This window comes from Podarcis muralis, chromosome 1 (assembly GCF_964188315.1).
Source record: "Podarcis muralis chromosome 1, rPodMur119.hap1.1, whole genome shotgun sequence".
Taxonomy (NCBI): Eukaryota; Metazoa; Chordata; class Lepidosauria; order Squamata; family Lacertidae; genus Podarcis; species Podarcis muralis.
Genome location: NC_135655.1, coordinates 42,631,227 through 42,691,464, shown reverse-complemented (window position 1 = coordinate 42,691,464; position 60,238 = coordinate 42,631,227). Strand labels below are relative to the sequence as shown.

Here is a 60,238-nt window from a genome sequence, read left to right as displayed (position 1 = left end):
CATCACTCAGAGAAGTGGGGTGAACATAACAGCAACCAATTGTGCTCTGAGCTTTTTCATGCAATTCACATTTAAGAAGGCTTGAGGTGATTTAGCTGCCTCATAAATTATGGTTTGGTTCCTTTACATAATATTAGAGATAGATGGCTTTTTGAGCAAGATTTGTGTGTGCCTTTTCTGTTGTTGCAACAGCTTTTTCAAATTAATGCTTTCCTCTTCACTCTATAAGTGCTACAACTAATCTTTGAGTTTATTAAGATTGTTCATAGTTTCTTGAGATCAGCCAACATTGTTAAATTAAGAGACAGAGAGCTTCCTACACAGAGCGAACATCCTTTTTTTATCCTTCCTTTTGGTATAAAATATATTCGAGGCAGTTTACAAACAATAAAGCAACTATTACAATGATTTGCAACAAGGCTAAAAACAATAAAGCAACTTTTACAAAGTTTGCAACAAGGCTAAAAGCAGCAGTAGCAGTAAAATTCTTAAAATGGGGGGGGGGGATCCCAAAATAGCTCCCTGAAATAAAACAGTATTTGCTTCTTGTCTAAATAAAATAAACCTTCTTGGGAGGCTGCACCATGGCCACTCTCTAGCTCTTAAAGGGAGAGGTAATACTTGAGATATACTTGGTCCAAGCTATGTCTGCCTATCAAATTAGCATCCACTCGGCTGATAAAGGATTGGTGTGATCTGATCTGTGCACAGCTCTGTGGGTTAGTGGGGGGCTGATAATGCCAAGTTTGCAGGTTCGATCCCCGTATGGGACAGCTGCATATTCCTGCATTGCAGGGGATTGGACTAGATGATCCTCAGGGTCCCTTCCAACTCTACAATTCTATGATTCTGTTATCTGATCTACCAACTCCAGACAAGCCTGTCATCCACATTCTGCACACTGAAGCTTCCAGACTATCTTCAAGGGCAGTGCATTACATTACAGAAATCTAATGTGAAAGTGATTAGAGCAGGAGAAATTGAGGCCAGGTCTGGTTTTTCCAGGAAAGGGTGCAGGTGGTGTAAAAGATAAAAAGGTCAAAGGTCATCCTGGTCACAGCTGCTGCCTAGGTATCCAGGAACAGGGCTGGGTTGAGAAAGAACCCTCAAGCTGTGGATCTGATGCTTCAAGAGAAGAGCAACTGTATGTGTACCAGTGATGGGAATGCACTGGAGCCTGAGTCAATGGTATTGTGCCCACAGTCTGAGCAACCAGTGATGCATTCAAAAACGTTTTCTTTTGTGGCTCCCCGGCTATGTAACATCCTACCCTGGAAGCTCAAATGGTGGAGACCATGATGAGTTTCTACCATCAAGTAAAAACATCCTTATTCTTCCAGGAATTTGGGGTGAACCAGTGAGGCCACATTTTCAGTATTTTTAGACCATCCTGTTTCTTTTTTATTAGTTTTTATTGCTTTAAGTTGTGTATTTTTTTGTAATTCTTGTTCATGATATTTTGGAAATTACACGGACATTGCTATAAATGACAAAAGACGGAATACAAATCTAGATAATAATTACAAAAAGTTACATGGTTCGTTCCTTCCAACTCTATGATTCTATGAATTGAGTTGATAATCTTGAAACGCGCACTTAATATATTTGGATGACTAAAAACATCATTTGCATATTCTGTATTATTATTATTTTCATTTTTATCCCCAGGGTCCCACTTCTTTTGTTTCTTGGTTTATCTGGGAAAACCTCTTTTGTGTTTGTAGAAACTTTCAACCATCACCATTTTACTGGAGTTGAAGAGATCATTACAAGATGAAAAGTCTGACAGTGTGTTGACACTGCAGCGAAAAGTCACGTGCAAATATAACCAGCCCTGGGAACATGAAAGTTATTATTTTTTTAAAAATCAATTTTTTACTAAAATTTGGCACATAATTAAATTAATTAAAGTAATTGCATTTCCTTTCTAGTATTCTTCCTAATTATTTAAACTTACCTTACTCTAGAATATTACCTTGTCACTGTCCTTTGATCCTGCTCCATGAAATGAGGTCATGGATTTGTGTGTGTGTGTGTTTATGATGGAACGATGGTTTTCATTTTGATGTCATGAGTAAAGAATTAAGGACTTTTCCTGTTAGCATGAAGAAATACATTAAAAAACAAGAAACATCTGGGAGAGAAAACTCTAATAAGTAACATTTTGTACTAACCCAATTACTAAAAACAAATTAAATCCCGACAATGCTACTCTGGCTACAAGATGGGCTGGCTGACCCATTCAGGATTTCCTTATCTCTTATATGCATTATTTCTTTGACTTAATCACTGTCGGGTTTTGTTTTGACCACAGAAGAGCATAACTGAAAAAGGATGGGGCTAATTTAATAAGTATCACGTCTAAAAGAAGGGCAATACCTCAATAGTAGGAAAAGCTTAATTCCTGACATCTGTTATGAAAAGGGTCTCAGGTACTGAGCTGGAAGTCCTGAAAAGTAACTCCCAATCTTAGTAGGGAATACTGTGCTATGTCTGACTCAGGGCAGTTCCTTTCCCCACACCTGTCTTTCACAGTGGGCAATTTCTAGAAACTTCAGAGATGCTGGACTCAATGCAGCCTGGGAGTCACACCTTCACACCTATAAGCCTGGTCCCCAAGCCCAGATGTCTGGAAGCTGTTTGTTGTTACTTCTGACTTGAATGATGAATATTACCATTATTTTATCACCTTCTGTTTAAAGCTGCAATCCTATCCACACTTATAAGTAGCTCTTACTGAATTTGGTTTAAGTGTGCATAGGAACTGGCCGAATTTGCCTTATATTATAACACTGAGGGTGTTGATCACGAACATGGCAGTTCTGAATGGGTTTTTACCATAGTCTGACTCTGAATATTGTTGCCTGGTGGGTTTAGTTTAAAGAGAACAGTTTGATATTACTTTCACAAAGGCTGATGTTCCAACAACAGCCAAGTCCCATAAACACAGTCCAAGCTATGATTTATAATACTGTCTAGATAGGATCTTTAATATCCGCAAAGGCCTAACTTCAAACTCCCGCTGTCTTGAGCCTCTGTTATTCCTTCCTTGATAACAAACGGATAGTGAATAATAATTTGAAGGCTTACAGCAACGTAGTTTCCTTTTTCCACTCACCCTTAGGGATTTTTCAGATGAAATCTATTCCATTTGCTTTCAACCCAAAGCTCTTACGTCAGCAATGCAACACGACAAGCCAAGAGCAGATTTCTAACAGTATTATATAGCTGGAACACTCACAGACTTCAGGGACTGCCTTATGTCCTGATCTGATATTATCTGTATGATGCAAAGCCAAATATTGTTTACTGGAAAAAAATGGAAGTTTGGTGACTTGCAGGTGTAATCAACTTGCCTCATGGGATTTCTATACATTGTTTATAACAAAGTCTTGCATCACCAAACTTTGTGACTTCTAATAAGGCATGTTCTGGCATGAGCCCCACCTCTCAATTTACCCATGTGCATTGGCAAACCCACTTTGTCAGTGACCTTCCCATATTGCACACAACATGTTTCCTCCTAACCCAGCCGGTAACAGACCGTCCCAAGTTGTGAGGGGAAGATCTGCAAGGGGCTTTCATTGACTTTAAATTGAATGTGAATTGAATTATCTTGCACAATTAGGGACCCCGCGTTATCAGTGTTCCTGATTATAGTGGCGCATATATGGGCATCCCTGCTGCCTTCCACATTTGGAACGTAGGAAGCTGCCTTATACAGAGCCAGGTCATGGTTCCATCAGCCTTTGGTCGATAAAGCATTCTATGGCTTTTTAAATGTTTTTGTGGGAGGGGTTTATTGGTTTGTTTTTGTCTTAAATATTTTGTGTTCTCATTTTGTATTTTTATGTTGTGAACTGCCCTGTAATCTTCAGGTGAAGGGCAGTATACAAATTTAATAAATAAATAAATAATAATAATCCAGATGGGGTGATCTGATAACCATTATAATCAACCAGGACCTGGTAGCCACTATGCTGTATTAAGACTAGCAGAAAGACCTGACAAAAATGTTGGGCTTGGCCTGGAATTCTTTGGCCTAGGGCAGTGATGGGCAAACTTGGCCCTCCAGCTGTTTTGGGACTACAACTCCCATCATACCTAGCTAACAGGACCAGTGGTTGGGGTGATGGGAATTGTAGTCCCAAAACAGCTGGAGGGCCACGTTTGGCCATCACTGGCCTAGAGTGAACCCTAGATGTCCAATTAATAAAATGACATTTTCAGGCTTACATTGAATGGATAACTTTAAAATATGTGGTTATTTTGAGGCTGTTGTAAGTCCCCAGGGGGAAAGTGTGCTGCCACAGAAGCTATAAGATTAGATATGTGTGATTGAAATTTCCCAATGTGCAGATAGTCTTATTCATTTATTAAATCTGTATCATAACCTCCAGGTTGTATGGGGTTTTAGACGGGTAGTACCTCTGCTGGGGGGGGACGCGGGTGGCGCTGTGGGTAAAAGCCTCAGCGCCTAGGGCTTGCCGATTGAAAGGTCGGCGGTTCGAATCCCTGCGGCGGGGTGCGCTCCCGTTGCTCGGTCCCAGCGCCTGCCAACCTAGCAGTTCGAAAGCACCTCCGGGTGCAAGTAGATAAATAGGGACCGCTTACTGGCAGGAAGGTAAACGGCGTTTCCGTGTGCTGCGCTGGCTCACCAGATGCGGCTTTGTGACCCCGCAGAAACCGGGCTCCCTGGTTTACCGAGGAGCTTCGGAAAATGAAGCGGGACCTCAGACGGCTAGAGCGAGTATGGCGGGGTGCCCATGACGGAGCCTCAAGAACATCTTATAGGGTTTTTATGAAAACCTACAAGATGGCAGTGAAGGCCGCTAAGAAGTCCTACTTCTCGGCCTCCATTGCCTCCGCTAGCTCTCGCCCGGCGCAATTATTTAGTATAATTAGGTCTTTAACGTCCCTTGAAGGACAGCCAAATTTAAATAACAATTCGACACACAGCTGTGAGGCATTTGCGAGCTTTTTTGCGGAGAAGGTCCTGTTGCTCCGCCATGACCTCCCTGCCAATTTGGATACAATAAAGGAACTGGAGGCCCCTCGACTGTCCTCGGGTCCAGTATTGGACCACTTTGACCGGATATCCCCAGCCGATGTGGACAGACTCCTCCAAGCTGGAAAGCCCACCACCTGTCCTCTGGACCCGTGCCCGTCTTGGCTGATTAGAGCGTGTCCAGACGAGGTGCGGGCCCCCCTGGGTGATATCATCAATTTGTCCCTTGGCACCGGGATATTCCCAGGGGAACTGAAGGAGGCAGTGGTGCGTCCACTCTTAAAGAAAACATCATTAGATCCTCTAGATCTATCCAATTACCGCCCGGTTTCAAATCTTCCATTCCTGGGTAAGGTGATTGAGAGAGCGGTTGCTGAACAGCTTGGTAGGTTTCTGGATGAAACATCGGCTCTCGATCCATTCCAGTCCGGCTTCCGCGCTGGTCATGGGACCGAGACGGCTCTGGTCGCCCTAACAGATGATCTCCGTAGGCAGCTGGATCGAGGCGGGTCGGGGCTGCTGATTCTTCTAGACCTGTCAGCAGCCTTCGACATGGTCGATCACGAACTCCTGGACCACCGCCTTGCCGACGTGGGGATCCAGGGCACAGTCCTTCAATGGCTGCGCTCGTTTCTCTCTGGTCGGGGACAGAGGGTGGCGCTTGGGGGGGAATTGTCATCGCGCCACTCCTTGGTGTATGGAGTGCCTCAGGGTGCGATTCTCTCCCCGATGCTTTTTAACATCTTTATGCGCCCCTTCGCCCAGCTTGTCTGGAGTTTTGGGCTGGGCTGCCATCAGTATGCCGATGACACCCAACTCTATCTGTTGATGGACGGCTACCCTGACTCGGCCCCAGATACACTGACCAGATGTCTGGAAGCTGTGGCTGGATGGTTACGTGGGAGCCGGTTGAAGTTAAATCCTTCGAAGACAGAGGTCCTTTGGCTGGGACGGAGCGATATGGGATTGAGGGGGCAACTCCCATCTCTTGCGGGGGTGCAATTAGTGCCAACATCATCCGTTAAGAGTTTGGGTGTAATCTTCGATACCTCCCTCTCTATGGAGGCGCAGATTACAGCTATAACAAAGGCGGCATTTTTTCATCTCCGCCAAGCTAAGCAGTTGGCTCCTTATCTCTCTCGCCCTGACCTAGCCACTGTGATCCACGCGGCGGTCACCTCCAGACTGGATTATTGTAACTCGCTCTACGTGGGGCTGCCCTTGAGACTGACCCAGAAACCCAGCGGGTGCAGAATACCGCGGCGAGACTCATTATGGGGTCTTCGCTGCGAGATCATATCCATCCGGTATTATACCAGCTGCACTGGCTCCCGGTGGAGTACAGGATCAGGTTTAAGGTGCTGGTTTTAACCTTTAAAGCCCTATACCGCCTAGGACCCTCGTACCTACGGGACCGCCTCTCCTGGTATGTCCCACAAAGAAATCTACGGTCTGCAAATAAAAACATCCTAAAGATCCCAGGCCACAAAGAGGTTAGGCTGGCCTCAACTAGAGCCAGGGCCTTCTCGGTCGCGGCTCCAATCTGGTGGAACACTCTGTCACAAGAGACTAGGGCCCTGCAGGACCTGACATCCTTCCACAGGGCCTGCAAGACAGAGCTGTTCCACCAGGCCTTTGGTCAGGGCGCAGCCTGACCCCCTCCTCTGGCAATCGGCAATATGCACAGAATTTGGCTTGATGGTTGCCATTAATTTGATTTTAATTTAATTTGATTTAATTAATTTTATAATGAATGTTTTAGAATGTCGGATTATTTTGATTGTTGTTAGCCGCCCTGAGCCCAGCTTCGGCTGGGGAGGGCGGGATATAAATAAAATTTATTATTATTATTATTATTATTATTGTCACGCTGGCCACGTGACCCGGAAGTGTCTCCAGACAGCGCTGGCCCCCGGCCTCTTAAGTGAGATGGGCGCACAACCCTAGAGTCTGTCAAGACTGGCCCATACGGGCAGGGGTACCTTTACCTTTACCTCTGCTGGGGGACATGCTTCTTCTGGGGTAGTCTGTCCACTTTTGGTCCCCACCCTGCACTCAGCTCTCATCTGTAGCTACTAGAAGCTATCAGCATGCAACAGCAGCCATACCCAGGAACAGCTATGGCTTTGACTGGCCAGCTAAACCAGTGAGGGTAGCCGATCGGTCTCAAACTCTTGGGGAGTTAGGGACTTTGCTTGTGTGAGAAGAAAGGCACATTGAACCGATGAGACCAATAGTAGGTCCAACAGCCAAGAAGGCGGTTTCTACACGTCCTGAGGGAAGTGAGAGACAGATCCGGCTCATCAACCCAGGAAGGTAGCCCATCTAGGAGACAGAAAACACTGATCCTAAACTTCCATCTGTCAGTCTTCCGCTAAAGAGTTGAGAGCTGCATAGGCAGAGAGAACTCCCTGCCGCTTCACTCCCAAAAAACTATACCCATATGGTCCAGCATCTTGTTTCCCACAAATCTTCGCTGTTTTTTGTGTTGAATATATGCTATATGGTAATTTATGGACCTAATAGGTATCTAAAGCCATTTGCCACTCTTGCTGTATGTAGGTTTTTTTAATTTGTTTTTTTATCTTATATTTTGGAAATGCACATCCAGTTTTTTCCCTTTATTTTTTTTTGGGGGCCCCCAAGAGAGTGGGGTCCTAAGCTATAACTTGTTTAGCTTACACGTAAATCCGGCATTGCTCCCAGCCATTGATGCTCCCAAACCAATCCGAAGCCCTTTCAGATTCTTGCACCCTTCGAAATCAGGGCATCTCCCAATGCGGCAAGTTAGGGAGTGAACAGCCTCTGTTGTACACACCACTAGCAGACGTCTAGGCAGACGCCCAGACGCTCCTTATTCCACCCGCCACCCGCCCCGGTCTGGTGTTCTCCCCACCCGTGTTTCCTTATATTGCTCAGGCATAGGCAAACTCGGCCCTCCAGCTGTTTTGGGACTACAACTCCCATGATCCCTAGCTAACAGGACCAGTGGTCAGGGATGATGGGAATTGTAGTCTCCACTGTGGGAGGCAGTAATGCTCCTGGAAACCCTTGCGCTCCGCTCCTGCTCGTAGGCTTCTCACGGGCGCCTGGTTGGCCACCGTGAGAACGAGACGCCTGCTTTGCCCGGCCGCTGGTCTGATCCGGCACGGCTTCTCTCTACGTTCTAGAGGCGTGACCTCCTTTCTCTCCGTCAATTCTCCGCGCCACCTTTTCACCGTCGGAGGGATGAGCCGTACCCCAACGTCATTTCTATGCGCCGGCGAGAGGACTGGCCTGCGGCGGGGTAAGGGGGGAACGCAGGGAACGAGGAGGGCGGCGGACGGTGGCCGCACGAGGACATATCCAACGAGAAGCGCAGCGGTAATTTAAATAGCTGGAGAAGAAGCGCTTTGAAGTTTTCACTCGGCCTCCTCAAGCGGCTCGCGCGCAGCAACCGTCGCCTTGCGGCTTTCCTAACTCTTTGGGCGGGCGCGCGGCCTCCTTTTCGAGTAGGGAAAGGGGCGCTTGCCTGTTGAAGCATCAGTTCCCGGGCACACAGAACTACACACAGGCAGAGGGAGTGGGGGAGACTGAAAGAGGGACGGTGTAAGTCCCATACGTGCCTACTCTGGAGTAAACCCCACTGAGTTCAGTTGGCCTTACTCCCATGTAAGTGAGTGCAGGATTGCACCCTCCATCTCAATGCAGCCCAAGAGATCCGCTGTGGCGCAACGCAATTCTCTGCGGTGCCACAAATCTCTCTCTCTCTCTCAAAGCGTTTTGCTGCAAACAGACCAATAATGTGGCTCTTCGGAATTTAGAACTCGGCCTTCTCTGCGCATGCGCCTGGAGCGGCGGGAGATGCTGGGGCAACGCGCCTCCTGTCGCCCATGGGTGGGGGTCGGGGTGCGGGTGGGGAAGGGGCGTGTGCCTCAGTTCTGCGGCTCACCACTTCCCGCTATCTCTGAGCACACCCAGTGGGTGGCGACCCCTACATGCTCCTTCTTTCAGTAACGTTTGTGGTTTAAGAACCGCAGTGTCATCGCGGGGTCAGAGGCTTGGCCCAATTCTCAAATCCCCTGAGCTGGGTAGACAAGAGTTTAAAACCTGTTTGGTGGTTTTGGACCCCTAAGGCTCAGCATTTCTTATCTCGAAACACATCATGTAGATGGTGCTGACAAACCGTATTAAGGGGAAACTGGTATATTTACATGTAAGTGGGTTTAGATTTCTGTGTATTTGTGTATGTATTTATGCATGTATGTGAGAGAGACAGCTAAATTGGGAAAGAGTGACCTGGGAAGAAGATTATGTGGCTTCAGTTCTTTGAAATTGCTACTAATGCGGACGGTGTCCTGCTTTGAAATGGGAGTGTTTTTGGCAAGGTTGCTAGGGTATCACTTGTGTCCTCCCTGTTACCTGTTGAGCTCCTAGATTGAACTGTATCCGGGTATTATCTGGGTCAAATGTGTATAGCTTCAACTACAGAACTTTATCATGTGGAATGAAATCTCACTGAATGACCTTTGGTATTTGATTATATTTCAGTGTAAAATTCTGTTTCTCCTAAGCATTAATTTGCCATTGAGGTCACCAAATCAGGATTTCTCTCCTGTATAGATAGAACATCAGAGTATTTATTTTTACATATTCTGAGAAGTAGGTTGCTGTCTATCTCTTGTATCGAAGAACTGACGGTTATGTTGCTGCACCCTCTTTGTTTTTGTTTTATTTAAAAAATGCTTAGCTTGTAAATATTTTAGACTTATTTTATTTTGAAATATTGTTAAGCACATAACACTTACAGCACTTTCTCCTTCATGTTGTGTCTATTTCATAAATACAAATTATGGCCTGCTTGAATTGTTTCAGATGCATCATGTCCAAAATGGTGGTCTTCCGTGTGGGACTTGGTGTGGTCCTGGGAGCAGCTGCAGGAATAGGTCTCTTCTACTACTTCTACAAACAAAAGAGAAAAAAGCCCCAGCAAAGATCCAAATCACCAAACGTACAGAGTCAACATAATGCTCTGGACCCTAAAGAACACACACAAATTCTACAGCCTTATAATCAGGGTACAAAGATGGTTTCCATTTTTAAAATTATCTTTTGTACTTTTATTTTTTCTAAGACTAGAGTTACTCAAACTGGTAAGAGGTTGTGAGGTTAATTTATCACCATTAAACTTGGAATTCACGTGCCTAGTATTACTCTTATTTGCTTAATTTCAGTGAAAGTATGCTCTGAGATGAATGGGTAGATTAGTTGAGAATTCTGTTTGTATCTGATAAGTTATAATTACTTTAAAAATAAAGACACAACTCTGCTGAACTTGCCAAATGGGAATATATTAAAAGATTCAATTTTTCTGTAAATTAACAAATTACAATTAGACGTTAAGTTGTAAATGCTTAATGTGTACAAGTCTGCATATGCACAAGGCTCTTTCTGCAGACTGGAAAAGCAGTTATATTAGTGTAGGTTATATACCCTTGTACTATTTATCTGCAAAATGTTGATGGCTAGCATGTTTGCATCGCTGTATCAATGATATGTGCAATGCTATGGGAATTGACTGCATTTTTCCCCAGAGCAGGTTTTTATCTCTTTCCTGGGAAGTCTCTGGGTTCTCCATTCTGGGAGAAGCTTCCTTCTACCAAGTCAGACTTTTGATCCATCTATTGTCCACCTGACTAGCTGTGGCTTTTGCCAGGGTTACTGACAGGGGACATTCTCCTTCAAACTTGGAGATGCCAGGGATTGAACCGGGAGTTTCTCCATGCCTAGTTGTGTTGTAGCTGCTTCATTTCCTTTCTCTAGTTCCACGGATGAGACAAGCACCAGTGGAAGGTGGTGACAGCATCCCATATACAGCTCATCTAACACAAGAAGAACAGGCTGAAGTGCTGAACCGTCTGGACTTTGTGCTCAAAAGCCTTATAGAACTGCGACATGAAGTGGAAGAGTTGCGGAATAGCCTGCGGGGTTTAGCAGGAGAGATCGTTGGAGAAGTCAGGTTAGTATAAAGCTATTTCCTTCAGATTCCAGGTTGCTGAAAATTACATGAACCATGTTTTGGGTGAAATTGTTATTGTGCTTTCCTTTTTTTAAACTGTCACTGCTATTTGTAAAACAGTAATTCTTCCAGAGTAATTTCACTGATATTCAGCAAAAAGCTATGGATATGCTAGAGGCACATGCCCTTACAAGGATATTTAATTTCAACATGTTCCTCTCTTTTTTTCTTCAGCTATCTACAAAGCATCAACCTTTATCACACTAACCAGTATTTAAAATTTGAACCATTTGATTTTGTATCTGTTGTCAAATGTCATTTGTAACAGGTTGTCAGCCCCCAAAATTGATACTGGAGCAGAACACTGGTATAAAGCAGTTTATCAAGCAGTTCAGAATTGAATCCAAAACTAAGAAATGTGTTGATGTTTGTATTGTGGGAAGAGTAACTTCTGGAATAACTCCACTGGAAGGTTTTGGATGAAGCCTTTTGAATGATTCATGTTAATATTGACAGCTGTAGAAAAGAAGCATCAATGAAAGAGCATCTGACCTAGGCTGCAGTCCTATACACACCTTGGGGGAAGTTTCATTGAACTTGATGGGACTTTTTCCTGACACATGCATAGGATTGCACTGCTATGCTTCTTAGTGGATAACCATTTATTTTTTCCTGGAAGTTCTTCTTAGTATAGTATAGTTGGCTAGATGATTTCCCCCTAACAGATATCCCAGACTCTGTAGACTTCACAGCCCTATCTAATCTATAAAGTTGAATGCACTTTTGTCAGTTTCCCTTCTTAGTTATAATTGGTGATATAGCGAAATTATTGTGTAAACATTTGTATATGTCTGTTATATTTTTATATTCTATGACACAATAGTTGAATAAGGTCCGATTTTGTAGGACTAATCTGAATTATACTGAGCAGACTAGAATAATTATTTTGGTGGTTTGTGGGTGCATTAGAGAAGGAAAAGGGAAACAAACAATTAATGGGAAACAAACAATTAAACAGCGTAAGTGTCTCTTGTGTTAATATCTCCCCTTGCAGAACCCAACTAGAAGAAAGCCAGAAGGTTATTCGGCGGAGGCGTACTATATATCCCAGAGAAAGGAGTGATTCCACAGGTTCAAGCTCTATATATTTCACAGCCAGCTCTGGAGCTGCCTACACTACTGATGGTGAAAGTGAGGGAGGGTAAGTGAGTTCAAAGCAAAAATTAGTTTAAAGGGATTAACTTGTGGCAGCAGTTGGTTCTATAAGAGAACTGACTAGTAAAATATCTATTCTGTGCTTAGTATTAAGCCTCATCAGGGAAAGTTCAAGGAGAAGTAAACTGTTGTTAAATTTTTATGTAATTTTTTCTTTAGAGAGCCTTGCTGTTCGCTTAGGGCAGCCTTCAAGGTGACAAACAATTTGGAAGGGCTTGTTTCATACCTAGTTTTGAAATTTGGCATTTCTGAACCATATGGAAAGAGTTTGGAGCTAGACCTCAGTTCAAAAGCTTTTAAGCAGAGATTGCGTGATGCATCCCTTCAGATAGACCAGGCATGTCCAAAGTCCATTTCGGGGGCCTAATCCGGCTCCGCTGGTCAGTTTAATCTGGCTCCTATGGTAGTTTATTTCCTGGGGTAAACAACTTTGGGGTAAAATTGTAAAAAAGCTCAACAACTTCAATCCTAAAAGCTCAACAACTTTGGTCGGCCCTCACGCATGTTCACTTCATCAAATCTGGCCCTCTTTGAAAAAAGTTTGGGTACCCCTGAGATAGACAGATCAACTGTAGCAATTTCTACAATAGGACTACAGGGGAATCACTGCTTCGATGGGGGTTCCATTCTTGGCTGCCAGACATGTAAGTGTGACATGCCCAAGTCCATTCCACTCCACCCCATTCCGCCCCACCCCCTCTGGGTGCCCAAAACAGTGCGCCTGTCAGTGGCCACACATTTACTGATCTCGCACGAGTGTGGAGGTGCCTGTATTTTATAAGATTTCCCTTACGTTCCTTTTTAACTACCTTGTTAAAATGATTTTGAAAAAGAGCGTGCTAGAATGACCTTCGCTTTCTAAAAATTATTTATTAATTTAAAAATTATATGCCGCTTTTCATCATCAGAACATAAAACAAACTCTAAAAGAGTACAAAGGCATCTGAAAGTCAATACGAGCAGTTCTTATCTAACTTTGTGTAGGAGGGATGCCCGTTAAATGAGATTCCACAGCTGTCTTGGAAGGAAGGTTCAGAAATAATGCCATATTTGTCCTTGTGGCTTAAACCGATTTCATGACCTTGTATAGATTTCTAGAATGTGTTGTACTTGGGAAAGAATTTGGGGAGAGATGTGGAGAAATCTGACCATGAGTCTGTAATTTATCTGCTGAGTGGACAATATAAACAAACAACTATGAAGCTTGTACACTTTCTATCTGCTGTTATCTTATTAGGGAGATTCAGAATATTAAGTTTGTTTTGTGCTTTTATTATTTAGGTGTTACTATAATTTTCTTCACCGTGTATTTCTATGGCATTTCATTCAAGATTTGTTCCAAGGCAAAAAGTTTTCTGAAGGAGCATGTTGTAAAAAGCAGTTGTGATCTGCTAGGAACATTTGGCATTTTGAGTTTATGTTATATATAGTTTAGTTGGGTCCAAAATAAAGTTCTACTGATTTTACCTTGTGTAAATTTAAACTTCAGTTTGATAATAGTTGGATGACTAGATACAAATTAACAGATCTAATCATATTGATAAATGAAAACCACAACCATTTCTTTCCCCGTGGCTTGTATTTGATTTGGGATATTAATCCTTTGGTAGTGGCGATTGAGGAGAAATAACTCTTGCTAAGCTAATAAACTGCTGAATGGTCTTAGCCTGAGAGCATTTATTTATCTGCTTTATTTATATCTCACCTTTTCCCCAAGGAACTCCAGTGTGGTACATGGTTCTCTCATCCCCACCCACCCCATTTTTTGTCCTCAAAATGACTCTGTGAGGTTCGTTAGATTGAGAAAGAGTCACCCAGGGATTGCCATCTTTTATTTCTTTATGGACAATATTACTATGCTTCCTCATAACCAAAGTTATGGATGACATACCTAAACATCATTAAAATACAATAAAAGCAATATAAATAAAATCACATCACACTTCAGAGACTGCAATAAAAGGTGGTGAATGTAGGCCTTAAAGCTTTTAACAAACCAGAGCCTCAAAATCCTTTAAAGCCCTAAAAAGGTCCCCTAGAAGGCATTGGAGAATAAAGTCTTTTCCTGATGCCAAAAGGAATACAAAGTACAAATAGTTGGTGGCAGGTGAGCCGCTGTGGAGAGGGAATTCCACAACTGGAGCACTATCACTGAGGAGGCCCACTCTGTAGCCACAAAACAGAGTATTTAGTGCTGGTGCTCTGAGAAGGGCCGTTGGTGACCTCGTGACTGAGTGGAATTTGAACCTGGGTTGCTAGTCCTAGTCAAACATGCTAACCACTGTACTCTGGACCCATACAATTGCACACGGAGTTTGGTCCTTTGAAAAATGAGGTAAAACACACACATCCTGCATATACTCCAGAGCTTTTTAGTGAGTGGTTTTGCACACACATACTTACCTCTTGAGTGATTGCAACATCAAGTTACATGGTTATGTGAAATAGCAGGTACAAGCAGGGTTTTCATACAGCTTGATACCACTTCGGATACTTCCTGTATTTTAAGTGGCAATATAAAATCATACGAAGGTTCTGGTCTGAGTACTGCAAATAATTGAACGTTTGGAGTGACATATTATGTCCCGCATCAGAGGTAGCACTCCAAAAATGTATTGGGAAACTGTGTAAGGAAAGTAAATAAAAATGTAGTGGGTAACTCAGCTGCAGGAGTGGGAATAATTCTTAGAAGTGCACTGAAGAACGCCTGAAGGGATGATGTAGGAAGATGTAGAAATAAGCTAACACTTACCAACTAAAGCGCAGTATGTTGGCATCACTGCCATGACTTATTGATAGAAGATTGTCAAGTAATTATTCTGTAGGATGTAGATTCACAGTTCTTGACAGTGTTGTGAAATATATTGCAAGATCAGCATGGTTTTTGGTTGTATAGTTCTACATTTATTCTAGCTTACTACTTATTAAAAATTCCTTAAAATATTATTTTTAGAAAATGCAGTATTTTTCCGATGGAGCTGGGACAGATAGTGCATTGTATCTAAGTTTTAGTAGACCTGTTGAAATAATGGCCCTACATTAATCCTATCTATTAATTTCAATGGGTCTGCTCTGAGTAGGACTAGCATTGGCTACAACCCACTCAGTTGGGAATTAGACTGATGGCCTATGCGTGTGTGCTGTGGTTTGTTGGTCAGGAATTTTGGCTTTGTTTTTCAGTTCCAGACTTTGAGGCCGTTAGCCCTGTTGTATTGTATTGTATGTTGTATCTGCTTCTGATACTAAAAGCTGTTGCATAGCAGGAAGTTTAGGATTTGGCCCCCTATATTAGCATTCTGTTCATAGAGTTGGATCCAAATTTCCCTGAATAGAAGGGCTCCTTCAGTCCACTTCTGATCCAGAAGAGGTATCTCATTAGTGGAAGGGCAGAAGAGGATATTTGTTTATACCTCTGCCAACACTGTTCTGGAGAGTCTCCCCATTCTCTTGAGCAGATCTTTGAAGGTTGGGAGGGGTTGCAGAAGGAAAAACAAACCAGCAAAAGTTAGCCTCTTCCCTCTTTTCTACTAGTGGAAGTGTGATGAACGGAACTCCCTTAGGGAGAAGCTTCTGCCACTAACAAAGTTCAGGCGCAAACTTCTATTTCTTAGGATGTGAAATCTATTGACTTTAAAAGCTTTGATTATAAAATTTAGGTTATGTCATGTTGATGTAATGACAGATTTTCTGCAATTTGTCTTAAAGCTATACGACAGCCAACGCAGAGTCTGATTATGACCGCGAGTCTGATAAAGAGAGTGAGGAAGGAGAAGATGAAAGAAGTTGTGAGACTGTGAGAACGGCAAGGAGGGATTCCTTAGACCTTGTCAATGAGGATGAAACACTGACTTTGGACCCTGCTACAGACGAAGCACTTGGTCAGTTGCTCCAGCAAGCAGATCGCTTGCACAGTGGGAGCGAACAGGAGAAGAGAGAAGGATTCCAACAGCTGCTTAACAATAAACTAGTGGTAAAGTTCACTCTAGCAATTTCCCAGAAAAACTAAGCTGAGCTAACCAGCAGGGAGAGCAGAACAGGATGTTGTGCAAGGTCTTGTCTATACCACAATCCTAAATGAGACCAGGCATCTAAAATGCAGCATTGCTTATGCTGCCATTAGAAAATTAAAACCCTCAAAGCCTGTGGGACTTGGCCTCTTCTTAAAAGTATTAAATTATGTTTTGTTTATTGCGTATTGAAACATACAGTAACTCAATCCCCTAATGTGTTTAAAAGTGGAACTGCAGCATCTCTGAAGTTGATAGCAAAGCTCTCCTCAGACTTATTACAGTGATGATTTAGGCATAATTGTTTCATGAAATGTAGATACAAACTTGCTTTATATATACATGTCAACAAGTCAGATGGTCAGCTGTTTGCAACATGTTTGGGAATCAAATCAAGCTTACCAGTACCCAAACTTTTCGCATCTTCATTTGCAGTCATTTTTCAGTCTGTTCTTCTAATGTGTCTCTTACATTTTTTGTGTTGCTAATGCTATCTCAAGTCTTCTACTCCCGCTCCAAGGCTGCCCTACCCAACTGCTGCAACCTACTTGCTATGCTTGAAGCTGGATCTGCAGTATTATCTAAGAACTGCTTGTTCTGCCTTAATACTCACCCAGTTATTGAGAAATCACCTCATTTTCTCTCCCTGTCCCAACCCCATGGTAAAATTAGGTTAATGAACCTGGAACTTATAGCCATGTCAGTAGTTATATATCTGCTTTATATATCATTGTATCAAATTAATTGGCTCTGTAGTGGCCAACTTGATTTTATGAAGTCTCACACAGGTCTCTAGTTCCCAGTTCTGTCCCCACAAGGGGGAGCACTGTCCAATTCAGCCATGCATAATGTGCACATGGCTGGTGTATTCCATCTAGTGGTCATGGCTGTGGTACATATGCTATATGCTGCTTAAGCTTGGCACCTTTGTCTGCTTGCAAAGTAAGCCCAGTGTGACACCAGCAGAGGAACAGTTTATTTGCAGGAGCAGGGACTTATTCTAGGAAGGTTTCTATTTGACATAAGTCTTTGACTGTCTGACCTGAATCCTATAGTTACTTTATTAAAATCTCAAGAACGAGAAGCATATTACACTTTGCTAATTCAGGCAAGTGAAGAGATTTAAATGAATTATTGAGTTGGTTTTGCTCGTCTAGAGCATTATTCCACTGCTTGTCAAATTGTTCACAAGCTACGTTTAAAACAAAACAAAACACCTGCAATATGTTATACTTGGAAATCCCATTTTCTTTTAAGCCAACAGGTGAACTAATAAATAAAAAAATTGTCCAGTAGCACCTTAGAGTTCACCTAAGTATGTTCTGGGTATAAGCTTTTGTGTGCATGCACACTTCTTCAGATACCAGGCTGCATGCACACGAAAGATTATACCCAGAACATACTTAGTTGGTCTTTAAGGTGCTACTGGACAATTTTTTTATTTATTTTGACTGCGTCAAACCAACATGGCTACCTACCTGAATCTAGAATCAGGTGAACTAATCAATGTGAACTAACATTTGTTTTATCTACAGTATGGTGACAAGCAGGATTTCCTTTGGCGCCTGGCCCGAGGTTATAGTGATATGTATGAAATCACAGAGGATGCAGATGAGAAGTTATCTTACGCGTCTGAAGGTAAGAAGGCACTTTGAGATAAGGGTGGGTGCATTTTACCAGTGAGTTGTATTGGCCATTTATTTACCTGCCTGCCTTGGGAAAATGTGGGTTACACACACACGTTTGTTTGTTCCATTTATGTCTCACCTTTCCTCCCAGAAGCCCAAGGTGGTATACATTGATTCTCTGCCTCTCCCCATTTTGTCCTCATAATAACCCTATGAGGTAGGTCACCAGTGAGTTTCATGGCAGAGCAAGGCTTTGAATCCTGATCTCCCAGGTCTTAGTCCAACCACTGCACTACACTGGTTCTCAATTTAAAATTACAGCCCCCCACCCCGGTGGATTATTCCTACTCCTAAAATGAAATCATGTGTTAAAGAATCTTGTAAACAGAATTGTACTTGAAGAACTGCTTGGCAGGTGCTGCAATTGCATTTGCTGTTTTTATCATGCAATGCAAGACTTTCATAGCATGAATGGTACAATAAGTCTGAATAGCTGCATCTATATTGGATGCTTGCGCTAGCCCACACTTTTGATTCACATCACTGCTACAAACTGCTTTACTCCTCCTCAAATTCCTGAGCTTATGTTTGTCTCAAAATTGTCCACTTTCCTTTACCTCCTCTGTTGCTGCCTCCTTGTCAGACAGCAACCACCTACTTCTCTTTCTGATAGGGCAAAAGTAGGCTGTTTGTGATGTTGGAACTCTTAAGGCTGCAGTTCTACAGTCTGCACCCTGAGAACACATTGTTATGGGAGTTGGGAAGCTGGCAGATTCAAAGCTATAGTTTCCCATCTGAATATGGTACATCATATGTAACATGTCTCTCTTAAAAGTGTAGTTAAATTCTTGCTCATTCCTGCCTTGTCTCTCCCTTTGTGACAGCTCCACAAATATTAGGGGTGAAGCTTGATCTCAGGCAGCAACCTTAATCTGGTTTTCTGGGTTGGGAGGCATGTGAGCCAAAAACCTATGGGCTCTTATTTCCAAGAGTGTCAGATGGTGAGGTGCAGCTCTTCAGCTGTCATAATGTGCCATCCTTGTATTAGGCTGCTGTTTTCTGAAGAATATCTGCTTACTGAATGTGTGAAACTTCTTTGTACGCTGTTAATCTCCAGTTTCAAAGTATTTGAAGGGTTAAGTGTTTAAAATGTGGCACACAAATAAGTTTATTTTTGTTGGTTTTCGTTGCAGGAAAGGATGAGGCAGAAACAGCTTTGCAGATGGGAGATCAAAGTGCTGAGTGTCACCAGTGGTATGTAATTACTTCCTTTGTGAAGAAAAGGCAAAAAGAGGAGAATTGTTTTTATATGTTGTCACTTTAGACATAAACTTTTCAGAAGTATAGTCCACATACAGAGCTGCTGTCCTTTTAAATGTACAGATTTGATTTATCCTTCTTCCACAAATACTTATTCATTTGGCAGAAGAGCTAGAGTTTATGGACAGAGCTGTTTACAATTAATCAAAATATGTTTTCCCCATTTGCTCTTGTCAGCTAATGACAAACTGGCTCAGAACAATTCTCCCAGAGGATTTTAAATTTTTTTTGGCTGTTAGAATAATAAGTATGTTTTGACTCTGAGAAAATGATTCGTATCAGTGTCTTATGAGCCCTCATCTAGTAATTTACTGCTTTTCCCCAGAGTTGTAAAAAAAAAAAAGGAGTCTAGGCATATATCTTGGACAGTTCTGTTGCTTCGAGAAAACAAATGACTCCTCTTTTGCCGGCTCCTAATCTCTTTCTTCTGCAAGTCTGCAGTTCAGCTGCAATACAGCTGTGATTTTAAAATCCCAAGAACAACACTACTTACTGTAAAATTATGATACAGATACCACCTGGTGCTGCTAATAAGCCATTGTTACAGGTAAAACAGCAATGACTTCAGAGGAGTCCCATAAATGTCAATATTTTTTCTGTTAAGTGCAGTAGTAGCCATCAGGGGTGGTGCAGGTGAGGCAGCGTTGCTCACCTGGCATCCCAATGCTTGCATCTCTGCTGGTTACTGAAAGAGGGAGGGACATGACAACAGGGAGTTCAACATGGGCGCCCAGTTAGGAGTATTGGATTGCCTCTGCCTCTGTGGCCCCACCACACTCTCCACTGCTTTGTCCCTCTCGGTAATCAGCAGTGATGTGTGGGGTTGAGAAGCCAGATGAGCAACAACATGCTGGCCACTGCTGCTTAAGTGTCATGGGCTTAAGTGCCAGGTGGGCTGCTTATAAAGCATCCTTCGTGTTGAACCTTTTATATACTGTGCCTGTAAAACTCACATATAATGTTTAACCTACTAGAAAACTGAGGTGGTAAATAAGGTGAGCTTAATACTATGGTTATCAACCCCTTATACTCTGGCGATTTGAGAGTGTGAAGTATGAAGAACTGCTATAGCTTTCATGTGTGCCCAGTGCTTTTTGTCTTAAAAAAATGTTTAGGGGTACTCTCATTTCCTACTCATATTGAAACAATGCCCCTCAATGAGGCCAAACTTAGATTCACAAAATGTTTAGAGATATGCATACCCCTGAGTCTCCCCAGAAAATAAGCATTCTGCCTTTCTGCTGAGTGGTGTATTATTCAACTTTCCAAAAGGCAAGAACAGAATTAAGTGTTTGAAGACCCGCTGCTATCGGATAGCCTTTCAAGGGTTCTAAAACAAAAATACTGAATTCTTGCACACAGTGGTCTAAATTTGGTGTCTCATGGGAATGTGAGAAGGGTTTCATTGCATTATCCTTTCTACCAAGCAGTAAAAGGGAGCCTCTTGTTGGAACTCCCATCTGCTGCTAAAGAGGGAAGGGACTAAAGTTCTGTGTCTGCCAGCAGTAAGAGGTGAGCTTCAGAGTCATTAGGTATTGTTTCTGGAAATACAATGTTTTGCTGGTGCGATGTAATACATAAGAAAACATGGGTGGCTGACCCAGCCTTGTTTTTAATAGGATGTCCCAAGCTTATCCCATGACTTCCAAAACTAGTTGTAACATTTAATCGCGTGGTAGAGGGAGTAAAATATGCACCCCTGTCAAAAACTAGGGCAACTCCGTGTGCTGTAAAGCGTGCGGTCTAATGTGCTCCGGCACCAATATGTGAATTCCCGAAGGCCTAGCAAAATAAAAACAACTGAAAATCCCCCATTGCTTCAGCATGTCTGTGGCCTCTGCATTCCTTAAAAACATACTCTGTGAATTAAGGATCAGGAGGAGGAGTTGCTTGTTTGCTTTGGCATTTGTTTGCATTTGCTGTTGAAAGAAATGTTGGAAGTACAGCAAGAGCAGGAGGGGATTTCAGAGTGGTCTCTGGAGAGGAAACAGTGCAGGTGCAGCATTATCAGTCCTTTATGCAGTTAGAGTAGTTCTGAAAATATTTACAGACATCCTAAGAAGTCAAAGTTTGTTATTTGCCTTTCGAGACTGAACATAGAGAGTCAATTACAAGATGTGTGAGGCTGGCCCCAGACCTAAATGGAATTCTGGCACATGAGTTGTCTCTGTTTTTTAAAGGGGTGTACAGAAAAACTGCAGCTCTCAAATGTTCCTGAGGTTGTTGTTTTTTTATGAACAAAGTGTGTTCACGAAACATGGGTTTTTGAAGCTTAATATGCCCATTCTCCTTGATGTGAATTCTATATACTTTGTTTTGGGATAACCCAAAAGGTCCATAAAACTTGCTAGTTAAATTGCCATGTTTAGATTTAGAGCTACATAATTTGGAAGTGAAAGGAAAGTCCAATGCTGTAAAGAAAAATATTGCATCGGAACCTGGAATGTAAGAACCATGAACCTGGGTAAGTTGGAGGTGGTCAAAATGAGATGGCAAGAATAAATATTGACATCCTGGGCATCAGTGAACTAAAATGGACGGGAATGGGCGAATTCAGCTCGGATGACCATCACATCTACTACTGTGGGCAAGAAACCCGTAAAAGAAATGGAGTGGCCCTCATAGTCAACAAAAGAGTGGCGAAAGCTGTACTGGGATGCAATCTCAAAAATGATAGAATGATCTCAATATGAATCCAAGGCAGACCTTTTAACATCACAGTAATCCAAGTTTATGCACCAACTACTGGTGCTGAAGAAACTGAAATTGACCAATTCTATAAAGACTTACAACACCTTATAGAAGTGACACCAAAGAAGGATGTTCTTCTCATTATAGGGGATTGGAATGCTAAAGTAGGGAGTCAAGAGATAAAAGGAACAACTGGCAAGTTTGGCCTTGGAGATCAAAACGAAGCAGGGCAAAGGCTAAAAGAGTTCTGTCAAGAGAACAAGCTGGTCATCACAAACACGCTTTTCCAACAACACAAGAGACGACTCTACACATGGACATCACCAGATGGGCAGCATCGAAATCAGATTGATTATATTCTCTGCAGCCAAAGATGGAGAAGCTCTATACAGTCAGCAAAAACAAGACCTGGAGCTGACTGTGGCTCAGATCATCAGCTTCTTATAGCAAAATTCAAGCTTAAACTGAAGAAAGTAGGAAAAACCACTGGGCCGGTAAGATACAATCTAAGTCAAATCCCTTATGAATACACAGTGGAAGTGAGGAACAGGTTTAAGGATTTAGATTTGGTGGACAGAGTGCCTGAAGAACTATGGATGGAGGCTCGTAACATTGTACAGGAGGCAGCAACGAAAACCATCCCAATGAAAAGGAAATGCAAGAAAGCAAAGTGGCTGTCCAACAAGGCCTTACAAATAGCGGAGGAGAGAAGGCAAGCAAAATGCGAGGGAGATAGTGAAAGATGCAGGAAATTGAATGCAGATTTCCAAAGAATAGCAAGGAGAGACAAGAAGGCCTTCTTAAACGAGCAATGCAAACAAATAGAGGAAAACAACAGAATGGGAAGAACCAGAGATCTGTTCAAGAAAATTGGAGATATGAAAGGAACATTTCGTACAAAGATTACCATAATAAAGGACAAAAGTGGTAAGGACCTAACAGAAGCAGAAGACATCAAGAAGAGGTGGCAAGAATACACAGAGGAATTATACCAGAAAGATATGGATATCTTGTACACCCCAGGTAGTGTGGTTGCTGACCTTGAGCCAGACATCCTGGAAAGTGAAGTCAAATGGGCCTTAGAAAGCACTGCAAATAACAAGGCCAGTGGAAGTGATGGTATTCCAGCTGAACTATTTAAAATTTTAAAAGATGATGCTGTTAAGGTGCTACACTCAATATGCCAGCAAATTTTGAAAACTCAGCAGTGGCCAGAAGATTGGAGAAGATCAGTCTACATCCCAATCCCAAAGAAGGGCAGTGCCAAAGAATGCTCCAACTACCGCACAATTGCACTCATTTCACACGCTAGCAAGGTTATGTTTAAAATTCTACAAGGAAGGCTCAAGCAGTATGTGGATCGAGAACTCCCAGAAGTGCAAGCTGGATTTCGAAGGGGCAGAAGAACCAGAGACCAAATTGCAAACATGCGCTGGATTATGGAGAAAGCTAGAGAGTTCCAGAAAAACATCTACTTCTGCTTCATTGACTATGCAAAAGCTTTTGACTGTGTCAACTACAGCAAACTATGGCAAGTTCTTAAAGAAATGGGAGTGCCTGATCACCTCATCTGTCTCCTGAGAAATCTCTATGTAGGACAAGAAGCTACAGTTAGAACTGGATATGGAACAACTGATTGGTTCAAAATTGGGAAAGGAGTACGACAAGGCTGTATTTTGTCTCCCTGCTTATTTAATTTATATGCAGAATACATCATGCGAAAGGCTGGGCTGGATGAATCCCAAGCTGGAATTAAGATTGCCGGAAGAAATATCAACAACCTCAGATATGCAGATGACACAACCTTGATGGCAGAAAGTGAGGAGGAATTAAAGAACCTTTTAATGAGGGTGAAAGAGGAGAGCGCAAAATATGGTCTGAAGCTCAACATCAAAAAAACGAAGATCATGGCCACTGGTCCCATCACCTCCTGGCAAATAGAAGGGGAAGAAATGGAGGCAGTGAGAGATTTTACTTTCTTGGGCTCCATGATCACTGCAGATGGTGACAGCAGCCACGAAATTAAAAGACGCCTGCTTCTTGGGAGAAGGGCAATGATAGGCCTAGACAGCATCTTGAGAAGTAGAGACGTCACCTTGCCAACAAAGGTCCGTATAGTTAAAGCCATGGTTTTCCCAGTAGTGGTGTATGGAAGTGAGAGCTGGGCCATAAAGAAGGCTGATCGCCGAAGAATTGATGCTTTTGAATTATGGTGCTGGAGAAGACTCTTGAGAGTCCCATGGACGGCAAGAAGATCAAACGCATCCATTCTTAAGGAAATCAGCCCTGAGTGCTCACTGGAAGGACAGATTGTGAAGCTGAGGCTCCAGTACTTTGGCCACCTCATGAGAAGAGAAGACTCCCTGGAGAAGACACTGATGCTGGGAAAGATGGAGGGCACAAGGAGAAGGGGGCGACAGAGGACGAGATGGTTGGATAATGTTTTCGAGGTTACCAGCATGAGTTTGACCAAACTGCGGGAGGTAGTGGAGGACAGAGGTGCCTGGCGTGCTCTGGTCCATGGGGTCACGAAGAGTCGGAAACGACTAAACAACAACAATTTGGAGTTGTTCCAGGTTGTCTCTATTAACAAAAGTTCATTGGCAGGTAGATGCTGACTTTCTCCACTTACCAGTCCAGTGGACCCTCAAGTTACGTACTGCTCTGGATACGTAATTGTATACTTCCAGGTTCTGCACATGTGACATGTGCAGAAGCGGCGCCTCCAGTTGCGGACTTTTTGGGTTAAGTACGGACCCCCAGAACGAATTTAATTTGTATCCGGAGGGTCCACTGTACAGTGATTTGGTGGGTGACATGTAGCAAGTACTTGTAGTGGGTGACATGTAGCAAGTACTCTATGAATTACCTTACCCAACTTTCATAATGTGTTTTTTTTTATTGGTGGAAGCTGTCTCCTTCATTCAGTGCTGCTATTTTATAATACAAACCGTGCTGTCCAATAAAACAACCAGTTGGTAAACTTCTAGGAATTTTTTTTTAAAAAATGAGTCACAGCAACCTCTAGTCCAGATGTCAAAGCAGTCACTGAAATTTCTCACATCTTATTTCCCTTTTGTTCACTGTTTTGAAAATGTGGTTATTCAGAAGGGAAAATAGGGCCATATCCATATCAGCAGCTGTATTGCTCTGGTTTCTGACTCTGGGTAGTAATCAATTTTAGCAGACCTTTAGTATAGTCTGTGAATGACTGATCTTCCTGTGCAATAAATCTCTTAGTCTTGAAGGTGTCACAAGACTCCTTTTTTGGAGGAGGGGGAAGAACTAGCTGGCTGAATGAATTCAAACTTCGTAAATTTTCATTAAGTGAAACTTATCCTGACATTTCTCTTTGTATGGACAAGATTTTCGAGGAAAGTGTTTTCCTTGTATCCCACAGATTTCCCTTCAGGAAACAGTTCATTTAAAAGTCAGCTTGAATTATTTCCTTCACTGATTGACCTTGTGGCAGGAATGAAATAGCAAGCCTGTTTTTTATAGCTAATGGGAAAGCTGGTGTGCAATAAAAGATACAGTTGGGAGGAGGGGAAATGCAGTATTTTTTTCTTGCTTCAAAATTTAAACCATTAGTATTTTGTGGAGTATTGCTCTATGTTAGAGCAGTTAAATACAGTAATACAAAAAAACTTCAGTAAAGGTTTGTAACCCCAAGGATGGAAAAAAGCAAAACCCCAGTATGTGTGGTGTGATCCTTGACATAAAGTTGCACCCATTGTCCCTAGATACCTACCTTCCTTTCCTGCATGCCAGATGGCACCTTCAAAGGATGGTCAGGAGTGAAAGAAGTAATCCCCACCCCCAGTGCCACTGCCATCTATCAAATTAGGTACCCTCCACGGCTGCTTTAAAAGAAGAATAACCATGTTGGGAGAGCTGATTTTGGCACTATTCATGTTCTCATTCCCCCTATATGAGCATCTTAGGGAAGATTCAGGCAGCTGGAAGCCATCTACTATCGCAAAGCTTTCCAAACTTTTCAAGTTGGTGACACACTTTTTGGACATGCTTCATTTCATGACACAGCAATTCAATTTTGCATCACTTCACGACACAGTAATTCAGTTTTACTAGCAAACTGGAGGCTAAACTAACCCTTTGCAGTCCCAGGAAGCGTGTTCATGAGACACACCTACACACTGCAGCCGACACACTAGCGTGTCATGATGCGCAGTTTGGAAAGCTTTGTACTATTGGTTTAGAAGCTTATTGATGCTCCTGTAACTGCATCTTGAGAACTGCATGTTCCCTTTCAACCATGTACATGATGACACACACACATGCATCACTCTAAATTGCATTCAAATTCCTACCTGACCGTAAAACTCACAGGGTTAAATGTGGGCTCATGATCTTTTAGGCTAGCACATCTCTTTAGTTGTGAAGGTAAAAATGAGGTTGAGCAGAGAGGAGAGAAAAGCCATGTGTGCCTTTCTGAGCTCCTTAGAAGAAGGGATGGATGAACTATAGTAAAAGAAAAACCTGTTTTACCCCATATGACTCTCTCTGTGTGTGTGTGTGATAAGATAAAACTGGACTTCATTGCACAAGGGAGGCTAGGGACAATTTCATACAACAAGTATTTAAGTAGTACTGCATAGCTTAAGAGGTATGCAATAGATTCAGCAGATGGTGGGTGACAAATTGTTCAGTTTGTTACTGAAAACTAAAAGTTTGAGATCTTTCTCAAACTTGGGGTCCCTTTGCTATATGAAATATGGATGGGAGGGTGAGATCTTTCTGGTTTCTTCCTTTTTATATAGTGAAGTTTTCTCCAGGGAGATCTTGGAGCACTATAGAAGTCCCATTGTGACTTGTTTGCTAAGCACTTTGAGGACAAAATCACACATTACCTTGGCCTGCAGCCTACAATTTCAGCAGTTCAGCTGAAATGTAAGGGTGTAAGGTTTCACAAACCATAGTTTATTAAACAAAGAATTGGTGTTGGGGCTACACAATATTTTCTCCCATCCCTGCTCACACCAGCTTTGGTATGAAGATCCAATTTTATTTTGTACAAGAGGACCCTGTTATGTCTGAACCAGAAAAATGATCACAAACCAGGATCTCTGTACAAAATCTGAAGCATGAGGTAAGGGTTGAGGAGGGAGCATGCAGGTCTGATGCTTGTTCCCAGCTTTGTAAGATTTACAAAGCCTAGGATGTTCTAGCTGAGCCACATTTATGCGTACAGGAACAGCGTAGTCCTTTTAATATGGATTAGGTGACTTTCTGTTGCTGCAGCTGTTCTTCCAGCCTCCCATCTACTGAGTAAAGGAAAGAAGAAAAGAAAAGCACTAATGTAAATTAGCAGGGGTTGTTAGCCACTTTGTAAAGCCTGTTTACCAAAAAAGGTGGGATATAAATCTCCCCACCTCCGCCAAGGCATATACCGTATTTTTTTGCACCATAACACTCACTTTTTTCCTCTTAGAAAGTAAGGGGAAATGTCTGTGTGTGTTATGGAGGAAATGCCTACGGGTGGCATGTCTATGGATTTTCCTCCTCTAAAAACTATGTGCGTGTTATGGTCGGGTGCGTGTTATAGAGCGAAAAATACGGTAATTGTACTGCAGGGTGTGAGGTAGACGTTTCAGATCTCTCTGCAGTCCTAGGTGGCTGGTTCTGTTTTTTCAGCTGGCCAAGGTTCATGAGAATCTGCTTAGTTTTGAGTTATATGGCAATGCTCCAAGATCTGAACCATCAACATCTGCCGTCTTTGAGCTGTAGGATACCAGCAGGTGAGACTTGAGACAAAACTCCCCGGTTTGTTTTCCAAAGAAAGAAGCTGCATCAGAACTGGTGGGAGAATTGTGCTGTATTGAGTTCGTCAACCCTATGTGGGCCGATTCATTTTCTTGTCTCTGACATTCCTCACTGTTGCTATGCAGAATGTGAATTTCTGCACAGTTTGACACTTCTTGAAGGCCTGGCCCAGCTTAGTATGTTAACCAGGAAAGGTGGAAGGAAAAAGAGATGACAGTTACTACTTGATCCTGTGTGTGTTTACTTGGACATAAACCTTGCTTAATAGGATATACTCCCAAGTAAGTGTGCCCAGGATTGCAGCTCTGATGTTCTTTCAGCTCATACTAGACTCCCCAAAAGTTACTGTTAATGGCAGGCTTTTGTTAAGCTGTTCAAATTCTTTTTGCTACCCCCAGCAATAGAAACTGAAAGTAAATATGACAGGATTTACAAGCAGTTACTGGGAAGCGTTTCCTAGTGCCTTGCTTCAGGGCAAGCGTGGAGGTAATTAACTGTGTTTATTTGAAGATCTACGAGTTCACATGGGGGTTATATGGCTTTCTCTTGTTTAAACAACCTTGTAAAACTGTGTTTTAAAGATCTCACAAACTTTTAGTAGTGTTGCAGTAACTTTCATTAGATCATCCTAATGTTTTATGGAGTTGCTGAGCAGCCTGAATTAGAATCTGATATGAACCATTGAACTTTCAGACCTGTAACTTTCAGCAGCCCTTCATTGTGGGGTTGTTCATTGATAACATGCCACGTTGCAGCTAGGTGCATGCAAAAATGGCAGAAAGCTAATACTCAGTGTCAAAGCCTCTGATATTTTCTTCACTTTATGTCCCCACGAGCGCAACATCCATTTTTCCTTTGTCTCACCCACCCGCCCTGCCCCATAGTCTCTACTTTGGCTTCTCCCCACAGTCTCTTTCCCACTGAGGTGATCCCTCAGTTTAACAATATGCATTGGTCTGCGGCTCTTCCAAGAACAGAAGACTGAACTTGTGAACTTCTTCTGCGTTACTTAAGAATTTGTAGCTTTTAAAAAACAAGTTCCTGTTCACAGCTCTCCTTTCACATTAAATATTTTAGAAAAGGTTTTCTTGTATTTAACTTGCATTTTGTTAAATTTTGTTCACTATTTTCCCCCCAGCTGATTCCCTAAAGAAGAATCATACTCAAAACATGTAGGGATGGTTATACCCCATTTGGCATTTTAAAAAGACAGGATTATTATATTTCATTTGGCATTTTCTTAGACATTCTGCTTCATAGGTATAGAAGTAATACTTGAATAATATGGCTTCCCACCTTTTCTTTGATTGGTAGGCAGCCTCTTTTCATGCATCAACTAGTCCTAGGCATCCTTTTATAAGCTCAAATGAAATAGCCTGGATCTGAATGTGTTGGTTGGCTTGCCTGCTTGAACAAAATGCTGGATTGGGTCCCGATTTCTACGGACATGATCAGATTGGTTTCTGTTTGATTTATGTTAACCAAGCTTATCGTGATTCTAGAGAGTCTAGAAAAAAACCTTCTCCTGCACAAGCTACTTTCCATGTATCAAAGGCTGGCATCAAAATCCCACTTAGCAAGTGGCATAGATGGTGTTTGTCAGGTGGAGTTCAACTTGGCCAAAGATAAGTTTGAATATGAGAACAACCTAATGCCAGGGCTGTAAAGCAGTCCTGAGAGGAGATAGTGACTCACCTGAGCCTTGGGGACCAGTTCAGGGTGTGTGTAAATACCTATGAAGTGACAAGGTATAAAACTTTGTGTTCGTAAACTGTTGTTAATTACTTGCCCTCTGTTTTCTTTGTACATGGCTTCTCTGGACAACAGAGCATTTGATATTTTCCTACCCCAGAACACAACCACAACACCATGCTAAAAAAACAGATTTTGGAGCAATACACTAATGCTCAGGCTTACTGTAATTTCCAGGTATGCCGTTTTATGTGGCCAGGCTTCAGAACATGAAAGTATACAAAAACGCATACAAGCAGGGCACACTTTTAAGGTAAGATGGCTTTTTCTCTTTTAAAAAGACATTTATCGCAATGGAGTAAAATGGGATATTGTGTTGAAAAGGCCTGAGAACATGATAGGAAGGACACCAAATATATTATAAGACTAAGCTGCAAGTAAGATTTCCAACTGATTATAACCATGGTCTGCTTAAAGCTACCCAACAAATTTATGTGTGAAGTAAACATTCATGAAGATAGGGCCAGCTAATTTAACGGGTCTGTGCTTCAGTTGAACCCTACAATTGGTTCCTCCCATGTTTTTGTTTGTTTCGCATAACAGTTTCCAGTGCTGTAGGATCCCATAGTGGGAAAGCATCCACTATGAGTACGTGTAGGACGAGGATTTTAAAATGTGTGGTTAACATAAAAGAAGACATGCCATTTGTGCCCTTTAACGGGTTTTAAGAAATGACTTAAAGAAGTTGCAGAGAGTCTTGTCTTTGGTATAGACTCTGGTATTAGCAAGTACTATATTACTAGCTTTTTGGTAGTTTACTATTTTCAGTTACATAGGAAACATGTTTTTAGTGGAATCATAGATTTATCCCAAAATGAGTGTAATCTTAAAATTGTGCTTCATGAATGAGAAATGTCTTTGCTGTACATCTCTTTAGAAACATGTAGACAAAGCAATTGCTCTGAAACCAGATGACCCTAAATCTTACTATCTCCTGGGCCGGTGGTGTTACCAGGTAAATCATTTTCTTTAATATGTATTTCTGAGGTCACAAGACATTGTGCTAAATTATTTTGTCTATATTGTTGTTTGTTGTTGGCACCCGCCTGTCTCGGGAGACAATGAAAGTGTGTGTCCTGTTCCTCCTCTGGTCAGTCCTGTGGATGCACAACCAATCTCCAGGTGATGCGATCATCTGCAAGAGATTCCCACATGGAGGAGTTAATGTTGCCAGCCTTTCTGTCACATTTGCAGACACCTTTGTAACACAGAGTTGGTGTGCCAATGGGTCTGGTGCCTGAAGCCAGCTCCCCATAGAGCACATCCTTGGGGATCCTACCATCTTCCATTCTGTGGACATGACCAAGCCAGCGTAGAATAGGAAATAAAATACATCTGTTGAATGCCTTAGGGTTTTTCTGTGTTTAACTGTCTGGATTCTTTTATGCAATTTCAGCTGCCGATAAGATCTTCACAAAAATAGTCTGCTTCATTGATTTGGTTCAGCGACTCAGTTTTATTGCATTTATTGCAGATGGATGCAATTCTAATGTTTTGTGATGCTTCAAAATTTTGTTGTGGTACAGAGTTCCTGATTTAAAATGTTGAAATCTGTCCCACAGCTCCTTTCTCCACTTCTTCCTATATTTGGCAATTGAGTGTCGACGCATCACTTGTTTGAGGCAACATTAAGAATAAGCTCAATTAGATCTTTGCAGTGGGATGGAATTTGCATGGAGTGTTATGGCCTTGTGATGCGCACACTCTCTTTCTGTCCCTCTCTCAAACGTGCACACACACACAAGGCTAGTGGCTGCTAACTAATTCACTGGTCTTCAAGGCATTTACACTAGAATCTAATAGTTGGCCAAAATGGAGTTTCCCAGGTAATGTGGGATGGCCAGCTTAAAAGATGCTGATATAGAGAGCCAGCACTGTTTTAAAATGCATGAATAGGCAACATGCACAAAACATGCACAAAACAACCACTAATGAGCAAAAAGTACTATTGGATTTGTCCCACAAGTGTCATACGGCAAGTAGTTTTAGATGGGAGTGTAATGTGTCTGACTGCAGAGATTTGTAGTGTGATCATCTGCTGCTACTGTTAATCCTGATTACTGATTTATACCTGTGTTTGCTGGGTAGTGAGTATAAGAAAGCTGTTAAGATATTTATATTGTGAGTTAGTGTCAAACTGATGCTGGCTTCTTTTTGGCAACATGCATTTGTACAAAATCTGTTCATGCTTTGTTCTATGAATATGAGGTATATTTAAAAAGTGATCCTTTTTTAATTGAACAAGTTAGAATTGTCTTGAATAATAGGTAAAAAAACCTATTGTACCTTCTATTTGAAACGTTACTATTATTTGCACCAGTAGATGGCTTTAAATTATTTGCTGTCTCTATATATTGTGCGTGTTCTAGATTAGCAACATTATCTTCATGATTTATTACCTGGATCTGTTTTCTTTCTTTCCTCTTCCTCTAGAGGGGAAAATGCTATTATACTGAAAGCAGTTCCAAGTTGTAAGAAACTCAAGATCCTAGGTAGTTTTAAGATCCTGATTTAGTGCTTTGTTCATTGGAGGGGGCAAGGGAAGTGGACACAAAGGGATAGTGAAAGAAAAGCATTAGTTGCAGGCAAATGCATGCTTTCACTTTCCCCATAATTTTACTCCAGTAAAAACAATCACACTTCCCTCTTTTGAACACACATGGATGTGATTAAGGATGTTTTGGAGCACTCCAGGGCTCCTGCATACAGTGTATTTGTATAATGCTTAGCATGTGTTTTTCTTCTGTTGCACTTATCAGAAACGGTTGCAGGTATTTAAAAAACTGTATCACGTGCTTTATATTTTTCAATGGTGTAAAGAAAGGAATAAATTGAGGGCAATTCATTCACTTATTGAAAAAAACTTGACTGAGCTAAGTTTATTTAATACAGTGACTATGAGGCGTCCAAAAAAAAAAAAAAAAGACGCCCAGGTAATGGGACTGCTAGCTCGCTCTTCCACTGCTAGTAGAGTCCAACTTGGCTGCAGTTGAGATTTAGTAGTGTCGGATAACAAAACAGAATATCAACTAGAGTGTCATTACAAGCAAATGGTCATTTAAATATTGAATGGCAGTGGGGAGAAGCAACCTCTACTTCTCTAATATTTCATCTCAAAAACGAAGGAATACTGGTGGGAGGAGACACTAGGTTGTTGTTGTTTAGTCGTTTAGTCATGTCCGACTCTTCGTGACCCCATGGACCAGAGCATGCCAGGCACTCCTGTCTTCCACTGCCTCCCGCAGTTTGGTCAAACTCATGCTGGTAGCTTCAAGAACACTATCCAACCATCTCGTCCTCTGTCGTCCCCTTCTCCTTGTGCCCTCCATCTTTCCCAACATCAGGGTCTTTTCCAGGGAGTCTTCTCTTCTCATGAGGTGGCCAAAGTATTGGAGCCTCAGCTTCAGGATCTGTCCTTCCAGTGAGCACTCAGGGCTGATTTCCTTAAGAATGAATAGGTTTGATCTATTGATCAAATGAATTAATGAATGATGGTTGGATAGTGTTTTCGAGGTTACCAGCATGAGTTTGACCAAACTGCGGGAGGTAGTGGAGGACAGAGGTGCCTGGCGTGCTCTGGTCCATGGGGTCACAAAGAGTCGGACACGACTAAACGACTAAACAACAACAACAACAAAAAGGTTTGATCTTCTTGCAGTCCATGGGACTCTCAAGAGTCTCCTCCAGCACCATAATTCAAAAGCATCAATTCTTTGGTGATCAGCCTTCTTTATGGTCTAGCTCTCACTTCCATACATCACTACTGGGAAAACCATAGCTTTAACACTAGATTAATTGGTTCTTAATCCATGTAGCAATTCTTTTCTGTAGTTGCTGGTGAGGGAGTAGGTGCCCTCCCTATTACTTCACATTTTAAGTGACATTCAACATGATTGCAACACATGGAGGCCACCGCCATTTTATTTTGATGGTAAATAATCATGTTAATACCTCTTGTCTGGTATATCCTGGTCTCTGTAGAGCACCTGCATTACATTATTATTGGAAGGACGGATGCATGCTATCCTGTTCCTCTGCCATACAAATGGAATCACTGGCAAGATAGGCATATGAACTAGGTGGTTTTGTGTTGGCTGCCAAGTTATAGTAGAAAGATTATGGTCCCCTCTTTGTTTTTATGCAGGTCTCTCATCTGGGATGGTTGGAAAGGAAAACTGCTGCTGCCTTGTATGAAGAACCCCCCACAGCCACTATTCAGGATGCACTGCAGAATTTCTTAAAGGTACTAACAGTTGAGCAAAGCACTAAAATGGCTCGTTATTAGTTGTGCACAAACCACCAACAGAAGCAGCTAAAGTTCAGCATTTTCAAGCCTATTTGAACAACAGCGAAAGAAGCTACCAAGATTCTTAAACATGAGAATGGGCCTTTTTGGTGGCGGCTCCTATCTATTCCATCACTATCTACTTTTAGGTGCCAGCCAAAAACATTTCTCTTAGCCAGGTTTTTGCCCCTTAATTTGGAGGGGTTTAGATATTTGTGGCCTCTTTCAGTGAGTGGAATATGTTAGGACCTACCTTTTAGATGTATGGATCTATTTTGGTTTTATAATGGTTTTAATCTTTGTACTATTTTGTAAACCTTTTGTAAAAGAAAAGTGACTAGTAAGTGCAATAAATAATAAACTTTTACACACATAAACACACATCTTTTCCCAGCTTCCATCCAGTCAAATGTGAGACAGTTATCACAGTTCAAGGACACATTTCAGCCAGGCAAAAATATTTGGAGAATATAATTCAGGACCACTGAGAGTCAGATAGGTCTGGAAGGCTGCATGCAGACCCTGGGCCTGAAGTTCCCCACCCTTGCATTAAAGGCTAAAATAAATACTATGGGATAAGCTTCCAAGATTTTTGTGGTCTTTTTGATGCAACAGACTAATACGACTGCTCCTCTAAATGTTTCGTTATGTGTACAGGTCATGTATTTTGATGGGCAAGGGTAACTGACTCACATGGGCTACATGCAGAAGTATCTGAAAGCCCTGCTTCTTAAAATGATGTGAGCGTAGCAGAAGTTTCTCTCTAATAGGCCCCCTCCCCATTTTCATGACCCATTAGAGTGCAGACAGTTTCTGTCTGATGAACAGTGTAGAGCCTGCATAGTGTGAGCTAAAGACTAATCTCTCTGAATCATCCTTAATTCTTCATATTCATTGCAGGCCGAAGACCTGAGTGCTGGTTTTTCAAAAGTGGGAAGAATATACATTGCCAAGGTAAGTGTATGTTTGCTTGGGCCACAAAAGTTGTGCGTTTACATACATTAGAAATTCAGAACTAGACTGCTTGGTTTGAACACATGAAACTCCCTAATGCAGAGTCAGACCATTATTTATTTAGAAAAACTATGCTAGGGACACGGGTGGCGCTGTGGTCTAAACCACTGAGCCTAGGACTTGCTGATCAGAAGGTCGGCGGTTCGAATCCCCGCGACGGGGTGAGCTCCCGTTGCTTGGTCCCTGCTCCTGCCAACCTAGCAGTTCGAAAGCACATCAAAGTGCAAGTAGATAAATAGGTACCGCTTTGGCAGGAAGGTAAACGGCGTTTCCGTGCGCTGCTCTGGTTTGCCAGAAGCGGCTTAGTCATGCTGGCCACATGCCCCGGAAGCTGTACGCCAGCTCCCTCGGCCAATAAAGCGAGATGAGCACCACAACCCGAGTCGGCCACGACTGGACCTAATGGTCAGGGGTACCTTTACCTTTACCTTTATGCTACACCCTTCCAATGGTCTGCGTCACTCAAGATGATCATTAGGCTTTCTAGCCTCTGGTATCTATGGTTCCAACTGGGTAGTGGCTGCTGTTGTTGGGTTTTTGTATCTATATTGTAGATCGTGTTGTGATTTACGTGGAAAGCGTTCGGTTTGGTTCCACAAAGGATTTGAAATATGTTCTTGTTTGCACAAACTGAATGATTTTTTTTTCTTGGAGCTACATTGTCCTGTTTCTGTGACCTCCACTTGGAGCCTATGAAAGTTTTAATGCCAAATGGCTTTTGCTACAATAGCCAGAGGAGAAGCCAAGCAAGAGTGTAGAGGGATTTGCTCCCTGTAAAATCACTCTGTTCCCCAAGTCCCAAACAACCTCATTTTATGTTGAGTAGTGTACAAGTTTTTAAGATTCTGTTCCTGGCTTGGAATATATTCGAATTTGAAGTTGCCACAAGTTTTACTTGCTTTGACAGTCTTCTGTAAAAACTGGAAGGTGGTAATAAACTTAAAAAAGAAGTCAACAAAATGCAGAAATCTTTGTGCAGGCTACTTTTTTACTTGTTTTACTACACTGTGGGCCGTTGTGTATCTCATACAAGACTAGGATGTGAAATGAATATAATCTTTAGTTATAAGTACAGGACTATAAGAATTCCCCCCCCCCCCCCATGGAATGTTTTCCATATATATGTCTAAGAAGCCTAGATCTAAGTTTATTTTAATTATGATTTCTTCGTCATTCTTCCATTTCAAGAAAAGTTTGCTTTTAATAAAATAGGAAAGTTACTATTCTAAATATCAGTGTTGCATATGATACAGTTGAAATGTGAATTGGGATTCTGGTGCAATTAAACCACACCATGATGATACACATGGTCACTCTTTAGCTAAAAACATTCTTGTTTAGACAAGCCTTCTCACAGATGCTTAGAAAGTTGAGGTAATTTTAATCTGTTCTAGTATTTTAACTTTTATATGTATGGTTGTGAATTTTTCTCGATTTTACTGTTTTATCTTTTGTAAGCTGCTTTGGTTTTTTTTTTTACAATCAAGTTGTATAAACATTTTATTAAACAAATAAATAATATTTTAAACACTTTTTAGTAGTTGTATTTAGACTATCCTATACCTCTTAGCAAAATAACTTACCTGAGTCACTTGAAAAAATCACTCACCCTAACATTCCATTTTAACTAAGGCTGCAATCCTGCATACACTCAAACTTGGCCCTCCAGCTGTTTTGGGACTACAACTCCCATCATCCCTAGCTAACAGGACCAGTGGTCAGGGATGATGGGAATTGTAGTCCCAAAACAGCTGGAGGGCCAAGTTTGGCCATGCCATGGTGGGATTAACACGAGTAAATATGCATAGGGTTTCACAGTCTGACAGCAGGACTTTTATATATATCTAGCTAGTGTTTGAAGACAGGAGTGCCTGGTGTGCTCTGGTCCATGGGGTCACGAAGAGTCGGACACGACTAAATGACTAAATTCTTATATTCCAAGAAAATGATCTGTTGTACAAAATTTTGTTGGCATCCGTCTGTCTCGGGAGACAATGGAAGAGTGCGCCTTTTGGAGGCGAATCAGGGTATTTTGATTCCACTGGTGATTCTGTGAAAGCAAAGCGTAAAGTATGTCCCAAGATGGTTAGACAAATTCTGCTAAATGGGCCTGTGAGGAGGGTGTCAGCCCCATGCCCGTCCGCCCCCAGGGGTGTGGCAGCCTCAGCACTATGCAGTCTTGTTCTGCAGGGGTGCAAGTGCGAACTTCACAACCACAAGAGCAGTGCTGAATGTAATGTCACATTCACTCTTGCGTCACCGGCTCACAACATCCTCTTGAACATCATTCTGAAGTGAATAGTACAGCTTAATGGGTTTGTACCTGGGCTGATGATGTCACCCATTCTGATGCCTCTCTCTTAGAGTTCAATCTACTATATATTTTGGAAAGTGCTTTCTCCAGGCGTCTCCTCTTCTGTTCTCTATGGGTTTCAGTGTTTGGAAAGATAAATTATATTTTTTATTAATGGAATACACATCCTCATAAAATGTTCTATCTTGTTTTAATTTTGCTTTCCCTCCCCACTCTCTCTTGCAGTGCTACAGGGAACTGGGAGATAACTCGGCAGCTGCTCACTGGCTGAGTTTGGCTTCAGAGTTGCCAGTCATCACAAAGGAGGTAGTGTTTGAGTGTCATTCATGTGTGAAGATGATGATTTAACAGATCCAAATAATATGCCATCTCATATTTAGTTGTATCTGTCTTCAGAGATAGACAGCCTATTAAATCTACACTTTAGTTTTTATTTTATCCTTCTTCCTTTTTGAGCAGTTTTCTAAACCTATTCCTGAGTAATTTAAAAAATAAAAATATGTTAACTTTACTGTCATTTTAAATAGGTAGTAGGTGAATATAAATATTCAAACTGCTGAATCCTACTGATCTGATTCATATGTCATGCTAAGCCAAACCGTGACTTAGCCAGGCTCTGGCAGAAAAGATCACCACCACTTTGTTGCTCTCTAGCCATTGTGCTTTGCCAAGTTAAGCCATGGTTTATATTGCATGAACTCTGGCTTGCAGTCTAGCTTTCCTGGTTTGCAGCTCATGGTTAGTATGGAGAGCACTAAACCACAACCCAGGTTTGGACAGCACACAAAGCCAAACCGTGGCTGAATTCAGTGCAGCACAGCGGCAAAATGACCTTGGAGGAGCAAAGTGGCTGTCTGGTGCATCTTGGTAGGCCATGCAAATCTTGCAAGTAAGCGGTGATAAGTAATTATTCTATCGCTGTTATGGTGGGGCTGTTTTTAATAAATGTTGGCTGGAATGTTAACATTGAACAACAACAACAACAATAATAATAATAATAATAATAAATTTTATTTATACCCCGCCCTTCCCTGCCAGAGCCAGGCCCAGGGCGGCTAACATCAACAGAAATTATATGGATTTTCTATTGTGTAATGTTGCTTGGATATATTTTAGGTAACAGGCCGCTAATATAATATTAATATTGCAGTTAAATAAGTTGAAACTGGCTGCATTGAACTTGCTATATTGAACTAGAGGTGAGATCTTCACGGACCCTGTCAGGTGTTTTTAAGCTGGAATATTCATTCTAGGCTATAATGCCTGCAGTTGTTTTGAGGATCTTCTTTCTTTTAAAAGTTTTCACCTGAAAGGGGTTTTATCTTTTGTTGCACAGCTCTTTAACTGACGTTTCGGACTATGGATATACTGAATTTTGCTCACTATTTTATATTATGCGAAACTGGTGTTACTGCCACCTCCAGAACAATATCTAGTATTGCACTAGCAAATCTTCTACTGCAGGCTGCCAAGCTTAGGGAAACCAGATGTCAAACTTAAGAATTCCAGTCACTGAACAGGAAATTTCAGAGATCAAGAAAAGGTTAGATCCATCAATTCAGGCAGCAAAAACCTGTCAGACTTGGCTAGGGGAAGACTTTTGCTAACCAGGCATTTTAGGAAAACAAGTTGCACGCTGTAGGGGGAGTGTGCATCTATATAAATCAGAATTGAGAGTCAAAAGTGGAGAATGAACATCTAATGGCCATAAAGACCAGGCTGGCCACAAGTGGCAAGGCATCCCCCAGTGGGGTCGGCAGGGGCACAGTCACCATTTCAGAATCAGGGCAAGCGTCAGCCAGTGGTATTACAGCATGGTTAGTCTCCTAGGGGATACTGAGTTTTGTTGAATGGGAGTCTGGGGTGAGAAGCCATATGCTGGTGATCTTGTCTAATATTTCTTCCCCCAGAGTGAGAAGCAGGACTGGAAGTGGATGGCTCTGGGTGAGAGCCTAGGACTAGGATGGGTAGCTGGGTCTGCTGATTATGCTTGACTTACGCAAGGAGATTAGGTTGTGATATGCCCTAGATAGATCTGATAGGCTGGGTATTTACTTTCAGCGGAAAGGACTGCGCTGCTCTACCTGTGGCTGTTTTACTACTGTATTACTGGATATCTTTGATTTGGTGGGGTACAGGATTGTAGCAGGGATTGTGTTTTTAGCTCCTCCTCCTTGCTTTCCACTTCTGGTAATTGTATAATACAGTGGTACCTCGGGTTACATACACTTCAGGTTACAGATGCTTCAGGTTACAGACTCCGCTAACCCAGAAATATTACCTCAGGTTAAGAACTTTGCTTCAGGATAAGAACAGAAATCGTGCTCCGGTGGCGCAGCAGCAGCAGGAGGCCCCATTAGCTAAAGTGGTGCTTCAGGTTAAGAACAGTTTCAGGTTAAGAACAGACCTCCAGAACGAATTAAGTTCTTAACCCAAGGTACCACTGTATAGGCTTTGTGTTTGAAGAGGGGCAGGGAGATAGGATGTTTGAGGTTCCCCAGCTGGATTCAAACTGTGCCTGCAAATGGACAACTTCAGGGGGTATTGCTGTCAGCACTGATCAGCTGACCATCATTGAGCCTGGCTTTCCAAGAAAACATTGGGAGAAGACTTTTAAGCAGGTAGACATGGTTTGGGGGAAACAGCCTGACGGGTTAAATTAGGGCCCCTGCTAGGCCAAATTAGGGCCACGAGCGAAAGGTTTCCACCGCTGTTTTGAAGTATAAACAGTATGGAAAAGGAAGAAGAGCCAGTCAGGGTTGTTTGTTTCATTTTCTCCCTAGGAGGTTGGGAGAAGAATAGCATGTTGATCATCCTGATTGTATAATTTTGCAGATGGGATTAGTTCAAACCAGCTAGCCACAAATTTACTTTGTTCCTTTTCATTCCTCCAGGACGCTGAAAGCAGTAGAGAGATGGAAGAGATGGAAGCAAATGCAGAAGGCTAAGCAAGTTGAAAGATCTGTCTGCATAATAGTTGTGCAAATGCAGTGAAAGTTCCAGTCTAAAAGGTTTCACAGTCATTATTATCCTCGCTGGGCTTCATGAACATGCCGCAGAATGAAAATGAAAAATCAAACTCTGGTTTCAGCAGTCCTTTTTCAAAGAATTAGGCTGGCATGATAGTCAAAGAAAAGTGATTCAGCTCATATCCCTTGATTGCTAAATCAGTATGCTCAAGTGTCCTCAAAACAGAAGTTACCAAGTTGATTATTTTTCATGCTTGTGTTTTGCATATTCACCAGCCAGACATTTCCAAGACACATTAATTGCACACTTCCTTAATTGTGATGTGATCAACATGGCACTTTGTGTGTTAATACAGTTTTCATAATACATTAGAAATTAATCAGTAAAAAGAAGGCCTATATTAGATGTGATGGCAGAATTAGGCACAAGATCTCCCATGGTTTTTAGATTAAAGCAGACCTGGGGAGGGTTTCTAAAAGGTTTCTCATTTAAAAACAGTTTCCCATTTAGAATCTCCCCAGCTATATGTTAGGTATATACCCAATACATTTATGTTTTCCAGTTTATTTGCCATGACCAAATAAGCTTGAACTGGGTGGGTGTGGGGAGTAAATTTGGGAATAAGGTTTATGGGAAAGCTTTAATTGTCCACTTTTCTAATATCCCACACTTGTCGTGATCAGAAGAGCAAGGCGGCATTTCTCACCTGGCTTCCCAGCATAGAGGTTGCTGCTGGTAAATAGGAAGGGGAGGAGCAAGGCAATGGGGAGGTTGGTGCTGCGCAGGTACAATGGCAGGACCAATCCAATATTCCCAATGCTGCAGCTGCATCAATCCATGTCACTTTGCTCCTTTCCTTCTCTGCTACTGGCAGTGACTTCACATTAGGAGGCCAGTTAAGCAATACTGCTCTACTGGCCCACAGCCTCAGCCTAAACCCAATTACTGCTTTGATCTAAATGGGAAAAGGCAACAGATCTTGTTTTCTGGATTCCCCTGTGTTGCATCTAGTTTGAACTGGATGCATAAGGTAGAATTATAGATCACGGCTTCCTCTGGCAAAGTGATTAATGCTTAATCCGTGGACGCATGACACTCTGTTCACTGCACATGATAAATATTGTTGACTTGGCCGTTTTTACTCAAGGCAGCATAGTACTGTCACTTTCCATTGCCCCCATTGTTAATATCTAGGTGGGGATTGATAGGAGAACATTGGGTGCCAATACAATATTCCACAAGCTAGACTTCTGTTTGAGCCCTTACAAATAACTCTGAAATTATTTATTGTGTCCAACACATGCACCTTGTAAGCTATATGCATATTCAACTAGCTGCTTGTGGATTTTGTGTTCCTTTTGGAGTACTCCAACTTCTTCCGCACAGTACGCTATAACTGTGGCACTGCCATTCATTAAAGCCACGAGGGGCACCCAGCAGAAAAACTTTGAAAAACCTTAATGTTGGGGGACCAAATAATTTGCCTTCAGTTTTTGGAGGTGTTTGAAAGAACTAACATCACTGCTGCAAAGGGCAATTAAAATCTGTTTTAAGCTTAAGGAATAAAAACAAAGAGTTTTCTTCATCTGCTGGCCTTTAACAGGATATTCCAAGATACATTTTTAAAATTATCTTTCATTACTTCTCTTAAGCCATCACTATTAATTGCCTACTTTGAAAGAGAACCAAGCTCTGTATTTTCCAGAGCTGTCACTGAGTAGTACAGAATATGCAATGCCTAAGAGGTGGAATTAAATTACCATTCAGTTTCAGCCTGTTTTAAACCAAACAATCTTACTACTTCCAGAGTGCAGAATAATTCTGTTTTCTGTGTCCTGTAATTTTTGCCAGGAATTCAAGTGGGATTTCTCAGTCCCCTTGAAACCTAATTTACAGCTCACTTTAGCTGGATAATTACAGTGATTTTTATTGAATACACGCTGCTGTATTTAACATTTCTAGAAAACACAATTAGAGAGAATATTTTATATAAAAATCATCTAATCTATTCACCTAAATATGTATATAACAAATCAAGTTGGAAGACAAGAAATACTTCTGTCCAAAGATTTTCCTGGTGCATATTTTCCTATTTCTTAATTCATATTTATATCTAAAAACATTAGATAGGCTGTCACCATAGTCCTATAAACAGAGGACTATAAACATAGTCCTATAATTCAGAGAAGCAAGTACTTTTATAGCCCTATTTTTACTGTGCTCACAAGGAAATGCAACTCTGTTAAGATTGCAAAATCAGAAATGTGGGTTGTATTCAACTTAAGTTGTACTCAGAGTAGACCCACTGAAATAAATTAACCTACGTTAGTCATGTGCATTAACTTCAGTGGCTGTACTCTGAGTCAGAGAAGTATTGGATACTGCCCTTTGAGTAGGTGGCAGTGTTATGTATTCTTGTGACCATGTGGTTTGGATGAGAACATACTGCCAGCTCCTAAATCACTAGGGTAGTTCCTTGCATGTTCAAAATGACTGGCCATAAAATGTTCAGTGAAGGGTTCCCTCAAGTTAATTCAACATAGTGAAAGTTTCCCGGTATTTAAAGGTTTGTATAAATGCCTGAAATAATACTTGTTTTAAATACAGTAAGTCCTTGGATCAATCCTTGTTGACCTTGCTTTGTTTAGTCGTTTAGTCGTGTCCGACTCTTCGTGACCCCATGGACCAGAGCACGCCAGGCACTCCTGTCTTCCACCGCTTCCCGCAGTTTGGTCAGGCTCATGTTTGTAGCTTCGAGAACACTGTCCATCCATCTCATCCTCTGTCGTCCCCTTCTCCTTGTGCCCTCCATCTTTCCCAACATCAGGGTCTTTTCCAGGGAGTCTTCTCTTCTCATGAGGTGGCCAAAGTATTGGAGCCTCAACTTCACGATCTGTCCTTCCAGTGAGCACTCAGGTCTGATTTCCTTAAGAATGGATGCGTTTGATCTTCTTGCAGTCCATGGGACTCTCAAGAGTCTCCTCCAGCACCATAATTCAAAAGAATCAATTCTTCGGCGATCAGCCTTCTTTATGGTCCAGCTGACCTTGCTAATTTACTGTAATATCATTACCTCACAATCACAATCAAGTTCATGCCCCTTGTGAATTTTAGGCCATGCCATTGTACACAATCTAAACAATGCCCTACTCTAATACTTACTCCATACTTCATTCAAGTGAAGTACAAAGTGTATCTTCAGCTTAGACCTGTGGGCCATTTTCCCCAAACCATGTTGTTTGTCACTGGTAGTATGATCTGATGGGTGGGAGGGCAGAGTTAAGACCTGAGCTGGCTGTGTGCACCTCTTCCTTGCAAGGGATGGCTGATGGAGATGTTAAATTAAAATAAATCAGTTCAGCAGGATTCCATGCAAACCTCTTCATGATTCAGGGAGCGCTTTGCATTGGAAGCTGCTGCTAAAACGAAGGAAAAAACACCAGTCAAATTTGGTCCACAGCACTGATATGGGATCTGGCTGGTGGAGTCAGAAAGATTCCCCATCCCATTCTAAAACCACTAATCAAAATGTGCATCTGGATATTGTTTGAGTGAAAATTGGAGTGACTAACAATATCAACCTTTTGTTATTTATACCCCACCCATCTGGCCTTGAGACTCTCACAAGTATTACTTGAAAAGGACCAGTCCATATATTTGCATTCAGAAGTACTTACATTTTTCTGAAGTTAAAAATTCGTTCGATTTCTGCGCCTGACCAAACTATTTATTATTCCAATGAAAGAACTAATTGAAATGCTTGGGAGAGCCGTAAGAATTATTAGACAGTGACCAAAGTATTTTCTGCGAGTGCTGCTTTTAAAAACTATGCTCTGAAAGCATTTACAGAAGATGGAGAACTGTAACTGAGGCTGCAATTCTGTACTTGCTTACCTGGGAGTAAGCCCCACTGATCTGACATACTTCTGAGTAGATGTGATAGGATTGCACTATTAAGTACACTTTTCTGTTGTTGTCGTCGTCCCCCTCCCCACAATTTTGACATTCCACATGCTTATTTATGAGACCTTTGGTGATTCAGTGTTTGCTTTCACTATCCATTTCCTAATGTGTTTAAAGCTTTAAATTCCCACGTGTGATATTCTGATACAACAGAAAAATGATGTCAATTGCAAGCACATTTATTTTTATGTGAGATGGATGAATTAAGTAACTGATCTGATTGTGCTTCTGCAAGTAAGCCTGACGAACCTGACTAAAATGCCAATGAAGTAAACGAAGAAAGGGATCCTTCAGTAACCTTGCATGATATCAACCTTTAATTCAAGTACAGACATAGTCATGTTGTGGTGCCCTATGTGAAATTGCACTGTGTGATCATTTTAGGGCCCACAAAGCAGTGAGTATCTCTTAATGCACTTGACCAAAGCAAGGTCTTTAGTATGACTGCAATAGCACAAGAATGGTCCTTTAACTGCATTCCATATCTGACTAACATCTCTCTCTCTGCCCCCCCCCCTCCATGAATGAATTGCCACATGGGAGCACTGTGTGGGATTTTGCAGGCTGGGAGGGGAAAGCTTTGATAGGTTTGGACAAGATCCTCTGGCTAAGTATGTGTGCCTTGCCCTTCGTCTAAGGAGCTGGAGAGAGAACTCTGCCTGCCTGCCTCCTTTTGTTCAGGAGATTGCTGTTATCACTAACACCATAGAATCATGTGTTGAAAACAGAATAGCTTTGTGAAATTGGTTTAAGTAATCAAGGCAATACCATTTTGAGCGTGGTAGATGGTATACCTTGAGATCAGTATTTTGGAGAAGAGTAATCTCTGAGGAAGGATGGTTTGGGGAAAGTGGTTCTTTTCATTTAGAAGGAGGTGCACTTTAGCAGCCTTAGGTGGAAATGATTTATGTGTGTGTGGTGGTGGTGATGGTGGTTTTTTTTAAGTTGCATAAGTTTTGTTGACTAAACTGTGAATATAAAGGTGAAAATCTTTTATCACTGCACTGCAGCCCTCCCAGAGGGTCACTAAGTACTTAAAAGTCTGATGCACAAGAGGTAGTTCATAAAGGCAGTTTGCATTACTGACAAAACATATATCCAATATCTATTTTACAGGGAACAAAAGACAATTATTTTCATGCAGCTGTATATTTGTTTTTAAAAATCAAGCTAATACAAGAGTTAATTGTAAAACTGGGTGGTTTTAACTTCAACGTTATTTGAAATAAAAGTGACAACACTGCCTAATGATGAGTATGTAACAGTTCTGAAATAAAAATATCTGCATTCTTTTTATATGACTGTGGCTTGTATCCAGAGTTCTGTGAGCAAAACTCTTCTCGTAGGACTTCTCCCAGGAGGAAGTGCAGGGAGGTGATGTTTACTGATTCATACTTCCCCCTGCAGTGCTCTGAAAAGCTGCTCCAGTGGGGCTGGAGAGCCTCTTCCAGGAATAACTTGGCTGAAGGGATAAAAATTGAAACCCAAATCTGATTCCAGACTTCTCAAGAAGTGTATTGTGACATAGACTGTGTAATTAACAAAGATTCTATTGGTGACTCTAGTCAATAACTGGTTTCTTAAAATTACAGGAATTACTTTAATAAAGAAGAAGGCCACACAAAGTTAAGACTTGCAGTGCATTGGTGATGCCTTCAACACCTCTTTAGCTCTCTGTGGCATTACCTGCCCCACTCCTGATGTCATATGTGGACTTTATTAAAGGTAAAGGTACCCCTGCCCGTACGGGCCAGTCGTGTCCGACTCTAGGGGTGTGCGCCCATCTCACTTAAGAGGCCGGGGGCCAGCGCTGTCCGGAGACACTTCCGGGTCACGTGGCCAGCGTGACAAAGCTGCATCTGGCAAGCCAGCGCAGCACACGGAAACGCTGTTTACCTTCCCACCAGTAAGCAGTCCCTATTTATCTACTTGCATCCGGGGGTGCTTTCGAACTGCTAGGTTGGCAGGCGCTGGGACCGAGCAACGGGAGCGCACCCCGCCACGGGGATTCGAACCGCCGACCTTTCGATCGGCAAGTCCTAGGCACTGAGGCTTTTACCCACAGCGCCACCTGTGTCCCCGGACTTTATTAGGGGCTCACAATTTCCTACTGTAAACAATCATAAGAACATAAGAAGAGCCTGCTGGATCAGACCAATGGCCCATCTAGTCCAGCAGGGGATTTGAACTCTAACCACTACACCACACTGCTGCTGGATGCCTTGGGAAGCCCACATTCAGGACATAAGTGCAACAGCACTGCTTGCCTGTGATTTCCAGCAACTGGTATTCAGACTGCCTGACAGTGGAGATGGAACATCACCATTCTGGCTAGCAGGTGATGATAACCTTCTCCTACTCCTCTTTAAAGCTATCCAAGTTGATGATCATCACTGTGGAAGTGAGTTCCATGGCATGAATAAGTACTTTCCTCTGTCCTGAGTCTTCCAACATGCAGCTTCATTAGATATCCATGAGTTCTAGTGTTATTTAAAAAATAATAATTCTCTATCCACTTTCTACATGCCGCACATAATTTTATAAATTTCTACCATGTGATGTGCCTTTTCTCAAGTTCTGAATGCTTTCCTAATAGGGGATTTGCTCCATCCCCTTGATCATTTTGGTTGAATTAGCTTCCTATGGATTGATGAAAAAAAATAGATTCCCTGCTCCCATTTGCCATATGAGCCTGGGTCAAGCATGTGTGTTTGGCGGTCATAACTGCTATGATGGTTCTGGTGGCATCACCTTTGCCTAGATGTGCTGACTGCAGGATGGTTTTAAATGATAGTAAAGAGTTCTTTCAGCTTCCACCCTGACTTCTGCAAGGCTCTTAACTTTCCCCCTCTCTCCAGCCCCTGCCGGATACCCCTATTCAGACGTTTACCAACAAATGTGGGTGTAGGGTGCGGGTGGCGCTGTGGTCTAAACCACTGAGCCTCTTGGGCTTGCCAATCAGAAGGTCAGTGGTTCAAATCCCCACGATGGAGTGAGCTCCCGTTGCTCTGTGCTAGCTATCCCAACTTAGCTGTTCAAAAGCACACCAGTGCAATGGGATAAATAGGTACCGCTGTGGCGGGAAGGTAAGCGGCATTTCCATGCGCTCTGGCACTTGTCATGGTGTCCCGTTGCACCAGAAGCGGTTTAGTCATGCTGGCCACATGACCCAGAAAGCTAGCTGTGGATGAACGTTTCCTTGGCCTGAAAGCGAGATGAGCGCCGCAACCCTATCGTTGCCTTTGACTGGACTTAACCATCCAGGGGTCCTTTACCTTACTTTTTTACCTTTTACCAATAAAGTCAAGTTCCACTTGAATTTTTGGGGGGTGGGGAAAAACAAATAATAAGCGTTCAGCTTTCAGAAAACAAGTGTTAGCTGATTAGGCATTTTAGCTATGCAGTGTTGAATGTTATCTGTAACATTGTTCTTGCCTGTTTATCCTTTGTTATTGTTTTTATTTAAATCACTCCATGAACCAAGAACTTGCACATTGACCACTTACAATGAACCATGTTTCAGTTATTACAGCAAATATATACTATGTTTATGGTGCCCATGTGACATGAGAAGACTTGGCCTATTTATTTGTATAATTTATTATTTCTGTGACCCCTGCTTTCCTTTGGAGCACATCAGTGAGGCCGAGGGGGGTGGGTCTTGTCCCATGCACACTGCCAGACCTGCGCCCCAGGGTGGCCACTTTAGTGCTGCTCACACAGCAGTTTGGCCTCACCCCCGAAGGCATACTCCATTGTCTCGCGAGACAGATGGATGCCCACAAAAGATCCCGGTTTGTAAAACCCAATAAAAAGTTAATCACAATATGTGATTTTGTATTTTGGAAGAACAAACACATTTAAAATTTCTTTAGACCTCTGCACCACTATGTTCAAATCCTGCGCTACGTGCGGAAATGTTGAGATCTTCCCTTGAAAGGCTGTGATTGCCTGCCAGATTCCCCAAGTTCCTTGGTTGCATTATGACTTCTCGACTGTCACCCAATAATCATCTTTAAAAGAAGGCTTTCCTGACTAATGTGCTAAATAAAATCTGCACATTTCTTAGCTGTGAAAAGGGCACAGATGTTCTCTCCAGTGGTAACTATGAAGAGCTGGCTCCTAACTATTGCATGTATGGGGACAACACTCACCCACAGGAGGTATCGTCGTCTCCCCTACTGGCTGGAAAGACTTCGAAATTTAATCATATGTTTTGGATTAGAGGATTGTTCCTAGATTGGCCCCAGAGAACAGCAGGCGCATATAGTGATATTCTGTGACATTTCAACCATGGTAGACTCTCACTTAGCTAGCTTTTTTCCTGCTACCCCTCAAAGGTGCCCAGTGTTACTATCTCTCTCCCCACTTCCAATCCTTTTTCTACCCACTAAGTTAGGACAGGAATGCTTGAGACTCACAAACATTTCTGACAGGTGTTAACAAAGCAGAGTTTTACAAGTATAATGGTATGAGAGCAGCACCATCCAGCTAACTTTCATAGGTATTAACAGCACTTTTAGTCACTTCAAAGGAGAGGATTCATGAAAAATGTTTCTGGCTACCACTGATGGTGACCTTACTGGTGCTGGAGAAATAATGTTGGATGGCGGCTTTCCTGACAGTAAGTGAACAGCCATGTGGCTTTGCCAAAGTGCTTGCTATTTGCACTCATCTGAAACTTCTACTTTGGGTAGGATATCTCTCTATTTCTTTAATCCCTTGCTGCAAGAAGACAAACAATTGTGACAGCATCTTTATTCAGAGGTAATAATAGTCACATTTTTTTAAAATGTTAAATAACACTCAAGTAATGTTTAATACAAAAGAATATTTTTAAAAGTGCTACTTATGGTCTTCACCCAAACATAGGAATAAGGAAACGCCTAATGGTAGATTCAAAAATAGGCTATATTATTTATGCATTTCAAAACCTTTCCTGAATATGTGGCTTACTAGACAAATATAAAGGCTGCTGGAAAGAAGAAACAGCTACGCAAGTTAACTCCTTGATTTTCAGCAAAAAGCAAACAAGTGCAGATTCCACTTATGTTTAAAACAGGGATGGGGAACTTCTGGGTGTTTTTGGACTCTCAACTCCTATTTATCCTTGCTCACCCTGATAACAGACAACTATGCAACACAATGTGCAGTTGGGTCACCATCATTGTACTAAGAAGAGTTCAGTTCTCCTTGCTTCTTCCAAAGCATATGGCTGCTTCACAGGTTACTCTTTGCAAGACCTTCATGAGCTTAACTTCTATGCGGTAAAATGGGGGAGTACGGTATGTTAGGCTGATGCTCTTCTTCGTCAACCTCACATGCACCCAATTGCTTATGAACATGCCCCTCTGCAGACAGAAAGCCAAGCAGGTTCAAAACAGTCGGCATCTCCAACTCCTTCCCCTGGAGCAGCTCCAATGCTGGCAGTTACTCTACAGTAACTGGCTTTGAGGACTGAGTATTTTGTCCACCATAGCTGCAACCACATGACTGGGTTTTGGGGGTGGGAAAACCTGGAAGGTGCCGGGGTGTGTGTGTGTGGACAATCTGTGGCCCTGGTCCAATTTCATGTGAGTGGCGAAGAGGAAGGAAATCGGAAGAAGGTGGGAGACAGACAGAAGAGGTCTGGCACACAGCAAGAATGCAATCCCCAATGGAGTACAGGGGAAATGCTGTTAAGAGTAGAACTGGCAAACGAGGAAATTTAAGTGTCTTGATTTCATATCACGTTAAAGCGTAATGGTCTAGATGCTATTTCTAATCAATCATCTGGTAACGTTTATTAAAAACAGTTGGTAGGTTCCAAGCTGAATTTCAAGGTAGGAACCACTGATAGATAACAGAAAAAGAACAGTTTGTCCCGCAACCCAATGCAGAAAAATGCAGCCAAAGTATTTCCTGTTCCCTGGCTAGGAGGGGGCAAGCTGGCTGAGTGTGCACACTATACAAGGAGATTTTCATTTACATTTGTGCTCAAACTGGAAGTGACAAAGCTGCCAAGACGTGCCACATCTGTGCTGCAACTTGAGTAATCCACTAATGGATACTGAAGAGGCTTGGTCAAGAACAGAGAAGGAGCACTAGGTCTACAAGTGGCAAGCTTCTGCTGCTAGGTGCTTCTAAGAAAAAGCAAGTTTTGAGAAGCACCAGAGTTGCTTAACCCTTCCCCTGCCTGCCATTTTCCCAGCGGCTGCTAGCATGATGGCTGTGCTCTTCCTCCGAAGTTGGAGGCACTAATGTTTCTGAACACCAACTGCTGGAACCACAGGAGGGGAGAGTGCTCTGGTGCGTGGAGTCGTGCTTGCAAGTTTCCCACAGGCATCTGGCTGGCCAGCTGTGAGAACAGGATGCTGAGCTTGATTTTGCCACTGGCTATTCTTATGTTCTGTGTGGCTCCCTCCCACAGCTGGCAGTGTTCCAACCATAACTGTCACAGGCATGTATCTCAACCCGAGAGTGTGGAGGAATTTCAGCAGAAAGCCAGTGGAATAGAAAAGGGTTGTGGTCCCCTCCACTGCGGCTGCTTTGCTGAAACTGCTTTTCCTTTGATGGGGCACTGTCACTCTCCAGGTATTGTTTGCAGCCAGCATGGCTAATATTCAGGGAGCATGGGAATTGTAGTGAATCCACATTTGGAGGGCTACAGATTCCCTGTACCTGCTTTAGTGGCAGTGGGAGAGGTTGCTACAGGAATAATTTGGCCCATATTTAGCACCACTAACCAACCGAAGGTTTCCCCCATGTCTTTTTTTTTTTAAACGAAAGATAACTCTATATATGAGTCGCCCTATGAGATGGGATGGAGCCACAAGGTTAATTCTTAGCAAAGTCAGAGCACAGATTACTTGCTCCTGGCTGCCACAGGTAGGAAGTATGTCTCTTCTTGTTCTGCTTCAAATATGACAAGTGTGGGAGGGACACAAAACTGCATGGGGATTGTCCCAGGTGACAACTGTGCACATGTACACATAATAATTAAGTGCTGGGCTGCCACCCCTAAGTGTCATTTCCCAGCTGATGGACCTGCAGGTAAAGGCATTGTCGCTGTGATACTCTTCACACTGACTACACATTATTTCCAAGTAAATGCTTCCTATAAAAATGCTTTCCACATAACACAACCTTACCTCCTTTTTTTGATCAACAATACTGTTAAGTGACAAACTTCTTGACACAATTTTTTGGGGAGGGGGGAGCTGAGAGAATCCAGGAGACCTTTTCTGTCTGCGTGGGTGCCTGCTTCAAAGAGGCATTTATTACAAAAGTTCACAGTCCCAAAGGAAGTAACTGATGCCAATTTCCCACAACACCACAATAATGTGTTTCTCCCCCCCCCCCCCAAGTCACAATAGTCTCAATGTATCTCAAATTTAAGATGTTTGATTGGAGGCTCTGGATGGGTCACCCAGGTGAGCTAAGCAGGCTCAGAAAACCCCCCCAGCAGGTTTAAGCTTTCCACTGCGCCATGTCTGCCAGTCCAGCTCCTCACAGGGATGAGGAACCTTTGGCTCTCTCCAGATGTTGCTGGACTAGAACTCCCATCCTGGCTGACCACTGGCCATCCTAGCTGTGGCGGATGGGAGCTTCAGGCCAAGCCACCATCATCTGGGAGGGCGTCAGGTTCCCCATCCCCGTAAGAAAGGCACCGTATGAAGCCGTGAGCTTCAGAAAGTTAGGGGGTGAGGGGCTGGTGGGGGGAACATCAACTTCCTCTGGCAGAGGGCAGCTCTGAAAAGCCAGCAGGGGCTATGGAGAACTTGCTGGTGGAGCAGGAAGCCCCATTGCTAAGAGGCGCCCTCGACGGTCCCTCCGAGGCTCCCTCCCTCCTCCTCTCCGCTAGGGAGAGGGCTTCGCGGGGAAACGGACACCGTGTAAGGCAAGGGCTTGAGCACCAGCCCGTAGACGTAATCCAAGGTGAGCTCCTCGGCCGGGTTGGCTTCCACCTCGCACTGCTGCAGAAGGATGGCGGTGAAGAGGAAGAGCTGCAGCTTGGCCAGCTGGTCGCCGATGCAGCGCCTCTTGCCCGTCGAGAAGATCATGACCCGGCACGTGAGGTCCCGGTCGACGTTCTCCTGCCGGGCGTCCAGGAAGCGCGTCGGGTCGAAGACGTGCGGGTCCTTCCAGCGCAGCGGGTCGTGGTTGACGGACCACTGGTTGACGAAGACCACCGTGCCCGCGGGGATGTGGAAGCCGTCGAGCAGCACGTCGGCGGCCGTGGCGTGCGGGATGGTGACGGGCACGAAGCTGCTGTAGCGGAGCGTCTCGTGGAGGAAGGCTTCCAGGCGAGGCAAGGAGGCACGGTCCTCCCCCGTCGGAAGCCGGGAGCGGCCCACCACCCGGTCGAGGTCCGCCTGCAGCTGCCGTCGAAGGTGCGGGTGCTTGAGGAGGAGCAGCAGCACCCACGTGAGGGCGGTGGAGGTGGTGTCCTGACCTGCGCCGAACAAGTCGGCCAGCGTGGCCTCGACGTAGTCTCCGCCCAGGCCCTGCTGCGCCCCGGGGCCGTGCTCCATGCACTCCAGGATGGCGTCGCTGATGTGGCGCGGAGGGGCGCCGGGCTGGACGGTGCTGCGGTGCTGCGCTACCTTGGCGCACACGAAGTCGTACAGCTCGCGGCTGACCGCCTGGAAGTCTCGGAAGACGCTGCGCACCGGGTTGGGGAAGGCCTGCAGCCAGGGCAGCACGTCCACCAAGCTGCCCGCCGCCACCGTCTGCCCGAAGCGGTGGTTCCTGCTCAGCAGCGCGCGAAACTCGCCGTCGGCGTGGCTGTAGCGCTGCCCGAAGCAGAGGGCGCACAGCACGTTGGCGTTGGCCACGACGAAGAGCGGCGAAGGGTCGACGTAAGCGCCGCCCTGGCTCAGCCGCAGCAGGCCGTCGATCAGCTCCTGCGCCTCGGCCGCCACGTGCTGCTCGAAGAGCTGCTTGCTGGGCGTGTTGGCCGTCGAGAAGGCGCGCAGCGTGGCGTGCGCCACCCGCCGCTGCGCCCGCCAGCGCTCGCTGTAGCGCCCGAAGGCCATGCTCTTGCCTCCGGACACCAGGCCGAAGGAGAGGAAGTCGGGCCGGTCCGCGAAGGGCACGGCCTGCTGCACCAGCGCCTGTCGGATGGCCGCCTCCCCGTTGAGCACCACGATGGCGCGCCGGCCCAGGCGCAGCTGGAAGATGTCGCCGTAGCGCCGCGCCAGCTCGCCGAAGGTGAGGTGCGGCAGGCGGCCCAGTTGCAGCACGTTGCCCAGCAGCGGCCACCCGACGGGGCCGGGGAGGCTCTTGCCCGCCGGCCGGGGGCTCCTCCTCGCCCACAGGTACAGCAGCAGGACGCAAGAAAGCAGCAGCGCCGGCTGGACGGCGCTCTTGAGGAGCGCGCCGGCCGCCCCGTCGGGGGTCCCGCCTTCCGCCATGGGGGGCGCACGCCCGTGGGACTCCTCTAAGAAACCGGTTTGTTTGTGGAGAGACGCGGGAAGCCGTCGGGGGACACTTCCTCCGCCTCAGCCCCGACCGAGCTCGTCGGGTGGGGACTTTCTCGCCCCAGACGCTTCGTCCCGTCGGTGAACTGCCCCCTCCCTCTGCCAGATGCCTCCTGGCTCTGCTCTGAGGAGTTCGCAGGATGCCCGTCGCGGCTTTATAGCCGTCTGGGAAGGGGGCTGAGCTTCCCTCCTCCCCTCGCGGTGGTCCCAGAGTCCCCCGTGCGCAGCCATTCCGTGCTTTCCTCCGAGAGAGAGAATGGAAGCAGCAGATTGATCCCTCGCACCAGGAATGTGTGCAACTTTCCAAGGTCTTCCTCCTGCCAAAGACAGCCTGATCCTCGCAGCAGGAGCCGGAGAAGCGGGAGGGGAGCGGAGTGTGAGAGCTACTGAACTCTGCCAGGCACCTTTGGCTGCCTTGGAAAGGCTGCTGCTTTCGTGACTGGAGACAAACTGGCCAGCGACGCTGCTGCCGCTGCCCCAGACCGCGAGGGATGCGAATGCCAGTCCAGTCCGAAGGGAAGGGCGGCAGCGAGTATTTGGTGCCTCTGCTTTGTCAGGACACTTCAGCAAAGCCTGGTGGAGGGAACTGTCAGGGGACAGCAGTTACTCGACTGGCAACCTGACTTTCCTTGCCTTTGGAGTAAGATATAGACAACTTGACTTTTTTCTTTCTTTATGCTTTGCAAAAACATCTCAGCTGTTTATCATGCTCAGAATTGGCACAGTTGGTTGTGGGGCTTAATAAAAAAAGGAGTGGGTGACCTGGAAAGACTTTGGGTTATCCAGAGGGGGATACTTTTGAGAAGGTTGCAATTCATAAATAAAGGAAACACAATTGTTCTATTCCTGCAAAGGGGTAGCTCAGATACTTGCTCCTCTGAGACAAAGTGTTGTTTCTGATAAAGTTACAGCTTTATTGGAAATGCTTGCCATCTCGGCCATCATTCCCTGCACAGCTTCTCAACTCTCCTGCCAGCTCTTTCTTTAATCACTGACATATCCCCACAACACACACCTCAGCCCCATTCCTGCATGGTGCTCAAAGATAGGAGAGCACATAGGACCTCAGCTTTGCTGCTGCATAAGTTTGTTTTCATAAGGCTATGGGGGAAGATAGCGGCTGAAATGAGAGTGGGGAGTGAATTGGTGGGGCTTGTGAATTTTACTACAAGTCTCCTACTCCAATGCCCCCACCGCTCTGCTGGTGCCAAACCTGTCACTGCTCCTGCAAGTGCCTTGTCCATGTTCCAAGTCTCCTGGTCCGCCACACTGCATCTCCCAGCACTTGCTTGCACTGCAGAGATTGTCCTTGGTTCAAATACCTCTTCAGCCAAGACTTGTCTCATAACCTCTGTTCCCCATCTGATATATGGGGATGAGGACTCTGTAGGGATACTTATCCAATTTAGCACATGTGATACATAAATGACTATCGGACTTTGGAAAGCTCCTATCGGTGGATCAAGCTCATCAGTTTGGTTGGAATTAATTAAACTACATAGTTTGAACTGGAGTTTGAATAAATGTGCCATTTCTGTTTTCTGAATGGATTTTACTGTGGTGTTATTTTCCTTAGTGGGCCGTGCAAGCTACCACTTTGAATAATGCTTCTTATAGGGTAGGAGGCCCTGGGGCATGGCCAAGGGAGGCTGCTGCCACCCCCTAAATCAATTAAAATCAATACAAATCTGAGGTTCTGACCTCTGTAAGAAAAATCCTGGCTACACCCATGCCCCGGGGGGTGTTTATGGAACCAAGAGGGCAATGCCCCCCACCCAAATTGGGAACCACTGACTTAAAGCCTGTATGTTTAGCTATACTCTGAGTTTCTCTTGAAGCTGAATTCCATGGAATATCCTTGTGTGCTCTACTTGCTTGAGCTTGGGCTGTGGTTCAGTAGCGGAGCACATGGTTGGCATGCAGAATGCCCTAGGTTCAATCCCGGCATCTCCTGCCAGTCAGTGTAGGCAATAGTGAGGTAGATGGACCAGTGGTTTGGCTCCGTATAAGTCAGCTTCCTAGGTTCTGTCTCAGCCCTGAACAAAAATGTGCACACATATCAATAGGGCTGTAAAATCAATCAGAGTGCAAAGGAGCTGCCAATATAATCCTTCTCCCATATGTCTTCTTAGAAATAAGTCATTATTCGCATTTTACAAAAAGGGAACTGAGCCTGGGAGAAGGAGACCCCGGCCAGTGAGCCTGCGGCTGAGTGGACATTGATCTCCAAGTTGCCTAAACACAAATCCACTGTGCAAACCCCTGAGCCACGCTGATGCGTACCAATCTTTGCAGAACCCTTCCATAGAATTGCAGAGTTGGGACCCCAAGGGTCATCCAGTCCAGCCCCCAACAATTACAGAACAGATAGGTTCACTGAAATAAATGATGAGTTGCATGTCCTTTTCTGCCAAAATTATACACAGGGAGGGCATAAGAAAGGACACAAACCCAAAGCAAGAGGTTAATGTACATTGGACTGGTCTCTTAAGCAGCAAAGGGAGGTTGAGCTTCCAGTTATCAGGGGCTGTCGGTGGCGTGCCACTTAGAGATCACCTTGACGGAGCTAGGCAGCCTCAGAGTGTCAGAGAATGTGCTTAATGGGGTAGCTGTGAGTAATCATAGCTGTTGGCAGAGCATGTTGAAGAGGGAGCATCCGCAGGTCATGTTTTAGTGGAGCAGAGAAGCTGCCGCTCCGGAGAGCCTGACTGGAGCCAAACTTTTTGCAAACTTTCTGTTGTAAAATAAGATTAAGCTTTATTGTTGCTGTCTGAGATGATGCGATATCGTTTTAAGTCCTTTGCGACTTCAAACGTTTTCCGGTGTATCCCCCTAACATTCCTGGGGAGGAAGGAAATACTGTCGCATTATAAATTGACAGCTTGCACTATCAACATGTCACTCACAGCCGCGGTGCCAAATTGAGCCCGTCTGTTGCTCAAGGGTCTCTGCGAGGGACGTTTCCAATACAGAATAATTGTGACCACATGAAGTATTCGCGGGGATTTCTGAAAAGTATGCGTTTCGGTAGTTTTTTAGACGAGCCTATAGCCCAAAGGGGAAGCTGGTAGCAAACTGAAGATGGAATAACTCATTTCACTAAACTTTCTGGGACTGCACTTTTTAAAAATTGAAGCGCTTTCTTTTAGCAAGCTTGTTTTCTCCTGCTCTGGAGGCTAGGACCCGAACCAGTGGATTCAAGTTACAAGAAAGGAGATTCTGACTAAATATAAAAAAACCCACCTGATGGAAAGAGCTATTCAACAGCGGAACAGACTCCCTCAGAAGGTAGTGGACTCTCCTTCTTTGGAGGTTTTTAAGCAGGTTGGATGGCCTTCAGTCATGGTTGCTTTAGTGAATATTTTTGCATTGCAGAGGGTTGGACTAGATGACCCTTGGGGTCATTTCCAACTCTAGAGTTCTATGGGTCAATGATTCTAAATAAGCTGGCATGAAATTCCAGAAAAACACATGAGACGAATGTTAACAAGATTCAGCTGAGGACCTTCTCAGAAACCCTTTTTTTTACTACATAGGTGAAAGAGACACTGTGCTAAACATGTGAACTACAGTGGTACCTCGGGTTAAGAACTTAATTTGTTCCGGAGGTCTGTTCTCAACCTGAAACGGTTCTTAACCTGAGGTACAACTTTAGCTAATGGGGCCTCCTGCTGCTGCCGCTGCGCTGCCACCGCACAATTTCTGTTCTCATCCTGAAGCAAAGTTCTTAACCCGAGGTACTATTTCTGGGTTAGCGGAGTCTGTAACCTGAAGCGTCTGTAACCTGAAGCGTCTGTAACCCAAGGTACCACTGTAGCCTGTAATTGTGTGTGCTCAGAAGGCGCTGTGTAGCTTATTAATTAGTTGCATTTGAGACTGAAACAATTATCTAATGCCCCCCCCCCCCCAGCTTTGAATGGTAGCACAAAAGTGGTAGTACAGGGCAAGTCTCTGCTTCCTGCCTTAAAATGGCAACACGATTTCAGCAGATGATTGTTGCAGCTGATGAATAATTCCTGGCTGGTCCCTTGCAGTGATGTGGACTGCCCAGAACAGGGGGCAACCTGTGCAGGATCAAGTTTGGAAAAGTATCAAAGACACCTGCAAGTTTTAAAGCCTCCGTTCGTATTAGTGCAGTCTCCTCTGACCAAGGAAAACAGAAGCCTGGTTAAGAGCTGGAACTTCTGGATTCTCTTACTACTTGGAGACTAGGACGTGCACAACAATATATATACACATAGTTGCAGAACTTCAGGACAACGTTTTAACTATTAATCTGACCATGTCTGCATGAATGAGAAACAATAGCTGCTGGATTAAAATGTGTGTTTTGTTCTATGAATTCAAAGTCAGCTTTCTTTTTAAAGAAAGTTGTTCAGCAATGGTTTTTGGTATTTGTTTTAATTAAAACCATTCAATCTGCCAACATTTGAAAACTGCCTTTTGCACGTATGCTGCAATTTTCAAGGGAAATCATTTAAGTGTCCGTGTTTACCTTACCACATTGTAGATGTGCTACCAAGCAACGTGGTAACATAAGCTATTTTACTTGCTAGGGAACCGTTTTCACACCTTCCACTGATGGATGGGACTTAGTGGTTGAATCCTGCCCCAAATTGCCTACTGTCAAAAGAGGCTATTCTGCTCTTCAGCATGAGTCACTGATCTGGGTGTGTCTTCTGATCTAGAAGGAAGGAGGCCCAGAAGAGTAGCTTGCGTTTTACATCCCATCCCACCTAATCTAGAGGCATGCAGAGACAGAGCGGGCTCCCTCCTCTGTGCCTCATTACTCTGGGTTCATGGTGGTGGAGACTTTAACTGCATACTTATTTCCCAAGCATAAGAAGAATGCAAGAGGAAAAGATGCAGCAAGCTGCAGAGATGTTTGAGTTCTGTTTGAATCCAAGGCTGCGGCTACAAGAGAAACAAGACCCTTCTGGGGCGTTGATGCTGTGAACCCCTCCATCACAGGCTCAGGTTGCGTATATGTGTAAATCATATATCGCAAAGACACCACCGTCTCTGCTGTGTCTCATTTCCCAATGGAAACACGAAGCCTGGGTAAGCGCCTGGAACCCCTGGAATCTAACACCTCTTGGAGAGACACGCAACAAAACCTACATCTAATCAGTGGCTTAGGAAGCGGGGTGCGATAGGTGTGGCTGCCCCGGTTGTCATCATGGAGGGGGGTGACAAAATGGCAAAAATATGTGTTTTAAAAATTAAAATTAAAAAATTGAGCTCACAACACTTAATAATAATAACAACAACAACAATAATAATAACAACTCCTGCACCCCCTTCCTATGCCACTGGCAGCTAGGTGAGGTGGGGGGCACTAGGTGCCACACCGCAGGGCCTACAGCGTGCCTGAGCCACACGTCTCTCCTGAGGGGGAGGTGGTTGGGCGGACTGACTGCAAGCTCCACGCTGCTTATGTCTGCCCACTGCCTCAGCTGCCCTACAGCTGAGGGGGAAGCTGCAGATAGGCTCCACGCAGCACGCCCTGCCTTGGCTCGCCCCACGCCCATGGGCAGCTCACCCCGTCCCCGGCTGCAGGATGCATGGGCCGCACCGGGCACCCGAGTGGCTAGCTATGCCTCTGCATGTAATGCTTGGAGAGAGGAAGAGCTCCTGCAAAGGCCTGTACCCTCTGAAGAGGTGCAGGGAGGCAGGAAGCTGAACACGTACACACACACAAACACACACTTTTTCTGAGCCCTCCCTCCCTTTGCTGCAGAGCTGGCAATGATTATGAATAACAATGCTTTGTAGCCTGGATTGGATTGAATTACATGACATGCAGACTGACAGACGGTTAGCAAGCGGAACTCTGGTTGCGAAACTGGGACGCTGACTCCCATGTGGATGCTTCCCAGACAAATCCAACTTCCCCTTTTTCTCCTTTTAAAAAGTGTTCAGCCGGCGCAAGGAGTTACAAATGAAGTGGGTGGGGGTGGGAGGCTGAAATCTGTGTAAAACATACGGGAGATTTAGCATAGCATCTATTTCACTGGGTCCATACAGCTTAAGAATTCCAATGGGAGCCAGTGTGGTGTAGTGGTTAAGAGCAGTGGACTCGTAATCTGGTGAACCGGGTTTGCTTCCCCGCTCCTCCATGTGCAGCTGCTGGGTGACCTTGGGCTAGTCACACTTCTCTGAAGTCTCTCAGCCCCACTGACCTCACAGAGTGTTTGTTGTGGGGGAGGAAGGGAAAGGAGATTGTTAGCTACTTTGAGACTCCTTCGGGTAGTGATAAAGCAGGATATCAAATCTAAACTACTCCTCCTCCTCTTCCTCCTCCTTCTCCTCCTCCTCCTCCTCCTCCTCCTCCTCCTTTCTTCTTCTTCTTCTTCTTCTTCTTCTTCTTCTTCTTCTTCTTCTTCTTCTTCCTCCTCCTCCTCCTCCTCCTCCTCCTCCTCCTCCATGGCTTCCCAATGTTTGTACACACAATAAGACATACATGCATTCAATTGCCACACATGATGGCATGCATGGGTGTGATTCCACCTCGTACACGCATGTGCATGCACACACACACAGAGACATACAGTTGGGTCAATTAAATGTGGAATGCTTGCAGTCCCTTTCATGTAGGAACTTATTCATATGTGGAGTGGTCTACAGACAGTCACTGTTTTGAAGCTATGTCTAGGCACCAACATGTACCAACATTCCTAGGCTTGCTGCTCATTCTCATCTCAAATCTAGAAGAACAGTGATAAAATCTTCATCAAAAAAAAGTCTATACTGTATTGGAGCCCCCTAATGACTCCTAGGGTGCCTGACACAGCAATACAAAGACGTTCACTTTCTTTTAATTTAAAT

General features: G+C 43.7%; 1 protein-coding gene and 1 pseudogene across 5 annotated transcripts; one reads left to right on the top strand and one right to left on the bottom strand.

Moving 5' to 3' along the window:
* The first annotated feature begins 8,141 nt into the window (after positions 1-8,141).
* On the top strand, positions 8,142-45,245 carry RMDN3 (regulator of microtubule dynamics 3). 5 transcript variants are annotated; one of them, XM_028722831.2, is made up of 13 exons: positions 8,142-8,294; positions 9,863-10,140; positions 10,811-11,006; positions 12,061-12,207; positions 15,927-16,191; positions 17,764-17,866; positions 19,050-19,110; positions 29,581-29,656; positions 30,281-30,358; positions 33,548-33,646; positions 34,589-34,642; positions 37,242-37,322; positions 39,911-45,245. In XM_028722831.2, the coding sequence occupies exons 1-13, from the start codon at positions 8,263-8,265 to the stop codon at positions 39,962-39,964; spliced, it is 1,524 nt and encodes a 507-aa protein (XP_028578664.2). In that variant the 5' UTR covers positions 8,142-8,262; the 3' UTR covers positions 39,965-45,245. The 5 variants fall into 5 exon arrangements, with proteins under 5 accessions (XP_028578664.2, XP_077783014.1, XP_028578656.2 ...); XM_077926888.1 differs by having other exon boundaries at positions 8,143-8,294; positions 9,863-10,065; XM_028722823.2 differs by having other exon boundaries at positions 8,279-8,371.
* Positions 45,246-48,692: 3,447 nt separating this feature from the next.
* LOC114593883 (cytochrome P450 1B1 pseudogene) lies at positions 48,693-53,467 on the bottom strand (annotated as a pseudogene).
* Positions 53,468-60,238: the final 6,771 nt, after the last annotated feature.

Excerpts from the sequence above, each read along its gene's own strand:
- RMDN3 (XM_028722831.2), top strand. The coding sequence starts at position 8,263 with ATGCGCCGGCGAGAGGACTGGCCTGCGGCGGG. Across the intron at positions 19,111-29,580 it reads AGTGCTGAGTGTCACCAGTG|GTATGCCGTTTTATGTGGCC; the intron begins GTATGTAATTAC and ends TGTAATTTCCAG. Across the intron at positions 34,643-37,241 it reads GAAGAATATACATTGCCAAG|TGCTACAGGGAACTGGGAGA; the intron begins GTAAGTGTATGT and ends TCTCTCTTGCAG.